The sequence below is a fragment of the Oncorhynchus gorbuscha genome, linkage group LG26 (assembly GCF_021184085.1).
Source record: "Oncorhynchus gorbuscha isolate QuinsamMale2020 ecotype Even-year linkage group LG26, OgorEven_v1.0, whole genome shotgun sequence".
Lineage (NCBI taxonomy): Eukaryota > Metazoa > Chordata > Actinopteri > Salmoniformes > Salmonidae > Oncorhynchus > Oncorhynchus gorbuscha.
Window position 1 is genome coordinate 13,415,034 of NC_060198.1, and position 70,837 is coordinate 13,485,870.

At 42.9% G+C, this 70,837-nt stretch overlaps 5 protein-coding genes across 8 annotated transcripts in view; 2 read left to right on the forward strand and 3 right to left on the reverse strand.

Annotated features, from left to right (window-relative positions):
- The first annotated feature begins 19,197 nt into the window (after nt 1-19,197).
- Nucleotides 19,198-33,771, forward strand: LOC124015766 (E3 ubiquitin/ISG15 ligase TRIM25-like). 2 transcript variants are annotated; one of them, XM_046331224.1, is made up of 11 exons: nt 19,198-19,298; nt 20,993-21,703; nt 22,651-22,746; nt 22,961-23,194; nt 23,366-23,534; nt 26,682-26,726; nt 26,950-27,060; nt 27,623-27,673; nt 28,159-28,278; nt 29,873-29,932; nt 30,688-33,771. In XM_046331224.1, exons 2-11 carry the CDS (start codon nt 21,095-21,097, stop codon nt 31,218-31,220), a joined length of 2,028 nt encoding a protein of 675 aa, XP_046187180.1. In that variant the 5' UTR covers nt 19,198-19,298; nt 20,993-21,094; the 3' UTR covers nt 31,221-33,771. The 2 variants fall into 2 exon arrangements, with proteins under 2 accessions (XP_046187180.1, XP_046187181.1); XM_046331225.1 differs by lacking the exon at nt 27,623-27,673.
- LOC124015767 (diacylglycerol kinase epsilon-like) lies at nt 33,567-42,336 on the reverse strand. 3 transcript variants are annotated; one of them, XM_046331227.1, is made up of 11 exons: nt 41,273-42,331; nt 40,797-40,956; nt 40,492-40,611; nt 40,031-40,174; nt 39,527-39,684; nt 39,143-39,191; nt 38,561-38,674; nt 38,122-38,193; nt 37,675-37,802; nt 37,235-37,346; nt 33,567-36,857 (listed from the first exon to the last, which is right to left on the reverse strand). In XM_046331227.1, exons 1-11 carry the CDS (start codon nt 41,722-41,724, stop codon nt 36,636-36,638), a joined length of 1,731 nt encoding a protein of 576 aa, XP_046187183.1. In that variant the 5' UTR covers nt 41,725-42,331; the 3' UTR covers nt 33,567-36,635. The 3 variants fall into 3 exon arrangements, with proteins under 3 accessions (XP_046187183.1, XP_046187182.1, XP_046187184.1); XM_046331226.1 differs by having other exon boundaries at nt 40,773-40,956; nt 41,273-42,330; XM_046331228.1 differs by lacking the exon at nt 38,122-38,193 and having other exon boundaries at nt 40,773-40,956; nt 41,273-42,336.
- A 1,375-nt stretch (nt 42,337-43,711) lies between these two features.
- Nucleotides 43,712-48,131, forward strand: LOC124016162 (uncharacterized protein C17orf67 homolog). Its single transcript, XM_046331700.1, has 3 exons — nt 43,712-43,864; nt 46,603-46,691; nt 47,336-48,131. Exons 1-3 carry the CDS (start codon nt 43,807-43,809, stop codon nt 47,450-47,452), a joined length of 264 nt encoding a protein of 87 aa, XP_046187656.1. The 5' UTR covers nt 43,712-43,806; the 3' UTR covers nt 47,453-48,131.
- A 2,758-nt stretch (nt 48,132-50,889) lies between these two features.
- Nucleotides 50,890-54,010, reverse strand: LOC124015965 (chromobox protein homolog 8-like). The gene is made up of 5 exons (XM_046331464.1): nt 53,844-54,010; nt 53,702-53,745; nt 53,414-53,479; nt 53,200-53,266; nt 50,890-51,960 (listed from the first exon to the last, which is right to left on the reverse strand). The coding sequence occupies exons 1-5, from the start codon at nt 53,910-53,912 to the stop codon at nt 51,091-51,093; spliced, it is 1,116 nt and encodes a 371-aa protein (XP_046187420.1). The 5' UTR covers nt 53,913-54,010; the 3' UTR covers nt 50,890-51,090.
- An 11,607-nt stretch (nt 54,011-65,617) lies between these two features.
- The window catches only part of LOC124015683 (E3 SUMO-protein ligase CBX4-like), a 6,087-nt gene continuing 867 nt past the window's right edge, over nt 65,618-70,837 (reverse strand). The window contains exons 3-5 of the mRNA XM_046331082.1: nt 69,989-70,054; nt 68,031-68,097; nt 65,618-67,734 (exon numbers count right to left, since the gene is read on the reverse strand). Coding sequence (XP_046187038.1) covers nt 66,256-67,734; nt 68,031-68,097; nt 69,989-70,054 — 1,612 coding nt within the window. The 3' untranslated portion in view covers nt 65,618-66,255. The remainder of the gene's footprint in view (nt 67,735-68,030; nt 68,098-69,988; nt 70,055-70,837) is intronic.

Sequence of the window (70,837 nt, forward strand, 5' to 3'; positions counted from 1 at the left end):
GGGTTAGAGGCAGATGCTTGGAATTTAGCGTGGTAGAAAGTGGCTTTAGCAGCAGAGACAGAGGAGGAAAATGTAGAGAGGAGGGAGTGAAAGGATGCCAGGTCCGCAGGGAGGCGAGTTTTCCTCCATTTCCGCTCGGCTGCCCGGAGCCCTGTTCTGTGAGCTCGCAATGAGTCATCGAGCCACGGAGCGGGAGGGGAGGACCGAGCCGGCCTGGAGGATAGGGGACATAGAGAGTCAAAGGATGCAGAGAGGGAGGAGAGGAGGGTTGAGGAGGCAGAATCAGGAGATAGGTTGGAGAAGGTTTGAGCGGAGGGAAGAGATGATAGGATGGAAGAGGAGAGAGTAGCGGGGGAGAGAGAGCGAAGGTTGGGACGGCGCGATACCATCCGAGTAGGGGCAGTGTGGGAGGTGTTGGATGAGAGCGAGAGGGAAAAGGATACAAGGTAGTGGTCGGAGACTTGGAGGGGAGTTGCAATGAGGTTAGTGGAAGAACAGCATCTAGTAAAGATGAGGTCGAGCATATTGCCTGCCTTGTGAGTAGGGGGAAGGTGAGAGGGTGAGGTCAAAAGAGGAGAGGAGTGGAAAGAAGGAGGCAGAGAGGAATGAGTCAAAGGTAGACGTGGGGAGGTTAAAGTCGCCCAGAACTGTGAGAGGTGAGCCGTCCTCAGGAAAGGAGCTTATCAAGGCATCAAGCTCATTGATGAACTCTCCGAGGGAACCTGGAGGGCGATAAATGATAAGGATGTTAAGCTTGAAAGGGCTGGTAACTGTGACAGCATGGAATTCAAAGGAGGCGATAGACAGATGGGTAAGGGGAGAAAGAGAGAATGACCACTTGGGAGAGATGAGGATCCCGGTGCCACCACCCCGCTGACCAGAAGCTCTCGGGGTGTGCGAGAACACGTGGGCGGACGAAGAGAGAGCAGTAGGAGTAGCAGTGTTGTCTGTGGTGATCCATGTTTCCGTTAGTGCCAAGAAGTCGAGGGACTGGAGGGAGGCATGGGCTGAGATGAACTCTGCCTTGTTGACCGCAGATCGGCAGTTCCAGAGGCTACCGGAGACCTGGAACTCCACGTGGGTCGTGCGCGCGCTGGGACCACCAGATTAGGTGGCCGCGGCCACGCGGTGTGGAGCGTTTGTATGGTCTGTGCAGAGAGGAGAGAACAGGGATAAACAGACACATAGTTGACAGGCTACAGAAGAGGCTACGCTAATGCAAAGGAGATTGGAATGACAAGTGGACTACACGTCTCGAATGTTCAGAAAGTTAAGCTACGTAGCAAGAATCTTATTGACTAAAATGATTAAAATGATACAGTACTGCTGAAGTAGGCTAGCTGGCAGTGGGTGCGTTGTTGACACTACACTAACCAAGTCGTTCCATTGAGTGTAATAGTTTCTGCAGTGCTGCTATTCGGGGGCTAGCTGGCTAGCTAGTAGTGTTGTTTACGTTACGTTGCGTTAAAAGAACGACAATAGCTGGCTAGCTAACCTAGAAAATCGCTCTAGACTACTATTGCTAAATAACAAAATAAACTGATATGAATGTCCATGAGTCAGAGAATAGTTCAATTGGTTTATTGGAGAGTATATGCAGTTATTCTCCGTATACCCACTTTTTTAATGAACATTGTGTATACTCACTTCTTAATCCCCACTGATGCGTGTCAAAGTAGTGTAGTGGCGGTATACGCTGTTAATGAGGCTGATGAAACAGATCAGAATGTCTAACTTATAAATGTTGACATAGTACTATTTCTTCACATTTTAAGCGCAGCAATGAACACCTGGCAGTAGGCATACAGACAAACGTTCTGATAGAGGAATTTTAAATTCCCTTATGTTTTATTGCCAAAACCAATTAAATTCGCACTCATTTCTAATTCATGATAAGTTGTAAGTTTATCATTTGCATGAATTAGCAAGAGACCAGTCTTAAAAAACAAGTTCAGCATTTATTCTTGATGAGTACTGACCCAAAATACAAAGAACATTACATTTTAAAGCTGAAGAAGACATAAAATGACATCATCAGTTACACCCCCTCTCCCAGTCTTACAATGGCGTAGTATTCGGTCCTGGAGATAGTTTCACTCCCCTCATAAACTACATTCCAACCTGCCTAAAGGATATACTTCTCTCTGCTAATGGAATCCAACCAAAACATTCTTATCTGTTTGAAGTACTATCTTATCTCTGCTTTAAAACTTTCCCAGGAGACACAGACACAATTAATTTCTGCTTACATTTTCAGTAACAGTACAATTAAGAACCCATACTTTTCAAATCATAACATAATAGTATTAGCATGAATGGTTCTAATCATTAAAGTATACATAATTGATCATCTAAACTCTATTTTCCTCTATCACGTTCCCAAATGCAATTTGCGGGAAAACGCGTTCTAAATTCGCACCGCACTTGTAAGCGGTTTCATGGACAGAGACGAAATATATGTTCGAAATTTATGAAGGAAAGGGTTCTAAAGATGCAACAACTATCCTGGGTTGCTAATATGACTAGGATAATGCCTTTTGCCACTAGACAATTAAATAAAGATGATTTGAAAAGCCAATAGAACAGGAGAGCGCATATGAAGAAGTCTTAAATTGAGTCTAACCATGTTTCTATGGTGGGATTTTGGCTATAGGCTACTTTGAAGCAAGTTAAGACATGCCTCATAACATGAAGTAAAACGTCCAGGTTTCAAACAATTAAGGAACAGGACAAATATAGCGATGCTAATGATATGTCTAACCGTCTTCTGGTAAAGAGATCATCTGGTAAAGAGATCTTCTGTTGAATCTGACAATTAATCTTGATGATTGTACAGTCGTGTCAAATAACACTGAAGGACCTCGGCGTTACTCTGGACCCTGATCTCTCTTTTGACGAACATATCAAGACTGTTTCAAGGACAGCTTTTTTCCCCAGCTATGTAAACATTGCATAAATCATAAACTTTCTGTCCACAAATTATGCAGAAAAATGATCACAACAGTCAAAGATATATAGTTAAGCAAACTTTACTAGGCATGTTGTCAACCAGAACATTAACAAAGTAAGTAACAACTGGTTTCCGTTTCCTGTGTAACATCAATATTGCCACATGTTCTCTCTTTTTTTCCTTTTTTTTAACGACAGAGGCAGACTCCACCTAACTTTGGCTTGTAGTCCATGTCTGCAATAAACTGGAATGTGAACTGAATGTTTGTTTACTGTCTCCGACTGTCCATTAATTATTATTATATTTTACCTTAACACAAATTCATTCAGGTGTATAGGTCTTCGGATGGCGCTACCAGACCTTGTGTGGGGAGTGTTGATTACATTTGTTTACTCCATGTGTAACTCTGTGTTGTTTGTTCACACTGCTATGCTTTATCTTGGCCAGGTCGCAGGTCGCAGTTGCAAATGAGAACTTGTTCTCAACTAGCCTACCTGGTTAAATAAAGGTGAAATTAAAAAAATAAATAATAAAAAACATCAGGAGTTGCTTGACCTGAGATGTTTGGATCTTCTTGTTGAGGTGCAGCGTCCGCCTCTAGGTGGTGTTCAGCACCCTGCTGGGCGTCAGCTGGTGCTCTGTTTACCGGCTCTGTGCCAGGCTCCTCAACAGTGGGGAAATCCTCCCCTATTTCTCTGCTCTTCCTCAGGTGTCGCCTGTTCCTCCTGAAGTCTTGTCCCTGTTCGGTCTTCACCTCGTAGGACCTTTGCTCCACAGGTCTGACTACTGTGGCCCTCTGCAACCACTGTTTCTGTCCAGTGAGTGGCTGAACTCTCACCCTGTCATCTCGTTGCAGCTCTGTGAGATCCTTAGCAGAAGTGTCATAGTACTTTGGCTGTTTCTGCAGGGCCAGGTATGGGACAGCACCTGCTCTCTTTGCTTTTTTGCCATCCGTCTTTTGGCTGTTTTCACTGCCGAGTCCACTTTCCCATTACTTTGCGGGTATCCTGGGGACGATGTTTTGTGTGTAAAGTCTCAAGCCTTGCTGAAACTTCGGAACTCGTCGGAAGAGTACTGGGGACCATTGTCTGAGTAAAGGATGTTGGGTATCCCATAGCGTGCAAAGTGTGCCTTCAGTTTTCGAATGACCGTTTTCGACTGTATGTTCTCCAAATGGTCCACTTCCCAGAAGTTGGAGAGATAATCAACTGTGACCATGTAGTCTCTGTCGTTGAACTAGAACAGGTCGGTCCCTATTTTTTCCCAGGGACGCTTTGGTGCTTCGTGTGGCCTTAATGTTTTTTTCTGCTACTTCATACCCCATGCAGTGCAGGTGCTACATTGTGCCATGTTTGTTCTCAGCTGTGCATTCATGCCTGGCCTCGTAGACACTCACAAGCTCTTACCTCTGTTCCTATGTGTGAGGAATGGATTCTCTGCATTATCCACCTCTACGCAGACGACACCATTCTATATACTTTTGGCCCGTCATTGGACACTGTGCTATCTAACCTCCAAACGAGCTTCAATGCCATACAGCACTCCTTCCGTGGCCTCCAACTGCTCTTAAACGCGAGTAAAACCAAATGCATGCTTTTCAACCGATCGCTGCCTGCACCCGCATGCCCGACTAGCATCACCACCCTGGATGGTTCCGACCTTGAATATGTGGACACCTATAAGTACCTAGGTGTCTGGCTAGACTGCAAACTCTCCTTCCAGACTCACATCAAACATCTCCAACGAAAATCAAATCAAGTGTCGGCTTTCCGCAACAAAGCCTCCTTCACTCATGCCGCCAAGCTTACCCTAGTAAAACTGACTATCCTACCGATCCTCGACTTCGGCGATGTCATCTACAAAATGGCTTCCAACACTCTACTCAGCAAACTGGATGCAGTCTATCACAGTGCCATCCGTTTTGTCACTAAAGCACCTTATACCACCCACCATTGCGACTTGTATGCTCTAGTCGGCTGGCCCTCACTACATATTCGTCGCCAGACCCACTGGCTCCAGGTCATCTACAAGTCCATGCTAGGTAAAGCTCCGCCTTATCTCAGTTCACTGGTCACGATGGCAACACCCATCCGTAGCACGCGCTCCAGCAGGTGTATCTCACTGATCATCCCTAAAGCCAACACCTCATTTGGCCGCCTTTCATTCCAGTACTCTGCTGCCTGTGACTGGAACGAACTGCAAAAATCTCTGAAGTTGGAGACTTTTATCTCCCTCACCAACTTCAAACATCAGCTATCCGAGCAGCTAACCGATCGCTGCAGCTGTACATAGTCTATTGGTAAATAGCCCACCCATTTTCACCTACCTCATCCCCCTACTGTTTTTATACTGTTTTTTATTTATTTACTTTTCTGCTCTTTTGCACACCAATATCTCTACCTGTACATGACCATCTGATCATTTATCACTCCAGTGTTAATCTGCAAAATTGTATTATTTGCCTACCTCCTCATGCCTTTTGCACACATTGTATATAGACTGCCCATTTTTTTCCTACTGTGTTATTGACTTGTTAATTGTTTACTCCATGTGTAACTCTGTGTTGTCTGTTCACACTGCTATGCTTTATTTTGGCCAGGTCGCAGTTGCAAATGAGAACTTGTTCTCAACTAGCCTACCTGGTTAAATAAAGGTGAAATAAATAAATAAATCTCTGACCTGAGGGCAGTAGGCACAACGACTGAAGATAACTCCATTTTGCACACTCGGCTCATATCTGTTGTGAAAATACATGGCTACTTCCAAGGGTACATGTCCTTTCACTTCAGGCCACCCATGCAGGATCACATGTTTCCGTGTCTGGAGCTCCCGGTCCAGCTCAGTGGCTCTCTGGATGTGCTTTAGTCTCTCGCTTAACACAGGGAGGTAGTGTATCATATTGATTGATTCTACTTGGACCTCCACAGGGCCTCTGTTGTCTTGTTCTGTGAGGTACTCCCTGCTCAGGGTGTCGGCCAGCACCACATGTTTTCCTGGAACGTATCGGAGACTAACCTCGTAGTTTTGGAGTCTCATGAGCATGCGTTGTAGTCTTTTTGGTGCGCTGAGGAGTGGCTTTGTCATGATGCTCTCTAGAGGTCTTGTGATCCGACTGCACGTCGACAGTTTTTCCATATGTGAATTGGTGGAACCTCTCCATGCCAAACACCACTGTAAGCAGCTCCTTCTCTATCTGTGCATACCCTTTTTCAGTCTCTGTCAGGGCTCTGCTGGCGTATGCTATTGGTTGTCCTCCCTGCATCAAGGCTGCTCCTAACCCACTCTCTGAAGCATCACACTGTAGTACAAGCTGCTCTGTTGGGTTGTAGTATTTCAACACAAGGGCCTGTGCAATGGTATCCCTGATTTCATTGAAAGCCTGCTCATGTCTCTCTGACCACTCCCACAGTGAGTCCTTGTGTATTAGATGTCACAGTGGTTCGCAGAGCTCCGTGGCGTGCCTACAGAACTTGGCTAGGTAGTTTACCATGGCCAGGAAGCGCTGCACCCCCTGTACATCTGTAGGCCTAGGCATCTGTTAGATGGCTGCCACTTTTCCTGGATCCACTTTCAACCCCTCCGATGTTAGCAGGTGGCCAGTGTAGGGCACTTCTTTCAGCCTGAGCTGCAGCTTCTCCGGATTCAGCTTGATATTGAGCTTCCTGCCTCTGTCCAGGAGCATTTTCAGGTTTTTGTCATGGTCCAGAGTCGCCACTTCATCGTTGTCTCCTTCTCCCAAAATCAGTTTTACGAGGTCAGAGCAGCTCATAGATTACTGCACCTGTACATAGCCCATGTATAATTTAGCCCAAACAACTACCTCTCCCTCTACTGTATTTATTTATTTATTTTGCTCCTTTGCACCCCATTATTTCTACTTTGCACATTCTTCCACTGCAAATCTACCGTTCCAGTGTTTTACTTTCTATATTGTATTTACTTCACCACCATGGCCTTTTTTTTGCCTTTACCTCCCTTATCTCACCTCATTTGCTGACATTGTATATTGACTTATTTTTCTATTGTATTATTTACTGTATGTTTGTTTTACTCCATGTGTATCTCTGTGTCGTTGTATGTGTCGAACTGCTTTGCTTTATCTTGGCCAGGTCGCAATTGTAAATGAGAACTTGTTCTCAACTTTCCTACCTGGTTAAATAAAGGTGAAATAAAAAATAAATAAATTACATGGGCTTGATCCTACCCATCTTTCCGATTTGGTCCTGCCGTACATACCTACACGTACACTACGGTCACAAGATGCAGGCCTCCTTACTGTCCCTAGAATTTCTAAGCAAACAGCTGGAGGCAAGGCTTTCTCCTATAAAGCTGCATTAATATGGAATGGTCTGCCTATCCATGTGAGAGACGTAGACTCGGTCTCCCCCTTTAAGTCTTTATTGGGATAAGGTACAGGTGCAGTAATCTGTGAGCTGCTCTGACAGCTGGTGCTTAAAGCTAGTGAGGGAGACAAGTGTTTCCAGTTTCAGAGATTTTTGTAGTTCGTTCCAGTCATTGGAAGAGAACTGAGAGGAGAGGCGGCTAAAGGAGGAATTGGTTTTGGGGGTGACCAGAGAGATATACCTGCTGGAGCGCGTGCTACAGGTGGGTGCTGCTATGGTGACCAGTAAGCTGAGATAAGGTGGGACTTTACCTATCCTGCCTGTTTGGCCCTGTCCCTGTTTGGCCCTATCGTCAAACAAGGCCACAGTGTCTCCCGACCCCTCCTGTCTCAGCCTCCAGTATTTATGCTGCAGTAGTTTATGTGTCGGGGTGCTAGGGTCAGTCTGTTATATCTGGAGTGTTTCTCCTGTTTTATTCGGTGTGCTGTGTGAATTTATGTATGCTCTCTCTAATTCTCTCTTTTTCTATTTCTTTCTCTCTCTCGGAGGACCTGAGCCCTAGGACCATGCCTCAGGATTACCTGGCCTGATGACTCCTCGCTGTCCCCAGTCCACCTGGTCGTGCTGCTGCGACAGTTTCAACTGTTCTGCCTGCGGCTAGGAAACCCTGACCTGTCCCAGACCGGCTGTTTTCAACTCTAGAGACAGCAGGAGCGGAATGATCGGCTATGAAAAGCCATCTGACATTTACTCCTGAGGTGCTGACCTGTTGCACCCTCGACAAACACTGTGATAATTATTATTTGACCCTGCTGGTCATCTATGAACATTTGAACATCTTGGCCATGTTCTGTTATAATCTCCACCTGGCACAGCCAGAAGAGGACTGGCCACCCCTCATAGCCTGGTTCCTCTCTAGGTTTCTTCCTAGGTTCTGGCCTTTCTAGGGAGTTTTTCCTAACCACCATGTTTCTCCACCTGCATTGCTTGCTGTTTGGGATTTTAGGCTGGGTTTCTGTACAGCACTTTGTGACATCAGCTGATGTAAGAAGGGCTTTATAATACATTTGATTGATTGATAGATGGAACGGCTTTCCCAAAAACCTTCTCAATTCAATTTGAAAGGGGTACACTAACAACAAGGTGGACACTAACAACAATCCTTTGGAAAAAAATGAAAGAACTGATCAGACGCAAATGACGGTATTTTTCCTGCAAGCATCCTAGCTAGCTAGCTAACTTTAGTTTATCTACTGAAACAAATATTGTGTATTGCTGGCTAACATAGCTACTACTGTGTTACAGTGGGGGGTCTAATTATGTAGCTAGTTAGGTAGGTAAACATATCTATGACTGAAAATATTAGAGTTTCTACAAATCGGAGCCCTTTTGTATCTTTGATTGTAAAACCTCTCTTTTAAATTGTAGATATGGCTAGCTACTAAACAGCAAGCTACAACATTACAACCAGCCACCTAAAATGAGGTTTAACAGCAAACGTCAGCACATGACTGGAGTTGGCTAGCTATTTAGCCTGGCACCTGCTAACATGTTATGCGCCACACTTCACAATTTTAACTTGTTAGCAAACATGTGTAACATCAGCAACTGTAAATAATTTTACTAGCTAGCTATGTAACATAATTGATGAGGGTTGACATTGGTTATGATTATGACCATGGATGCATTTTAATTTCACAGAATTATAGGCATGATGCAAGATAGGATTCCAAAAGATGTAAATAAGAAGTATTGCATATCCAGCAAACTACCTAAGTTTACTAGCAAACAGTGAGGAAAAACAACTACACAACCATTTCCTGTTGTACATCTCTAAAACTACGAGAAAACAATATTTGCCTAAGCATGCCTGATAGACATGGCTGTAGGTAGATACTGTCTGCCTGCCTACCTACCTACCTTGGCAAATTTGTATGGTCTGGTCACTGCAAAGGTTGAGCGTTCCGCAATATTTCATTATATTAGTCTAGATATTGGTTTAAATGTAATCTCTGTTCCTGTGCACATGTATGCACGTTCAACTAGTCTACCCTAATGTTGATGTTATGCTGGCACGGTTCAACTGTTGTTCAAACTGTACAATAGAGTATTTGTTTTTGTCTTATTGTTACGTACGTCGTTGAATGAGCGAGACCAAAGCGCAGCGTGGAAAGTGTTCTTCGTACCTTATTAAATGAACACCAAAAAACAGCAAAATATAAAAGGAACGTAAAGCTCTGTAGCGCTAAACAGCAACTATACAAAGACAAGATCCCGCAAACTTGGGTGGAAAACAGGCTGCCTAAGTGTGATTCCCAATCAGAGACAACGATAGACAGCTGCCTCTGATTGGGAACCCTAGCCTACCAACAAAGAAATAGAAAACTAGAATGCCCACCCAAATCACACCCTGACCTTACCAAATAGAGAAATAAAAAGGCTCTCTAAGGTCAGGGCATGACACTTATAGACGATACCGTGTGGTGCCTGGGCTTCTTCCTGGAGTGGATTCTAGATACAAAAACAGAATTCCTTTGCCTGTGTGTGTAACTGTAGCATTACTGTATCCAGTGAGCTGTTTCCTTCGGGGGGATTAGACATTCTGGATTTCAAGCTAATGACTCATGAGGAGCTGAATGGCAGTTTGATCATGACAACTGTCCTCCCACAGCTTTACAAGTATTCCCTGAACTTACTGTATGTTTCTTTGGAATTGCAATTTCTCTCCATCTGCTGTTCCCCAATTCTCTTAGCTCCAGATTGTTGCACCAGATCATGTGATTTAACCAAATAATTTTGGTATCCATTACTGGGTGTTATAGGATAGGTACTGTTTGGTGTAGCACAGAGAATTTTCAACCAACCTTAGCGATGCCGTCTTCGTCCTTGATTCAGGGAAACAGGAGTCTCACAATGTCCGTGTCCAGGTGCAATATTTGCGCCGCCATCATGTCTTTTAAGTCTTCTCACTCTTTGATCGAGACAGGTCTCTGTCATCATGACATGCAGAATTTTGGGGTGGACACTCCCCTTCCCCTTGTGCAAAGCTAGGGGTTGGAATCTCATGTTGGTGGAATCAGATTCTGTACCACCTACAACAAAATACAGAACAATACACAATTTAACCACCCCATTAATATTATTGATCTCTATTAGACTGGCTAGCTAAGCATACCTAACATGGACATTTCAATATTGTCAGCTTGCTGTTAGCTAACTAGCGTCACTAAATTGGCAACAAGATTGCTAGACAGCTGAGACAGTCTGAGAACTAACCATATACATGTTTTGAATAGTTCTCTAATTACTGCATCAAAGTGAAGATTGATAAGCTCAAGTTGCAGGTCAGTGGGAGCGTTATCCACTTTTAAGTTCAAAGGAGAGGAAACCAATAGCATGTAATTTTCCAACAATTAGAAAACTCACCGTTCAAAGCACGCAGTATACTTCTCCCGGTGGTCATCTGATAGGGAGCAGACTAGTAGTGGCTTCTACTTCACGGGTCAGGAGGAGTAATTTTCCTTTGAAGGCTTTGACAAGGCTGTTCATGTGATGTGCAAACAGGCCCTTCCCTTGTAGTTTGGAATTCAGTTAATTCATGAGGGCCATGATGTCCACGGTGAATAAATACATATTTCGATGTCCACTCTTGCTGGAACACCGTGCATTCATTGTCTACTTTCCTTTTCTTTGAAAAACTCATTTAAAAAAACATATTCTAGCTTGCTACTACTTGTAATTGTGACATGTGTGTGTGTGTCAGTCTGTCAATCACTGTCTCATCTTGTGCAGTTGTCATTTATACATGCCTTCAAAATAAATGTCCCACAAGCGGTGGGAGTGTAATGCCTCCTCTGACGAGGAGTATGACAGATTGGACCAATGTGCCGCGTGGTAAGTGTTCGTCATGTTTAGTGAAAAGACACTGTACACGAAAATACAAAATAACAAAGTGAAAGACAGAAATGACACAGAAAACAAAATCACCCACAACTCAAGTGGGAAAAACAGGCTGTCTAAGTATGGTTCTGTTAGAGGAAATTATAGTTTAGATGATTAATTATGTATACATTATTGATTAGAACCATTTATTCTAATACTATTATGTTATGGTATGAAAAGTAAAAGTTATTGGTTAAGCTGTTACTGAAAATGTAAGCAGAATGAATTAATTGTCTGGGCCTCTTGGGAAGTTAACGGAGGAGCGAGGCTATGGCTTGTCCGACAGATAAGAAATGTCTGGGAGATGTTCCAGGCCTGATGAACAATGGGCTCTTGTGAGAATCGGAGAGAGGGGGATAAACTGATGATGTCATGTTCAGTTTATAACCTGTGGAAAAATGTGTATGCTTCAGTACTCTCTAGAATTAAACGCTCTTTACCTGGCTTTTAAGACTGGTCTCGATCTACTTCATGCATAATTAATGAACTTACAATTCATTAATGAATTAGAAATGAGTGCGAATTGGTTTTGGCAATTCAAGCATAAAGGAATTTATAATTCCTCTATCAGGTTCTCAATCAGAGACAACGAACGACACCTGCCTCTGATTGAGAACCATACCAGGCCAAACACATAAATACTACATAGAAAAAAGAACAGACCCCAACTCACGCCCTGACCAAACTAACACAAAGACATAAAGGAACGTGACAGTGAGTTAAATAATAATGATTTATTTTTTTGTCCCTTTTTTCTCCCCAATTTCATGGTATCCAATTGTTTTAGTAGCTACTATCTTGTCTCATCGCTACAACTCCCGTAAGGGCTCAGGAGAGACGAAGGTTGAAAGTCATGAGTCCTCCAATACACAACCCAACCAAGCCGCACTGCTTCTTAACACAGCGTGCATCCAACCCGGAAGCCAGCCGCACCAATGTGTCGGAGGAAACACCTCCGACACGAGGACATCCCTACCGGCCAAACCCTCCCTAACCCGGACGATGCTGGGCCAATTGTGCATCGCCCCACGGACCTCCCGGTTGCGGCTGGTTACGACAGAGCCTGGGTGCAAACCCAGAGAGAGTCTCTGGTGGCACAGCTGGAGCTGCAGTACAGCACCCTTAACCACTGTGCCACCCGTGAGGCCGGAGTTAAATAATTACACAAAGATGAGTATTCATTGGGCTTTTAATTTGAATAACAAATACGCATTTCAAAACTGTACTATCGCAAATTCTTTATGTAATCTGAGCATGATTCCGCGGCCTGGCCTTTGCTTAGGCCTGAGTTTGAAACAATTCCCTAGCGGACTTACACAATACGGACTTGCACAACTTGTTACAAAAGACATGGAGAGGGTGAGAGAGAGACAGAGACAAAATACTTTGGTACATTTAGAAACTACTCTTACAGTAATCATATACTTCGCACACAAACCGCCACCCGTTTGGAGTAAGAAATCATGAATGTATTTACGTGTAAATTTCAGTGTTCTTTGTGCATTTCTGTCAGAACCAGTCCTTCTTGGAAAGGGTGTTTAGCCTTTTTGCGGCACGCTTGTAAGGCTCCGATTGTCCTAAAGGGGCCCCCACCCGTCTCCTACTGTTGCTCTCCTCGGCCGTCGCCCGGCGACTGGTCGTGTAGTCCTTCACAGAACTACAGAGCTCACTACTTCCACTCGCTCTGGAAGATGATTCTTTGAAGATATGCTAGCCAGCCATGTCGATGGTTCTCAGTGGGGTGATGAGAGTAGCGTACTACTGTGATTTGAGAAGAGTAGTAGAAGGGTCCCACTTAAATTCGCTTTTGTAGATACTTTACTTAGGACAGCTAATCAGCCATACCAGTGATTGTCCGGGAGGTGACTATCGTCTTTACCTCGTGTTGAGATTTCAGAGTTCAAACCACTTTTGAACGTGAGCTGCAGCTCGATGCCTTTCTGGTCTGATATGTTCATTCTTAACCCATCATATTATGCAGTTTGATCAAAAGGGGCGGTTCCACCAGGCTGACACGCTCTCTGACCTCACTCAGGGGGCGGTGACTACTTTCTTGTACAAAGTTATAGAAACAATTTCCTCCTATAGTTTCTAAGATCACATCCCTCTCTTAACAAAAACACTTTCATAATTTTCCATACAACGATTCGAATGGACACGTCACACATATAGTGTGGATACTTTTCAAGTCACAATATTTCCTTCATAAAAAATGCCATGACATCACAAAATAACAACCAAACAACATTAGTGGTCTTTGGGTCGCCTCTAACCATTCCCCGCGTTCTATCTTAGAAATAGCATGGGCAACGTACACAATGGGCGTTAATACGATTCTAATGGAGTTCTCTTATCTCCTCAAAAGTATCTCTGGCTCTGCTCAACGGACTAAGAGACATGAGAGTGCTTCTAGCTATTTTTGGTGACTCCAAACTCCGACAATATCCAAGGAACATTATACATTTGTTTTAAATAATCTGTCATCTTATATTTGATGAGGTTTAAGCACTAAACACCATGTTATGAGCTTAGTCAGATAAGACTGCATTGTGCAGCAGAGCACAAGCAAATGGCTCAGCTTCAGTGGCGATTTTAGCATGTACATCTTGGTGGGGTAAACCCAACACAACACTAAACAATACATTCATTCATTGCACTATAATGGTGACAAACTGTTAGGGCATACATAAAGCTGTCCCAACAACTTACCACTGCTACACCTGGAAATCAAAGGAGCCTTGTCTGGCAGCCAAACAGTTCCTTTGGCCTCATTTACTGCCGTTTAAAAAAAAACATAGCAGATATGGTTGACTTGCTTAAACAAATGTGGTTTCTACTGACAATCGAGATGTACAAACTATGGCATAAGGCAGTGGTCGCTAACCGGTCGATCCAGATCTACTGGTTGATATTCAGGGCATTCCTAGTCGATCACCAAATATTTCTGTAGAAAAGCCAACTTAACAATAAAGGCTTGCGCTCCTTTTTTAAAATTGTGTGTCATGCAGGTGAAAGAGGACCCAAACGCGACTTAACAGAAACAGAGTTTATTAAAGTCCAAAACGGAATAACAGAAATCCTCTAGATTTGTAGAGGGGAAAACAACTGGAGAAGCGAGGAGGAAGGGAGTTGGCTCGGGACCGACTGAAGACCGTGCGCAGATCATGATATTCCTCCGGCACTCCTGTCAAATCGCCAGGTTCCTCCTGAGAAGTAGGAACAGAAGAAACGGGAGGGATGGCAGACATTAAACACTTCACATGACAAGAAACGTTCCAGGATAGGATAGAATTACTAGACCAATTAATAGAAGGATTATGACATACTAGCCAGGGATGACCCAAAACAACAGGTGTAAACGGTGAACGGAAAATCAAAAAAAGAAATAGTCTCACTGTGGTTACCAGATACTGTGAGAGTTAAAGGTAGTGTCTCAAATTTGATACTGGGAAGATGACTACCATCTAAGGCAAACATGGGCGTAGGCCTGTCTAACGGTCTGAAAGGAATGTTATGTTTCCGAACCCATGCTTCGTCCATGAAACAACCCTCAGCCCCAGAGTCAATCAAAGCACTGCATGTAGCACCCGAACCGGTCCAGCGTAGATGGACCGACATAGTAGTACAAGATCTAGATGAAGGGACCTGAGTAGTAGCGCTCACCAGTAGCCCTCCGCTTACTGATGGACTCTGGCCTCTTACTGGACATGAATTAACAAAATGTCCAGCAACTCCGCAATAGAGGCACAGGCGGTTGGTGATCCTCCGTTCCCTCTCCTTATTCGAGATGCGAATCCCTCCCAGCTGCATGGGCTCAGTCTCAAAGCCAGAGGAGGGAGATGGTTGCGATGCGGAGCAGGGAAACACCGTTGATGCGAGCTCTCTTCCACGAGCCCGGTGACGAAGATCTACCCGTCGTTCTATGCGGATGGCGAGAGCAATCAAAGAATCCACATCTGATGGAACCTCCCGGGAGAGAATCTCATCCTTAACCACTGCGTGGAGTCCCTCCAGAAAACGAGCGAGCAGCGCCGGCTCGTTCCACTCACTAGAGGCAGCAAGAGTGCGAAACTCAATGGAATAATCCGTTATGGACCGTTCACCTTGGCATAAGGAAGCCAGGGCCCTAGAAGCCTCCCCACCAAAAACTGAACGGTCAAAAACCCGAATCATCTCCTCTTTAAAGTTCTGGAATCTGTTAGAGCAATCAGCCCTTGCCTCCCAGATAGCTGTGCCCCATTCTCGAGCCCGGCCAGTAAGGAGTGAAATGACGTAAGCAACCCGAGCTCTCTCTCTAGAGTATGTGTGGGGTTGGAGAGAGAACACAATCTCACACTGCGTGAGAAAGGAGCGGCACTCAGTGGGCTGCCCGGAGTAGCAAGGTGGGTTATTAACCCTGGGTTCTGGAGGCTCGGCAGGCCAGGGAGTAACAGGTGGCACGAGACGTAGACTCTGGAACTGTCCAGAGAGGTCGGAAACCTGAGCGGCCAGGTTCTCCACGGCATGGCGAGCAGCAGACAATTCCTGCTCGTGTCTGCCGAGCATGGCTCCTGGATCTCGACGGCAGTGTAACGAGCGTCTGAAGTCGCTGGGTCCATTCCTTGGTCGGTTCCTTCTGTCATGCAGGTGAAAGAGGACCCAAACGCGACTTAACAGAAACAGAGTTTATTAAAGTCCAAAACGGAATAACAGAAATCCTCTAGATTTGTAGAGGGAAAACAACTGGAGAAGCGGCCACAGACTGCAGGTCGCTTCGGGTAGGCGCAGGCCGTAGTCGACTGAGACACCTGCTCACACGCAGCATCTGATGAAGGCACAAAACACGACAGGACAGGGTGATACACAATCACGGCAAAAACACGACAGGACAGGGCGAAACGCAATCACAGCATGGTGAATACAATACAAGGAACCGACGGAACAGGAACGGATCACAAAGGAATAAATAGGGACTCTAATCAGGGGAAAGGATCGGGAACAGGTGTGGGAAGACTAAATGATGATTAGGGGAATAGGAACAGCTGGGAGCAGGAACGGAACGACAGAGAGAAGAGAGAGCGAGAGAGTGAGAGAGGGAGGGGGAGAGAGAGGGATAGAACCAAACAAGACCAGCAGAGGGAAACGAATAGCATGGGGAGCACAGGGACAAGACATGACAATAAATGACAAACATGACATTGTGTTGAGCTGTTGCCGGTAGGCGCACTTGATTCAAAAGTCCTGCGCACCGGATAAGCAAAGTGTTTACATGAGACAAACAGCAGCTCTTTGCTGTATTCGTTGACAGTCTCTCTGTGGTCATGGTTTTAAAAGTTATTAAATCTTACGTCGGCTAGCAGCCTATTACACTTGGCTGTGGCCAGGGTCATGGAAGCTCTGTAGCCACGGTGATTTGAGCTATCCGATTGAGCAATGCAATAGGTAACTAAATCGGACAATATGTGAGTAAATATCGTGCACCTACTGCATTGCCCAATCGGATATGTCAATGCACCTGTTGATGCTCTGACCCTAGAGGAATGGGAGGTGGTGGAAGAGGTGTGCAGAGTCCTGGAACCCTTTGAGCCGGTCACTGTGGAGATCAGTGGAGAGGTACAGTAAGCAGTTATTACTACATCATGATTTAATCCAGTATTACATATGTATATGAGCAGTGGATGAGAATGTAGTATCAGTAGACAAAACATGAACTAATAAGTTACTGTTCAAAAATGATATGCAATGGTCTGCAGCGAATCACCAGAGAGAAGCAAAGGTAACCACAGGACATGTGACAGAGTTGATGGACACCCTATTTTCATCAATGGACTGAAAGTTCCACAGAATGGAATATAATCACGTGCTATTAGAAACCGCTGCACTTGACCCCAGGTTTAAGAGGTTATCCTTCAGTAATGCCAGAGCGATTGATGAGGCTCTTCAAAGAATAACCTCAGCAGCAGGGAGGGACAGCCCCAGCAGTCAGCTGGCTCAGGCACCAGGGCAACAGGAAGAAGAGGAATCCGACAGAGCAGAAGCACCAGCAGTAGTGCCACAAACATCTGCTGTTTGGATGCTGTTTGACGAGAGAGCAACTGGGGATGCAGCACGAAGGAATCCCTCAGCAGATGCCGTAATGGAGGTCCGATCATATTTGGAGGAGCCCCTCCTCCTCCGATCTGCAGATCCTCTGAGCTGGTGGAAGAACAAGGCCTCTGTCTACCCACGGCTTACTAAAGTCATGACAGGGAGACTCTGCATAGTGGCCACATCCATTCCCCCTGAGAGGGTCTTCTCAAAAATGGGACAAATAATTACAGAGAGAAGAAACCGCATCAGCCCCTCGAAAGTGAGGCAGCTTGCATTTCTGAATGCAAATCTCTCATTAAAGCAAAATATGTTCAGCATTGCTGTGTGCTGCTGGTTATAACATGGCAATAAGAGAGAAAAGAGGGACCAGTTTAATGTTTTAAGTGGGATGCTGCAGTTTTACACATTGTTATTTATTTTTCTTTGATATGGTGCAATATTCTATTGTGTTGTTCAGATTGTATTAGTTTTGAATTGTTACATTTATATGCACTTTGTTTATAATACATTAAAAAATGTATACTTTAAATGCACATCTGTAAACACAACCTTTGTTACATTTATTTCAATTTGTGGGATGCTGCAGTTTTCCAAATTGTTATTTATTTTTCTTTGATATGGTGCAATATTCTATTATGCTGTCAAACTATCGCAAACTGTTTGACTTGAAAAAATACAAAACTTATTTTTTTAAAGAGCCGTTTGGGAGCCAAAAGAGCCGACTCTTTTTGTTAATGAGCCGGCTCACTGAAAAAGAGCCGGAATGCCCATCACTACTCATAAGTGCTAAACCAACTGATCTATTTTGTTATCAAAGCTCGAGTTTTGAAATATAATATGGTCTGATTAACAATATTGACAGCCCAATCATAGAGCCAATATGCTGTGGTAATGTATTAGGACTACAGCCCAAACCTCATTCCTACAAAACTGTATGTGAGGTTTAATGTAACAAAAAATACCACTCATCTCTGCCTTGTCCGCAAGCGTCTCGGCCACTCATCTCTGCCTTGTCCGCAAGCGTCTCGGCCACTCATCTCTGCCTTGTCCGCAAGCGTCTCGGCCACTCATCTCTGCCTTGTCCGCAAGCGTCTCGGCCACTCATCTCTGCCTTGTCCGCAAGCGTCTCGGCCACTCATCTCTGCCTTGTCCGCAAGCGTCTCGGCCACTCATCTCTGCCTTGTCCGCAAGCGTCTCGGCCACTCATCTCTGCCTTGTCCGCAAGCGTCTCGGCCACTCATCTCTGCCTTGTCCGCAAGCGTCTCGGCCACTCATCTCTGCCTTGTCCGCAAGCGTCTCGGCCACTCATCTCTGCCTTGTCCGCAAGCGTCTCGGCCACTCATCTCTGCCTTGTCCGCAAGCGTCTCGGCCACTCATCTCTGCCTTGACAAAAATGTAAGTATTCTCCTCAAACCACAAGGAGCGTATTATCACCCAGTTTCCAGTCAATTCGCTAATGTTTCATGCTGCTGACATGCAGCACTGTTAAATTATGGAGTAATAGCCTGTAGTTTTTTGGGGCTTGTTGTATTAATACTTTCACCCCGAGTCTGTCATAAACCCTTAAAATAGAAGACTATCAAACCGCAACTGACTCAACATTCCACACAAAGCAATGTTGTTTACTCTCAGGTATGGCCGGGTATTGATGCCCCAAAAAACTACAGTGGAGCTTGTATTGGCATAGTGTGGGCAGTATGAGGGGGGAAGAGGCTGAGATCCAGTATAAGGGAGAAGTGGATACAGGAAATTAGTTTAAAGAGTATACTAAGTAAAACGTCATTATATACAGTCTACATTTTTTGTTGTCTTTTTTAAAGAGAAACTGGGCTCCACTCCAGTACAGTAGGTGGCGGTAATGCACCATAACGTTGGATGCCAACTGCGGATAAACTCCACCGAAGAAGAATCCACAGACAGCTTCTCAGATCTTGGACAAGTCAGGGGACGTACGTAGAATACGTTTGTCAGCTGTCAGTGCACTTTACAGCCTGGTAAGTTTGATTCCGTTGGCTACTTTACTTAAAATATCTTACATGTTCAGGAACATAAAAAAATAGAAAAAATCATGAAGGCCTAATAGACATACAGCTGGCCACTTCACTCAAGCAAATAATGTAATAACACAACATCTAATTTCTCTATCCAAAAGGGGAAACGGTAAGGTTAGAATCCAAATAAAGTAGATAATGACTTCGCGCAACGATAGTATCTTCAAAACCTAAATATTTAATATATATGCACCACGGAAGCAAAGACTGTAAATAAGTTTCGTTTCGCCAGAGTGACGCACTGAAACTAGAATACCATTCTAATAGCGACAGGATTTTCTTTCAAAATAAGAGTCTCCCTGCAAGGATAAGGAATGCTTTGCGACTATCCTTTTGTTTAACACTAGTTACGTACAACTGTTTCTCAAAGCATTGCAACCACCTTGGAAAAATCACCAATTTTTTAAAAATCATTCATTATTTATACCAGCATTTAATTTGAAAGTTTACACATGCTGTTATGTTAATACAGAGTGTTGCTGGCCTTTTACTCCACATTGGCCACAATGCAACAAAAACATTTTAAATATTTTTTTATTTTATTTAACCGTTATTTAACTAGGCAAGTCATTTACAACGACGGCCTACCCTATACACACTGAATTACATACTGGTTTAATAGAGAAAAAACAACTATTATTTGTGCCGGTGTTCCCCAAGTTTTCACAATCATTGTAAAGCCCTAGTTATGTTTTTGCAACCTGTGTGAAATGGCTAGGTAGTTAGTCGTGCTTGCTTGTGGTGTTTCAATCAGTGACGTCGTGCCCTCAGACCTTGAAGTAGTTATTTCCCTTGGAAGTAGTTATTTCCCTTGGAAGTAGTTATTTTCCTTGGAAGTAGTTATTTCCCTTGCTCCGCAAGGGCCACAGCTTTTCTGGAGCGATTGGAAAGGGGCCGAAGCAATACACTGACAGTAATTTCTGAAGATTATTTATTTAATGTGATTTGTGATTAATTTAAGGAATTAAACATCTGTCCAAGATTTTAAGGTCAACCCTGTTACGTTAACTGAACTCGCATTTTAATATTGTGAAGCTATTTCTGTAAAACATCTAATAGTCAAATCAGTGTAAAAGCAGGTGAGCTGGTTCTACTCTTTTTGCCCATTTTCTGGTGTTCTGTGTTGGAAAACTGAGCGGGTTGAGAATAACACATCAACCCTGCTACTTTATTTATGGTCAACCCTGCTACTTTATTTATGGTCAACCCTGCTACTTTATTTATGGTCAACCCTGCTACTTTATTTATGGTCAACCCTGCTACTTTATTTATGGTCAACCCTGCTACTTTATTTATGGTCAACCCTGCTACTTTATTTATTTGTCACCCCCCAAAAATATTTAAGGGATTGGGATTTTGAAATGTTTTATTAAGTTTACCATGTGCGTTTTGACATTCAGCTAAATAAACTTTTTTTCCCAAAAAGTTGCACTACTCCAAAGGCACCTAATTGGTGGAGCTACCCCAATATTGTGAACATACCAATAGCTATACCAAGTGGTCTTCATTTTTTTTACACTTCAATTTTTTGTTGTTGTATATAAACACCATGTAAATGGCAATTGATTACAAGGTAATATCTTTAGAATGAGTTATCAACATTGCAATGTTTTGAAATGTGAGCTTTTATTTTGAAGGTTTCCATACAACGGTGACGTCATCATTTCTGCTGTTGGCAGAATAGTAGTTTAAACAGAACACTCACAGACAACACAGCAGCAGACAGTTGTAGTTCCATCATGGCGGAGGATATGTTTTCCCTCATGAGTCTCGAAGACGAACTGAGCTGTAGCATCTGCCTCTGTGCTTTCGACTGTCCGGTGACAATTCCATGTGGACACAACTTTTGCCAAGAGTGTCTCCTAGAAACATGGAAAGACAACTACAGCTGTCCACAATGCCGGACCCACTTCACCACCAAACCAGAGCTGAAGAAGAACACCGTTCTCAGCACTGTTGTGGAAACGTTCAAAATGAAGTCGAAAAAAAGCGACCTCCCCAGTGAGGTGGGCGACTTAATCATGTGGGATGCGGTCAAGATGGTGTCCAAAGAGGTGGCTATCTTGTGCGACACCTGTATGGAAGCCAAAGCATTCAAGACCTGCCTCACCTGTATGGCGTCGTTCTGCCTTGAGCACGTGAGGCCTCATCATGAGAACCCAGTGTTTGGCGCGCATCAGCTGAACGAGCCTCTGGGCGACCTGCGCGACCGTATCTGCACCGACCACCACAAGCTGATGGAGTTCTACTGTGTCCAACATGGCCGCTGTATCTGTGGTGTCTGTCTGCAGCAGGTGCATAAAGGCTGTACCTTCTCCAGCCCTGATGAACAACGGGCACTGCAAGAGGTAAGTTCACAATAGATGTTAATAAACCCCATCCACAGTCAGGCATACAGTAGTGTTGTGCCAGCCCATTGCCCCCATGTAGTGCATTACAACTGTCTAGATGACTGGACTTTTTTATAACGGGAAAGGGGATAGACCAGAGTCTGTCGTTTTAATGGGAGCAAATGAATCATAGTGGGCAGAGCCAAGCACGAGCTAGTGAGATCCTATTGGCTCATTCTGGCATTTATTTGCATATTTCCGTTATGGAACGCCTACTCTGAAGTGTATGTACAAGAACTCAATTCGCCCTTGCACTCCTAAACAATGTCATTTTAAGAGACTTTGGCAAAGGTTAGTCTACAAAACCCAGTTCACTGTTACAGATTCTAGTTTTGGAAACGGATAACTGAATGTTGGCCAAAATCCTTCGACCACTGCCGGCCCCTGTGCTTCCTCTCATCACAATATTTGGTAGTGAGTGGAAACTAACCAGATGTTTCACATTTATACATCTGGTGAAATACCTAGCATACTGTTCTGTTGGGATACCTAGTCAGTTGCGCAACAATGCGTTCAACCGAAATGTGTCTTCTGCATTTAGCCCAACCCCTCTGAATCGGAGAGGTGCAAGGGGCTGCCTTAATCGATGTCCATGCCATCAGCACCCGGGGAGCAGTTGTTAGGGGTTAACTGCCTTGCTCAAGGGCAGAACGGCAAATTTTTCCACCTTTCCGGCACGGGGATTCAAACCACCTTTTGGTTACTGGACCAAAGCTCTTAACCGCTAGGCTACAGGCGTAAGGTCACTGGTTCAAGCCTCAGTACTGACTGTTTACCCTATTTAGCTACAGAAGTGATGTCATTGATCAAATCACTAATCCTAAAAGAAAACAAAAGTTAACCCATCTTAAGGGTTAGAAATGTTTTATTTGGTTGAAGATGATATTCATTCATGTCTCATTCAGTCTGATTTGAGGGGCAAGTTGAGTCTGCTGGATGGAAAGATTGACAAGAACCAGACTGTCATCTCTCAGATGAATGACCAGCAGAGCAAGTTGAAGGTGAGCTACCATTTTTTTTTTAAACAAAGGACTCAAGAAAATATCTTTAACTATTGTATTCACTAGCAAGTAATCAATATACAAAGCAAGTTTGAAAGCTTTGAGCACGTGGAAAGACTAAATATCGAACACCCACACAGTAAGAGCTGTGTGATATGCTGTGCGAGAGAACAATTTGAGAACTCCACGTATACCGTGTGTCCGCTTCCTCCAGGACTCTGCAGCCAGCAGGAAGAGAGCTCTGGAGGACGAGTACCGCCAAATCCGGGAGCTGCTGGACCGTGACGAGCGTGAGGCTCTGAACACCGTGGACCGCGAGCAGGAGAGCGCTCAGACCAAACTCCAGAACCTCATAAAGAAGTTCAACCAGAACATTGCGAAGCTTAGTGTGGCAAAAGATGGCGTCGACAGCCTGCTCAGTCAGACTCAGACTGTGGCTTTCCTACAGGTGAGTCCAGGTGGCTTTGGTGAACTGCTCGCACTCAGGTGATGAGAAACCTTGCCTGAAAGCAGAAGACTTGCGTCAGCTCCCGGCCTTAGCTCAGTGGGCTAATAGTCTTGAAATTATAATATTGACTATAATATATCTGGTTGGTTTTTACCTTTTCCTTTGGGACAGGCCTCAGTTGACATGCCGGCAGCGGTGGCCTTTGACCCCCATACCCCGAAGGTCAACCTGGACTCTAGGGCCTTGGCAGCCTGGCATGCCTACTCTGCAGGCCTGAGGGAGCATCTCACACATGTACTGAAACAGCCTGTAGAGGCCAGACTGCAGATACTCAAACCAGGTGTGTGTGTGTGTATACAAGTGTATGAAACATGCTTATGGGCGCCATTTGTATGATGCCTTGTGATATTGAATTTAATTCCAGAACTTTGCATGGACATGTTCGACAATGGTGATTTTTTTACATTGGAGAGCAATAAGGGATAAAACAATGAGTCCAATCAAACAATAATTCACAATCCAACATCTCATCCCTCAAATTGGTTTCCAATCTGGTGTTGTGAGGCGTTTGCTTTCCAGATTCCAAGCATTATACTTAGAATACCTAAGTGAAATAGTCACCACTAGCCGGCCTCCGCCCAGTACCCTGCCCTGAACTTTAGTCAGTGTTACTAGACGGCTACCACCCAGTACTCAACCCTGCTGCCCTATTTACATAGTCATTGAATACTGGTCACTTTAATAATGTTTACTTACTGTTTTACCCACTTCATATGTATATACTGTAGTCAAGGCCTATCGTATTTAACTACGGCTTTAAATCCAATTTCTATTCATAATGTGTATACACACCATCATATACATAGTGTACAAACCATTAAGAACAATTTTTTCCATGAGACTGACCAGGTAAATCCAGATTAAAACTATGATCCCTTATTGATGCCATTTGTTAAATCCACTTCAAATCAGTGTAGATGGGGGGGGGGGGGGTACACTGGGATTTTGAAGCCTTGAGACAATTGAGGCGTGGATTGTGTATGTGTGCCATTCAGAGGGTGAATGGGCAAGAGAAAATATTTATGTGCCTTTGGTAGTAGGTTCCAGGCGCACAGATGTTAGTGTCAAGAACTGCAACGCTGCTGGGTTTTTCACACGCAGCAGTTTCCCATGTGTATCAAGAATGGTCCCCCACCCAAAGATTCAATGATTATGAAATCCCTGCTATTATCAAAAGTATCAACAATAGTAGATGTAGGCTACCGTTAATCATTGCCATTTCCCCATTAATCTAGAATCTTTGGTTATGGTAATTTCCATTTATTCAATGTACAGTGTATAGGTTGTTTGGAGAGCTCAAACTGTCTAATGTTTATCATAGAATGAAACCATCTATATTTCCTAATCTAATGTTTTGCTTATAGTTAATCTAGCATTTTACCAGAGAGAAAAGAGGCTACACATCAGAGCGCTGTCTGTTGATAGAAAGCCAGTTTGTGAATTCTCATCCGAGTGGAGAAGTGCAACTGAAGCAAAAACTAACCGCAACATTTAAACGAGGCTACAAAGAAAACGAATGGGACTGTAGCGACTGTGTTGACTTCAAAATCGGGTGTGTGAACTAGATTTCTATTAAAGCGGTGATCGACATGGTAATGGCTCTATAGTGTTGGAGAAAAGTTGAGAAAACGGACCCTCCATTACATCGTGACGTGTCATGCTGTAACGTACAGCACTCATAAAGCAACTATTTCTGTCTTACAATCGCTCTCCACCAGGTGTAGCACTTCTCTCATCCTTTTAAAAACAAGAAATGGACAGTGACGGGGGTAAGGGGGGAAACCTAGTCATTTTTTGCGTCATCATTGCATGCGATCATCATTCTCAAAGCCGCTGTTGACTTCTAAGATCACTTTAGCACCGCCCTAAAAACCCCATTCAAATTCGACACAAACGTTCAAATAGGTATGTAATGACACATTATAAACTCTTTATAGTGTTTTATTTACATTTTAGAGGCGATAAGGTGATAAGTTGGACAGATCGAGTGGAAAAAAAGCAATTTTCCCACACAACATCTCTCCTTCTCACTATCACGCATTAGTTTCACTTCCCCACCCGCCATTTTTAAAAAGACCTGACGGGGCTCATTACCTTCTTGAATCATGCAGAAACGGGCAGCGTGGAGGTCATGTAATTGATTCTGTTGGAAAGTGGAGAAATTGTGCTTTACAATGGTATTGACATTACAGTTGATCTGGAAGTATTACGTTTTTAGGGTGCTAAAATAAGGCCAATTGTACGGACCAAGGCGACGTACGAGTTTGTTACAACTAGATCATGACAAATCACATGCTTATCAAGCACAAAGAAACGTTCTCGGGCGCTGGACAAGCATCAGCAGACATCTCGCATTTTGTCTTTTGCCACTGCAAAGCACAGCTGTGACGCCACCAGAGCCGAGCATGTAAAAGCGTCTGCTTGCTTCCCAGGCGAAACAGTTCGGTGCATATTATTGAGTTTGTGCATATTATTGTGACATTTTTGTTAGTTTTGGACTTTGTTGAGATTTTTTTCCGGCTGTTCGGGTACACAAAAAATGTTCTGGAGGCAAGCTGAAGTTCGGAGCTGAAGTCACGCCCCTTCAGTGATTGGTCAACAGTAGGGATTCTTCAATAAAGTCTGTCATTCAAGGAGACACGACACTTTCATGCACATTTTTTCGTTGTAAAAAAAAACTGCACAGAACATCTTAGTTAGATGTAAAACTGCTTGACTAAGATTGTCGGCAAAAACTCATGTCATTAATTTTGACGGTATTTTAGATGAATTCGGACTATTTTGAGGAAGTGTCTACTGGCTACAGCGTCTCAAAATGGACAAACAGTAATATTGCCGCTTTTTTTCCCTCTCATTTATCAAGCACACTCGTTCGTTTAGGACAGCCAAGGTTGGCTAGGCGCAAGCCGAACTAACTGACGCCTTAACACAGCTCATTATGGTTTCAATGAATGGCAATCGAGCAATTAGAACTTATCTGTAATGGTTATGATAAGTTATGCATGGTTGCGTGCCGTTGGCATAGACAAATGCACACATTTTCCAGTGTGTTCCATTTATTAATTTTTTTTCATTAGAGCACTCAAATGATTGCGAGTACTAGAACAGTAAAATGTCACATGCCCATCCCTATTGTAGAGTCCATGCCCCGACGAATTGAGGCTGTTCTGAGGGCAAAGGGTGGGTGCCACTCAATATTAGGAAGGTGTCCTTAATGTTTTATACACTCAGTGTATACATTTATTTTCCGCACTTTGACATTGCTTGTTCTAAAATTTCTTAATTCATTTTGTTTTTGGGAGAGAGATTTGGGTGTATTGTTATTACTGCACTGTTGGAGCTAGGAACATAAGCCTTTCGCTACACCCGCAATAACACCTGCTAAATATGTGTACATTACCAATAAAATGTGATTTCTTCCCAACAGCTGAGAGGTTTGCTCCTCCTCTGCTGCCAAACTTCTATGAAATGGGTGAGTGCCGATACGCCCTCGTCTTTATAATAACTACATAACTCCTGCATACAGTAGCGGTTGTAACCTCCCAGAAAGGTATGGCTTTTGTCCGGCTAAATGGTACAGCCACAATAGTTTGTGAAATAAGTAATAGACTCATAGCCTAATCACGACCTTGGGCACTGTATTTATTTGGGTACAGTGTGACACTATCTAAAGTTTCATCTGGTCTTTGTTTCAGGAGGCATGCCACCACAAGGTCACCCGAGAATGCCTCGATCCCACAGCCCAGGAGCTCCCCTCAGGGCAAACCAGAGGAAGAAGCATCCACAAGATTCAAACCGAGAGAGAAGTAGGCTATTACATGATGGGTTGTTGTGGCCTTGTAGCCTGATAAAGATGGCCTTTTTTTAGTGTCTAGGTACATTCTACCAAGACACTACATTGAACCATTCAACAAACATAGAATACGATGCACCGACTAGGTCTCTCCATTTCCTTATCAGACAAGACAAAAACAGGACAAATACAGCTCGTTCTATTCAGTCAGAAACATCTGTGACATGAAGGGTTCAAAAACCGAGTGGCAGATCATTGTTATACTGTCAATTTATTTGACCTTTATTTAACCAGGCAAGTCAGTTAAGAACAAATTCTTATTTTCAATGACTGCCTAGGAACAGTGGGTTAACTGCCTGTTCAGGGGCAGAACGACAGATTTGTACCTTGTCAGCTCGGGGGTTTGAACTTGCAACCTTTCGGTTACTAGTCCAACGCTCTAACCACTAGGCTACCCTGCCGCTTCAATGAAGACTTACTGCCAATTATACCACTCTATTTACACCTCTGAAGGGTCAACTATGACCCAGAGTTACTTTTTTGATCCTAGTCTCTCAACCATTTCTCCCTTTCAGAGTCAGACAAGAAACGAGATCACAAGGAAGGGAAAGAACATAAGGCTGACAGTGAGAATTGATTTTTCAGTGTTTTTCTGTGTGTTTACTTCAACTACTGCCAAGCTCAGATAACAGGTGTGCTATGCACGACATGTTTTTTTGTTTATGATCCGGTTTAACAGGGTTATGGCTGTTCAGTCTGTTTTGCAAACCTTAGTTGGAGAGAGCGCTTAAAGGGATATTTTGTCAAATAAGCAAATGTTGGCTAGACGCTCCCATAGACTTCCAGACATTGTGTTACTATTAGTTAGCGTTAGAAACTACCTTCAACTTCCTTCAAACTGCATGCAGACACTAATATGGTATCAATGAGTTCATCGGACTCTGGGTAAGTAAAAAAAAATAAAAGGGGGCTTAATTGCCAAAAAGTCTAACTATCCCTTTAACCTACATGCTTTAGGCAGCAGCTGACTCATACAATATTGTGTAAAAGTACTGCCTGCAATCATTGGATATGAAAATATATTCTAAATGAGTTGTTTGTCTTCCCTCAGAAAATCCCCAAAAGCCACCTAATGCTCCCAGAGAGTTCGCCACTCCTGTTCCACACACACCAAGGGACCACCCCAGAGGACAATCCGCAGAACCCAGACCCAGGAACAGGGAGGACCCAGGTAGAACTGTTGTTCATGCAAAACAAACATCTATCCACTGGGGAAATGTTGCTTAAAACGATATCCTCTTCTCGAGCAGCTGAATTCTATAAGTGAGCCTCCAATGACAAATTTGAATGAAATTCTGGATACTTGTCGCAACTTTGTTGGGGGGGGGGTGTATTCCAGAGAGATGGTTTTACATATTTAGGATTCCCTAAAAATATCCCGCTTCTCTTAACCGTTATGAGGGAGTACGTGATTTCTTGGTTCCAGAACGTCTGCTTCTCGTTTAAGTAATTATGCCAAGTGCATTGCAGATTGGTTGATCCGACAACTGGCACGCAAACATTCAAAAATAGGCCTCGTGTCGATGACAGAAATAAACGACAGCTATGGATTCAAAAAGACAGAGCCCGACATTTCACAAGTTTAGAACGAGAAACTATTGTAAACATACAACAAACATGTTCACATATTTACCAAAACAGCGGGAGCCTGGCAGAAAATTGCAGACCGAGTAAATGCTTAAGTGAAGTGGCCCAATTCCAATATCTAATAGGCCTAGCTTACACATATGGGTGACGAGTGATAACGCTTTCACTTTATAGAGCACTGTCATTGCAACGCTGGTGATATTCGTGTCACGGCTATGGCCTAATAAGTCAATTGTAGTAGCCCATGTCACAATTGCAATGGCGGGCCCATTCCATAGCCTATATAGGATGAATAATTCATGGAGTGCGTTTCACGACAACATGGGCAACAATGTGTTCCATGTTAAGTTGGAACACCGGTGACGTCTGCAAAATCTACGGGATGAATTAGGCTATTTATCACTTTTCATAGTGTTGCTTAGGTTTATTCATTTGGCGATTAGCAAAACATCGCAGCCTACTGTACCTGCAAGTCTGTTAAAGACCTCCTTGATTATATGGACCGCTTGATGGGCAGGGAATGTAACAAAGACATTAACAACAACAAAAAATCTCTAATGCAAGACGGGCTCTTCTTACGGCTCTACGCACAGTTGCCTTGCCAAATCGTTCAGCGTCATCCTCATTGTACATGAAATTTCCAGAGGCCAAACGATTGCTACGTAATACAGAGTTTGTAGGCCTATGTCAGTTAAGGCGAAACTACGTTGGATTGCATTGGCTATGTACGGGTTGAGTAAATTGGCCAGATATTGATTGTGCGGAATAGGTTCCCAAAAGAAAACCTCTGAATGATTTCAAGGATCTAGTCGAGGTCCAATAGTTTGTTCCCTTCGTTGTTTGTCGTGCGTTACAAAGGCTCGGATGTCGATTGTGTTTTCCGCAAAGGGACAGGCCATAGTGACGGACAACAATCTGATTGGCGGAGAAGCCCCGTCTTTCATTCACCAGGACAGGCGAAGATCAAGTTAACCTCTGAAGTTAGCAGGTTTGCTTCCGAGCATTCGTTGCTATGGTCGATCAGGCTATAGGTCGAGCTCTCTTTCTGGAACCGGAAATCCGGAGTTAGTTTGACAGATCTCGCCAACTCCCTAATCCGGCTTTCTGGACCACCCCTCCGGTTGATCAAAGTCACCTATGCACTCTACTAAACTAATGTCATGGTGTTTCTCTTACAGGACAACCAAGTGTTCTCCCAAGTATCACGTCTGCAGCAAAACGAAATGACCTTCTGCAATGTAAGTTCACAAGTGGTTTACCGCAACCGCGTAGCAAACCGACTCTGGCTCAGTCTAGGGAGGCTAGGACAGGCTATACGTTTGCCAGAAGATACCGACCCTACCGTTGCGCTTGTTTACACTGAGCTGCACTGGGGCCGGAACTCAATCATGGTTACATTAAGACACCGTGGAGCCGGCGTGAGATATGGGAAGGAAAACGTAACTCGATGCAGGGATGGGATATGCCACTGTGCTCCTTTTATCCACGCTGCTCCATCGGAATCTTCTGGCAAGTCTCTAACCTCTGAGTGTGCGTTCAACATAAGTCAACAGGGTGTTGTGAATGTCTCGAGGGGAGACGGCTCATGGTGGTTGTTGTCGCTCATATGATGACAAGTATAACAATATACAGAAAGGCATGCCAAACAAAAAAGTCTCAAACACTCAGCAGGAGATCCCCATTGGCTTGGGATGCTACTCTTGATCCGCTTCTAAGATTGTTGCAGTAATTGCCAGTCAATCACTCGCACCTGTGAGCAATTACACAATCCTTAACCCAGCTGGTACTCCTAACACCTGGCCTGGCAGCTGCTGCCAGCCGTGGAGGGATGTCTGTAGTGGAAATAGACTGTGGTCTAACCACGTATCTCCCTGTATTCCTAACACTAGCTTGAAAACAAGTACTGCATTCTGAAGGAACTTTTAGAAAAGTGTGTGCAATGGGTGTGTTTGTGTGCGAGAGAGAATCTTACCTCCTGTTTCTCCCTCACCAGATGGCACGGTTCTCACCTTTGACCTCAAAACAGCCCACAAGCGCATCTGCCTCACAGAGAACATGACCGTGGCCTCTGTGTCAGACGAGCCCACCCCTTACCCCGATGGCCCCGCCCGTTTCTCCATCTGCAGCCAGGTGATCACTTCCAAGGGCTTCTCCCGCGGCCGCCACTACTGGGAGGTCAAGATGAGCAGCAACAACTTCACCGGCATCGGCCTGGCCTACAACAGCATCGACCGGAAGGGTCCGGCTAGCCGGCTGGGGCGTAACGCCCAGTCCTGGTGCGTGGAGTGGTTCAACGTCAAGCTGTCGGCCTGGCACGCCAGCAGTGAGACTGTACTGCAGAACCCGAATCCGACCCGCGTCGGCGTGCTGCTGGATTGCGAGGAGGGAACGGCCACTTTCTATAACGTACAGGACCGGGCATACCCGTTCCATACGTTTGTGTTCCAGTTCGCCGAGGCAGTGTACCCGGCGTTCTGGCTCTTCTCCAGCGGCTCGTCTGTTAGCCTGTGCAAGCTGCAGTCTTGAGAAGTTAACACACAGACACACATTCTTCTCCCTCGCAAATAATTAGAATATACAGCATCTGGGTCAATAAATGACTTAATCATACTGATATTGGGAACTTGTATCTTAAAGGTTATTATTTGGTTGTGGTCACTGACTATAGTCATAATGCAGTGTAGGTCATATCATTTTGGACTTTGGTCTCTTGTAACTGCAGCAACCTCTAAACAGGCAGCATTTGTTAATCAGTAACTAATGAAAACTAAGCACTTGCTTACGGGTAAAGGAACATTACAAATTATTATACAATATTATTGTATTGTCAAAAGCATGATTGACATCCTTACTACCTTTTTGTTGTACTACTGTTGTGATGTCAGCAGCATGCCGTGAAAGGAATTTAAGCCGATTTTATTCCTTAATGGTTCATCAGACATAGCGAGTTACATTGGCTGGATAGAAGGAATCAGCTGACATTGTGACCATTCATGTCTGATTCGCAAGGGGTTACGTGACGTGCTATAGGCAAACACGACTTACAAACAGAACTACTAAGTGGTATTTGAACCAGGCGAATGAGTTCTTTCTCCGGCTCTGCAGTCCTGGCTAAATGTCTTGATTCATCCAGTTTATTTACAGATACATTTAAGTGGTCTGTGGGTTTACAGCCTGTTTTATCAGAGCTTATGATCTCTTGGTGCGGGTCTTGGCAGTACACAGTAATCACATGTAATATACACAAAACGACTTGAATAAACATGTATGTTATCTGCTATATGTGAACAGTACCACAACGTTCAGAAGGCCATGTACTGGCACACCTACGCAAGAGTGTGGATGGCTTTTGCTGGTTGTCAGGCATCCCGCATTAGGGAATGTCATATTCAATAATAACACCACTGGATATAGAGAATCAATGAATCGAACAGAAAAGCATCCACATTATTCTTGATACCCTCAAAGTTAAAGTGGGTATCGTTCACTTTTTTCTCTCGCTCTAATACATTTCGCTACAGTGTTTCACATAGAGCCTGGAAGTGAAGGGGGTTTCCGCATGGTGCAGTGTGAGGATGTGCTGAAAGCGCTTCCTGACACTGCTACTACAGGCTTGATAGAACCTAGCCTGGTTGCCAGATCTGCATTTGTTTTAGAATTACAGTGAACAGGGCAGAGGAGTTGGTTGATCGGGCAACCAGGCTAGATAGATCCAGCCTGGCCCATAAGAACAAGCAGAGGTCATTTGGACCCTGTGAACAGGAGTCGTTCCAACTCTGTGGGTTTTGTAAATAGTGATGATTTTTTGGCTGGGGGTTTTCCTGTCTATGTGACCAGACAAAAGAAAAACTCTGGGCCCAAGTTATAGCTAATTTAGCTATAGCCCATAGCTAGGGCCTTCTCATGTCCTAGAAGGGTACATATCTGTAGCAGTGATGGTGTTAGTTTGGACATCTGTGGGTGTCACATTGTCTGTAACGTGGGTGCATGCTTCTCATAATTCATGCCTCTGATATTGTGGATTGGAACTTTTCCATTTATGGACATACTGCCATTGCTACGATCGGAGAGCAAGTTGAGAATAGCATGTGATGGATTTGTTTTGCTTTGCAAAGCCCGGTGCCAAATGAATAGTTGGTGTCATTGCCTTCTCCCGCTATAGAAACACTAGTTTTCCTGATTTAAGGGGTTTCGACTGTTAGTGGAATGAAGGCAAGCTGATATTTAAGGAAAAGATGAATTCATTTGCTGGATTTAAGCCATTATTGCCACTGGCTTTATAAGAGATCCCCAAAGGTTTGGACAAAGTCTGAACGACTCGCGTACACAACACCAGACAGAGCAAAGATCAGAAGGCCATTGTCATGGTCCTTGTGTCTCAGCACGTTATCCTCTCTGTCCATTCCTTCTATCTTATAAGCTCGGTTCTTAATTAATGTGCTGATGGGGTCCTTCGTGTTGGTTTGGTTTACTGACTTTGTTTGATCGAGTCTTGTTTAACTGAAAAGTATATTTGAAATTGTTGGTTGTGTTTTAAAGGGTAAGGTATTGATTCTGTTTGTGTATAAGGGGTTTAATCTGGTTAAAGACAACTTGATAATGTCCCCTCGTGATTTACTATTATATATATATATATATAATAAGCAATTTTGTGCTAATGTATTCCTCAAAATGTATCACATACAAATACATATAGTTACTAATGAGTGTGGTGGTTGTGGCTTATTTGTTCCACATATCGAGACACGTATATACTGCATTTGGGGATTATATTACTTCAAACTGCTCAGTAGACTTACCGCAAGTGCATGGGAAGACAAAACACAATTGCTTTTCATATTATATACATGTAAAACAATGACATTCATAATATATATGAAAATATTTATTATTGGTGTTTCCAAATCCTAATTTACATTTGCTTATTACATTCAGTGAAATGATCCGTTTCAACATCTGTAGTAGCAAATTCAGTAAAGACGATTTATTCTCATCTTTATGTCTCTTAAATGTTCCTGTTTTTTAATTGCTTTAAAGTGATTCATTGTTTGCTTACAATAAAAGTAATTGATCCATCTCTCGATCCATCTTTTCTTTTTAAATGGCCATGAAGCAGGTGGCACATTTCGTGCCAATTCGATGGAGAGAAAATGGGAGTCATATGCATTCCATTCTATTATGCCAGTAAAGTGCTGTTCTGACTAAGTGATTTCTTTGACACTGCAAAAACTAAATGTGTAGCTAAATATATCTCCAAATATACTGTACCTTGTGGTAACGCTGTAAATTTTACTCAAATCTTTACAGGAAAATGTATCAGCAATAGACTATCACAGGTCTCCTTCCAATCGTTGGGTGTAGACATAATGACATGTACATAAACGACCAAGACTATGATTATCCATTACCATTCAATATCTGAAGACAATCTAATTGAGAACATTCGGTGGCATACAGTACATGCTCTTCGACAAACACATGGAATGAGGCTATTTCTCCAGCAATGCATTGACATTTCTAAAAAACCTCACAGCCTATAAAGTACCACAGTATGAGTGATAATACCCATAAAACCTAGCAGTCACATCCTATGGAGGATTTTTTTTTATAGAAACATTTAAAATAAGGGGCTGTGTTTCTTGTAGGCTTACCCTGGCATGATGTTTCGATAACCAGGCAAATCTCTCTAGTAAAAGGTTACTTTATTATAAATATATTTGCCTGTATTTACTCCCCTAGCGATGACGTGCAGGAGCTTGCTGGGATTTGTAGTTTTGCATTTCCACTTTGATGATAATTAGTATTTTCAAATCTAAGAGTAAATGGAGCTGAATATATTGATAAGTCACCTTGTCCGAGAGAGTTCGATGATTATCAAAACGTCACGCCAGGGTTAGCCTACACAAAACACAGCCCTCAAGTGTTTTTAAAATAGGAGAGCTGAATGGTGGAAAAACTATTGGAACCATTTCCCTGTTTGACCGCTAGGTTTTATGGGTATTATGACACCTCCAGTGTGGGGCTCTATACCCATTAAACTCAACTCTGGACATTGAAGCCAGTTCCACTGCATTTTTTTCATTGTTCCCCTCTAATCAGGGACTGATTTAGACCTGGGACACCAGGTGTGTGCAAATCATCAGGTAGAACAGAAAACCAGCAGGCTACGGCCATCATAGGGTAAGAGTTGAGTACCCCTGACCTATACTGTTTGAAATAACATTTCCGTCCACAGTTAAGATGCTCAGACCTGTTTCTAGAACATTCAGGTTTGTTGTAAACATACAGTAGAAGCGCAGATACACATAAAATGGGTGTCCTCAAGCAACGAGACGATTACCCAACAGCTTAACACACAAAGGGAATGTAAGCACTTATATATCACAAGCATCGGCATTATATTGATAACTATGGACCTCCGAAGCTTTAGGTTAACATTGACAATCCTCCCATTATACAGTTGATGCCACTGGTTGGCTCTGGCTTAATCTCTTAAGCGCCGAGACTTTTAGGAGACCTTCCAGGTCATATTTCTTTGCAGTCACGCTGCACAGATGATTAGGAGTGCTGATCTAGGATCAGTTTTCCCTTATAGCTCACACTGAATGAGCTTATATGGACAGGGGGGGGGACCTGGTAGAACCAATCTGATTGCTGTGTTAACAGTTCTGTTCTACTGCACATGATTTGAAATAGAATGGCAAACGCAGTGATCAGACTTGTTCCACGGGCTTAGGGACCTGCAGAAGTGCTTAGGAACCAGGTGCGCAGCGTGACTGCATAAGAGTCGACCTGGAACACCCCCTATAACTTTATTATGGCTGTAACAAACCTGATATCATCTCAACTTTGAACCTTGACCTCACTAAAATGACAAAAAAAATCTGACATTCTTGAAAGGTGACAGAGATTCAGAAAAAACCCAATCACAGATCATTAAAACATTCCGAGGTAATAAACATTGACAGTCGACACCATAGAAATAGAATGGCTAGATGCTCACCTATTTCTATGTGACAGACATAGGGTGTCACCTAGCGGTTGTCTAGTGCTAAGCAGCATGAAGACATTAAAAAGTGTTTGAAATAAACAATCTTTCCATCGTAGACAACATTAATAAAATAGATACGGACAGTGTAATACAACTATACCTATGAACACTTTGAGCAGTTGTAACTCAGTTGAGGGATGGTACAATTCTAACTATATCCTATGGGAGTAATTCCAACAGTGCAACAAGAAGTATCCAACACAAAGAGGTCTAATTTAAGAAAAGGACAAAAATATTGCAACAAAAAAAAAAGTAGGAGCACACTAACAGACAGTAGATTATAGTGGTAGACATTTTGTCTCCAAAAATCACAAGGTCAAAATGAAAAAAACCTGTGATTAAATCCTTCATAAGCAACAGATATTTCACTAGGAATGGTTAACTAGGAGTCCTAATAAACTCATTATAAGAAATATAGTAACAAGTAACATTTTCTTAAGACTTAGTAACCACTACCTAGTGTCTGCCCAATACAGCACATATAATAGGGGATTTGGCCAACATTGCAGTAACAGTGCATCATCATGAAATACAGAGTTAACAAAACAAACGTCCAGTGATTGACTTACTAATATAAATATATATTCTATCATAGGAGTACGAGTGTCGAGGTCAATGCTTGCTCCTGAGTCAGGGACACACGGGGTCCATGTTGGGAAACACTGCCAAACTGTTAGAACTATAGAGCTATTATAACTATGGAACAAGGGATCAGTGGAAATACACCATTCTCCACTGAAACATCCTGCCTCCTTTACCCAGACAGGAATATGCCTGAGCTCTCACTTATATAATCTGGGGAGTGTGCAAGCGTGGCATTAGGTCATCAGCATTTACTATAACAAACAGAGGGGTATGGATGAAACATTGAGGAGATGGAACTTGGGGGCTCAGGCACGAGCAGAGGCGGGACCTGCTGGCTTGGGAGAGTCATGGGGGGCGGAGCTCTCAGCCTCGGAGGTGCTGGATTCGTCGTCGTCGTCGTCCGTCTGCTCGGCGCTGTGGTAGAGCATGAAGGCCTGGGTCTTGTGGGTGATGGTGATGGTGCACGGGCCCTGGGCCCACGGCTCCCCGTCCACCTGCATGGGCATCCGGGACGTCTTCAGCACCAGCTACAGAGAGATAGGAAGGGAGAGGTGGTAAGAGAGACGGGCGGAGAAAAGGGAAGAAGGAAAGAGGTGAGAGAAGGTTCTTTTTTTCCCTTTTTCTTTTTACTTTGGAAGAGCTGAACAGTGATGAGCAGAGTAAAAGCACATTGACATTCACTGTACATGAACTAACCACATTTAAAGACAAAACTTGCAAATTGCTCCGTTACTTACAAAAGATGGCCATTGAAACGGGTACCGTATCTATTCAGCTCAGTTCAAAATGAACCAGGAAGTAAACACAGAATAAACCAGTCCAGTACACCACCGCTGTCCTCTCACACTGTGGAGATAAAACAGTAAGTGGTGGTGATGATGATGGAATGGTGCCGTAACCTCACCCTGACTGTGTGGGCCTGACCCAGCCGCACCGGGTTGGCCATCTTGACTTGGATCTGAGCACAGTGGAAGGAGCCAAACACACCCACCACCTCCAGCAGCCCGTCATCCAGCCTGGGAGAGGCCAGGAGAAAAACACTTAGAAAACAAAATAGAAAAGCTTTACAGAGCATTCATAAGCCCTAGATATATGCTTCACAAATCACCCTTTAGATCGCATGACATTAGCTTATCAATGACTTCCGAAGCATCTCTAAAAAGGCCTAAAGTAGAGTTTATGAAGGCGTCACAAAAAAAAGGACAATGTGATCTTTAGTTATCCTTTCAGTGATAATACACAAGCAACTTTTCAATGGACATAGTCTGATGGTAGGGCTTATGAGGCCTTTATTGTTTCCATTTCTGCAGTGTCTAAAGTCCTGTGTGAGCCAGTGGTGCTCACCGCGTAGGGGGGTAGGGCTCGTCCCCCATGCCCTCCCAAAGACGACAGCCTCCGCCCCAGTAGCCGATGTTACACACAATGATGCCCTCCAGACTGGGCAAGGCCACCCTCTCTCCATCCAGCTCCAACTGTGGGAGCACACACACACACACACGGGCACGCACGCACAAACACACACACACAAAAACAGGCACACAATACTATTAAATTATATGAGTATCAGCTAGTTAAAGGAGACAACACACGAAGAATGCTCGAGTTCATTTTAAGTTTGTGACATTTACCAAGGCAACGGAACATTCTATTAAATTCTCCCAGGGGCATAGAGGTGAAAGAGGGCACAACAGACATGAGAGTCGTTCCCTGAGGCCACAATGCGTGTGCCTGCGTGTGCGTGTGTGTCTGCGTGTGCGTTTGTGTCTGCGTCTGTCTCCTTGCATGCCTTACCTCAATCCTCTTATCCAGGTCTTTGCATTCTTGAACTAAGCAATCTTTGGTGCCATACATAAAATATACAGCCTAGAAGGAAAGGCAACAGTTTGACCGGTATAAAAGGGGAAAGCAATAGGACACGCGTTATCAAAAGTAGGTCACGTTTAAACGGATTCAAATATATATATGTTTTAAATTCACCCAAATAACCACTCTTAGACTATTCTGAATCATCCATTTACATAACCAACCAACCACATAATTAATATTCAGTAAGTAAAAGCATTTCCAAAGGTATTTGACTAAGAGAGAAAAGTAGCATTCAAGCATTTCTTTTCCAAATTGATGTGTCGACCATTACACTCAAGCAACCATCCTGTATACGTCCTCTCATACTGCATGTAAATTCAACCAAGACATTTGCATATGTTTGTTAACAGAAGGGCCGACTGACCTTGTTGATGATGCGGCTGGAGAAGAAGGAGGGGGTCTTCTCACGGTGGGTGTGGAAGTTGAGCGCCATCAGAGCATCTGGGCCCACTGAGAAATAGTTATTCATGGACAGGACCTGATGAGGATAGGACGCGCGAGTTAGAGGTCCTTTAGTGAGCAAATCAAGGTTATAAACAGTGAATAATCAATCACGTAGGCTATTCCAGTGAGCAGGATTATTAAGTTAACCAGCTGACATTGACAAACAACCATTTAACTTGTTTTTCTGATGAATTAAAAACGTGTATATTGGTGGTTGTTTGTCGAGGTAATTGTACCTTGTCAATTTTAAGTAATTTTTCTTAAAAATAAGTTATTTCAAGCAATTTTGGACAGTTAGCTGGCTTACTAATTGATACAGCCCCATGTTTGCAATGGATCACTTGGTTGGAGCATGGTTCTGGCAGTGGAAACAACAGTTACAGGTGTGATTCCTGTACGGGCCACACACTGAATACAGTACGTGTTGCTGAATTCTATCAGAATGCAGGGCAAACGGACAAGATCAAAAGAGGCTAGCGAGAGAGGGTGAAACGCAACTCACCTTTGGCTTACGAAAGTAGAGCCCCTTTGAGGCTACCTGAACTTTCCACCTGTTAGGACAATGAAGATCATACTGGATCATTTACAACCATGTTACAACACAAATGGAACTAGGGATATTGAGGGTGGCAGCATTAGCACAGAAGGCTACGTTACATGAGCTTTGTAGCATTAGCACAGAAGGCTACGTTACATGAGCTTTGTAGGCTACAGGACTTGGATTTCGTAGTATTATAAGCCGTTGCTTGAGCTTCATAGCATTAGCACAGGAGGCTTCATGACTTGCGCTTCGTAGCATTAGCACAGCAGGCTACATGACTTGGGTTACGTAGCATTGTAGCATTAGCACAGGAGGCTACACAACTTCCTCTGGCTCTCCACTGACCTGTCCATCTTGACCACCTCTGCTTCGAGGATGTTCCGGAGCACCTGCTCCACAGGGATCTCCCCGGCGTAGCCCGACCCCCAGCCCAGGGAGTTGGACAGGTCGTTCCCCGTACCGAGGGGCAGGATCATCACCCTGGGGATGAACTGATCTTGGCCCTGGAGACCAATACACACACGCGCATGTGAAACAGACGTCAGTGTGCTGCTAACATCTTCCTCCACTGTCCCTATACTGGGCTCAAACCAGTGCTCCTCTGCTCACAAACACACGTGACCGCCCTCCGTTACAACGTACCAACCGTTTGAGCTAAACATCTATAGTGATTAGATGCAAATGTGATTCCAATGGAACAGGCACGCCATCTACAGACGTCTTATTCAATAATAACCAACAACAGTAGTTACAGCAACGTTAGTTACAACAGTCTCTTGGCATAGAGCTGCACAACTCATTTGCTCCTGCCCATTGTCATGCGACGCATGTAGAAACACAGTCCTTCACCTTGAGCTTCATGGTGTCGATGGCATCCAGCACCCAGCCCACGGTTCCGTCCCCCCCACACACCAGCACCCTCACACTGCCTGGAGGCAGCAGGGTGCACAGCTGCAGGGCCTTAGAGGGAGGCAGCTCTGACAGGTCAAAGACCTGAGAGGGGAGGGGAGGAGAGAGGAAAGGAGAAGAAAATAGGAGAGCGGAAGAGAGGAAAGTGGAAGAGGGAAGGAGAGGGGAGAGGAAAGGAGAGAGGAAAGGAGATAAGGAGAGGATAGCAGACAGAAAAGGGATGATATGGAAGGAAACAAAGGGGAAATGGTGGATAGGAGGGGAGGAGATGTTTATGCATCCCACCATCACCGTGCCACCTCCACAATCACTTTAACTCAAAAGAGTGCTTATTGTGTGCCAGTTCAATTTGACCTAGACATCTTAACAATTCCATAATATGCTACAGAGGACTGACTGACCTGGACAGGGTTGAGGATGGTGCGGAACTCTCCAAGCAGAGCCTCCCCCATGTTGTTCCCACTGCGAGTGTTGGCCAGGACCAGCACGGGAGTCCAGCCGCTCCCGCAGGCAGATGCCAGCTAGACACACACACACAGTTAAAATTAAAGTAAACAAAACCTGTTTCAAGCCACAACCCAGTCTTCTAACCTGACTCAAGAGGGACTGGTAGTTACTAGTAATGCAACCAAACAGTCGGTTCCAATCCACCATTTGGGATACCCTAACCCCAGACACTGACCCCTCCCTGGATGTGACCTATGACCTTGCTGTACTCATCGGGGTGCCTGCGGCGGAGCTTGTTGACGTGGTGGAGGTAGTGAGGGGGGATGATGAGGCTGCAGAACTCGCCCAGCTCACAGCGCTCCCCGTCCGACAGGCTGAGCTTGCAGTCGTCGTGCACCGTGGTCTGACACCACACACACCTGCCAAGGGACAAACACACACCAAATCAAGCACAATTTACTCAGAGTTCACTGTAATGTCAAGGCAAAAGATGGACAGTGAGCTGGTTAAGAATTGTACATGAAAAGGACATGATATTAATTCCTGTCAATTTGCAAATAAAGCAACGACAGCTTCCCCCATGATTGAAAATTTACAATAGCACCCTCTCCATCTTACGTGCCAGAACAATAAGACATAAAAGTTAACGCCTTTGCATCCCGCTGGACTTCACTTTGATTAATGTGGCATACAAAAACTCACACAAATGACAGCCTAGAAGCAAAGTAATATTACCTAAAGTCACACAGCTTCGGTTGGTTCCCACATTGCTCCTTGCAGACCGCACAGACACTGCAGAGAGGGACGTTTCCCCGGACCCAGCGGTGCGCCAGTGTCCCATCCGTTCGGGACGGAGCCATGATCTCTTTGCACACAAGGCTCCGGTCGGCGCGACGCAGGCATGTCTCGTCGGCGCACACTCCGCAGCAGTCGCAGACCGCCCCTTGTAGAATGTGTTGTTGGCATACACAGCAATAGGTGGGCTTGTTGAACAGGTCAGTGCAGTGCCAACCGTGCTTGCTCTTGCGGAAGAAGTCTTTCATGTGTATTTTCCGTTTGGAGCGTTGGACACTGCACCACAAAGTAATGATCACGGGCACTACGACAGCAAGAGTGGTCCAAAACAGGAGTGTCCACTCTTCCCGTGACGATTGGTCGCGGTTTCCCTCGTCCCCCTCCATAGACATTCGAGGAAGGTGGTTGGTATCAACGTGAATAAACTAATCAAATCATGGAATATCACGAGAATTCACAAATATAAACATTGTGCGCAAGTCGCGCGCATCATGGTGTCCATGCAATAGCTACGAGAAAATGGCAACCTTCTCGTGTTGCGAAATAACGCACAAAACAATGCTCGAGCGAGATTGTAAACATTGGCTACCGTACATTTTTGGGGGGCAAAAATACGTAGCTAGACGACGACCACCAACATTTGGAATATTAGCACACTGTTCTTGTTATCGGAAGTTATGCTAGCTATAGTTACTGGGCATCTGATGTGCTCCTTACCTACCCAGCAGTGACTACATTAGAAACTGATAATCCATCGTCTGTTAAAAAAAAAACTTTAAAAAACACGAAACGCATGCCCAGGAATTTCTAATATTAAAGGTTGCATTGACATGACAGCTCCATTACTATGTTAATAACAGGACTAAACAATAGATTCATCGATAAAAATATGTCCCATTGCAAACAGTGGCCTTCCCACCTAATGGCCGTGTTCAAGCGCGTCAAACCCGTGTTGTATCATGGGTACATTTTGACTGACTGATCTGCAAATAATATTGAGCAGTTATTTACATAGAGATAGATATAGGACTCATCTTTGTCTCTATGCCATTATAGCGTATGTGACATCGCCATTGAGGCTATCTCCATTTTAAAGTAGTCCATGTTCTTCTTTCCGATTGGCTGATCCCTCCCGATGACCCGGTTGGACATGACTCCAAAAGGGTCACCAGGGGGGATGAGCCCACCCAGTTGACTACATTAAAATGGTGGAAGCCCTCAATGGCGCTGCCAATGCTAATAGCCTTTTGGCCACTAGAGGCCCCTATCATTCTCTATGGTTATTTATGCTGCAATGTGATTTGTAGATCAGTCATTTTCGACTCTCCTGCAATGTTGAACGCCCTCATTATCAATAGTGTCGTTCGTTTTAATTGGCCGATATGCTAACGAAACCATGACGTACATTTTTACGTAATGCACAGCTGACTCTGGCAACTGAATAACAGATCAAAAACAGTTTGTTGAGGGGAAAGATTTAGAGCTTTTCGTTCAATACATTTAAATAGTATTACTAACATTTGCCTCAAATGCATCAAGGTACATCTACATAACATAATTATATTATAAACGCAGACAGAGCTTCACATTCACTGATAGGTTACTAGGCCTATAGGAAGTTACCCGTAATTTCTTAAATCTTATATTTAGGAAAAACAGACACATCATTTGGGCATTTATACATGATGATAGAAAGAAGTTGAACAATAACTTTATTACATTACATTTGGCTGGAATGACTTAAAAACGAGGCACGCTGTCAAAAAATCTTGCAATCCAAACAGTGATAAGGCCAAAACAATGTTTTTACGGCACTTCGATACTGAAGCACGTTAGGAGAATTTGCGAAGGAGGTTAGGATTCTGAGGTTTAGGTTAGGACAAGGCTTATGGTTAGCGAAAATGCTCTCCTAACCTGCTACGGAAATAACTTTGTATTGCAGTGCCGTAAAAAAAAAAGTGTGGCCCAAGGCCGATAAGGCGCATGGCTTAGTTTCCGGGAAACCAAGAACAAAAGAGAATATAGCCTTTAAAAAACCACTGCCTTGCGAAAAACACATCCATTATTCCTTAAAAAATGATCTCTGTTATAAAATTAGTTTTGCGCGCCATCAAGTGGATAGAATCAGCATTGCAAATTTGAAATCATAACACTAAATCTGCAACTGGATACAGATGTAATTCGTGCTAGAAGAAAAATATATTTGAGTACGCTAGCAAAGTTTAAACTGATGAAAAAACAAGTACATTGCATGCTATAATCACCACCAAATAAATATACAAATAAATACATGTCTCATGCCAGAACAGCAGGCACATTGACACTCAACAGATGTTTTCACAGTTATGTGACCCAGTTTTGTGATATTTGGATTGGGGAGGGGATCGGTGACGTAAGATGAGAATTTACCCCCTCATCTCCTACGGGCTGGGGTCTTAGTGCAGAAGTAGCAGGGCAGGAGAGCTGAGACCAAGATGAAGAAGTTTGTGGCATTTTCCCTCTGTCTGGTCCTCTTGATCATCTACACAGCAGGTAGGCTCATTTTGAAGAGGTAAATTTCCTTTAGAAAAATGTATTAATTCACCTTTTGGTGGCTTGTGAAGGTCTCTGATAAAAAGTTTATATTTGCATTTTATTCTAAATGTTAATGCAATAGAAATGTTGTTTTAAAGAAAATATGATTATGCAGTTGTTCAGTCGTAATTAATGCAGTACTTTATATGCTCAAATAATTACATGCATTAAGCAAAGTAATTGCTTCATAATTAAACTTACAAAATAAAAATACAATTCAGTCGTGCACAGAAAAGCAAATATTGTGTTGCGTCATTGTAACTAGTAAATATGAAACTGAACACATTTCTGTTGTATGAAGATATTGCATGAAAATATGAAAAATAAGCAAAACAAATTATTGTTCATGTAAAACAAAACAAAAATGACAGAATGATTTTAACTGCAATGCACATAGCTCATTTAAATATTGTATTGATCTGCCCCCTTCTACAATATATCATGTACTTCCATTTTTAAACTCTTATCAATGCCGTTTAAAAATCATTGCAAAAAAGCTGCCTGAGCCCTGGGTAGTGCTTTGCCACGTCGCTGTGTGTGCCTGCCGCTGTTGACAGAGCCAGCCAGGTTCATTTTCATACCCCCTCACAGGTTGGTCTTTGGGGGTCACGTGCTCCACGGGCTGGCCTGGCTCTCTGGAGAGTGGGGGGAAATGAATGGCTACTTTGTTGCTCCACCAAAACACAACCTCCTAATGATATTCTGCTGCTGCTGGGGGACAGACAGAGACAGAGCTCTATGAGACTAGGGGCTGCATCTCAAATCACACCATATTCCCTATAGAGTACCCTATGTCACTGATTTGCTGCAATATTTTAGTTTGAGATAGATGTAGACAAATTAAGGTTGATGTTCATTGTCATGAATCTTGCCCTGGAGGCAGAACTGAGCGATTTTCCGCAAGATGGGCCAGCTACAAAGTCAAACTTGGCTATATCATAAAAATGAATGTCTTAATTTAAGGTTAGGGTTGGCGGTGTGGTTAAGGTTAAGGTTAAGGTAAAGGTTATGTTTAAAATCCGATTTTGGGGGGGGGGGGTATTTGGTATTTATTAAGATCCTCCTTAGCCGCTCCAAAAGCATCAGCTATTCTTCCTGAGGTCCACATGAAACATGACATTATACATAGTACAGAACATTATTAGTCAAGGACTGAAATACATTCATTTACAACTTCACACGTAGCCTACATGCAGTGCCTTTGGAAAGTATTCAGACCTCTTGACTTTTTCCACATCCAGAGATGTTCGATCGGGTTCAAGTCCGGGCTCTGCCAGGGCCACTCAAGGACATTCAGAGACTTGTCCTGAAGCCACTCCTGCTTTGTCTTGGCCGTGTGCTTAGGGTTGTTGTCCTGTTGGAAGGTGAACCTTCACCCTAGTCTAAGGTACTGAGCGCTCTGGAGCAGGTTTCCATCAAGGATCTCTCTGTACTTTGCTCCGTTCGGCTATGCCTCGATTCTGACTGGTCTCCCAGTCCCTGCCGCTGAAAAACAACCCCGCAGCATGATGTTGCCACCACCATGCTTCACAGTGGGGATTGTGCCAGGTTTCCTCCAGACGTGACGCTTGGCATTCAGGCCAAAGAGTTCAATCTTGGTTTCATCAGACCAGAAAATCTTGTTTCTCGTGGTCGGAAAGTCTTTAGGTGCCTTTTGGCAAACTCCAAGCAGGCTGTTATGTGCCTTTTACTGAGGAGTAAAAATTTTGGTACCCTTCCCCAGATCTGTGCCTTGACACAATCATGTCTCGGAGCTCTACGGACAGTTCCTTCGACCTCATGACTTGGTTTGTGTGAGACATTTATATAGACAAAAATATCCAAAAACCTGTTTTTGCTTTCTCATTATAGGGTATTGTGTGTAGATTGCTGTGGACGAAAAATATTGAATACATTTTAGAATAAGGCTGCAACGTAACAAAATGTTGAAAAAGTCAAGGGGTCTGAATACTTTCTGAATGCACTGTATCAGTACATACACACAATCTCTAGGTCTAATACACCGCTCAGTGCAAATTACAATACAATATATATAAAATGACTGTGTCGATTCACAGTTCCCTTTGTGCAGTAAGGTGTTGTTTTATCTGTTGTTGCTTTTTTAAACTGTTTTTTTTATTGCTAGTTTAAGTTACCTGGGGTGGCAGAGAGTTCCATGTAGTCATGGCTCTATTTAATACTGTGTGTTTCTCAGCCTCTTGTTCTGGACCTGGGGACTGTGAAGAGACCTCTGGTTGCATGACTTGCGTTGTACAAATGGGTGTTCGCACTGTGTGCCAACTGCTTGAACAGACAGTTCAGTACCTTCAACAGATCAAACACCTCGCACAAAGACCAAGAGTGATGCAGTCAGTCTCTCCTCAACTTTGAGCCAGTAGACATGCATGTCACTGACACTTTCCCCCCCCCCGTCTACATCTAAGTGTGATTACCTGCTGCTTTTTACTGGACCAACTGCAATTTACCTTTGTCCTTCTTTGCCACACATGGTCGCACATCTGGGCAGTAGTCCAGGTGTGACAAAACTATGACTTTGTTGCTCTGCCAGCTAGTGACCACTTTGCAGAGCTGCCTCCAGGGCAAAACTTATGACAATAAATGCCAACCTGCGTAGGCAAGCAGTGATGCTGCACAGTCAGCTCTTTGAAAACGAAGGGACATTGATGTCTTGAAATGATTGGTCTCTCTATCGACAGATGCAAACCCAATCATCAAGGAGAGCTATGCTAAGCAACTTCTGCGGACCAAGAGGCAGAAGCCCGGCCACCCCGATGAGCCAATGAGGGTAAGGTTCAAAGTGCAAGGGGCACAATTCGAAACCTGCAGTGTGGTGCTCATCCTTCTAAGAATCCATAAAAAATGTTTCACTTATCAGTTACCCTGTAATTTCTTCTGTTTTGATATGATAATGAGAGATGCTTACGGCTTGATAAACTAACAGCACTTCAGATAATATGTAGTGATACAATGAAACTGCTTGTCAACTCTTTCTTTCCCTGGTGTGTTTCATTCCAAAAAAAGAAAAAAGACAGCCCACCCCATTCATGATTCTCTCACACTCTCTTCCCCCCTCTTTTGACTCTTGCCCCCCTCTCTCTCTCCCCCTCTCTCTCTCTCTCTCTCTCTCTCTCTCTCTCTCTCTCTCCTCCCTCCCTCCCTCCCTCCCTCCCTCCCTCCCTCTCCTCCCTCTCTCTCTCTCTCTCTCTCTCTCTCTCTCTCTCTCTCTCTCTCTCTCTCTCTCTCTCTCTCTCTCTCTCTCTCTCTCTCTCTCTCTCTCTCTCTCTCTCTCTCTCTCTCTCTCTCTCTCTCTCTCTCTCTCTCTCTCTCTCTCTCTCTCTCTCTCTCTCTCTCTCTCTCTCTCTCTCTCTCTCCTCCCTCCCTCCCTCCCTCCCTCCCTCCCTCCCTCTCTCTCTCCCTCCCTCTGTATAGGAGCACTTGCTCCACATGCAGGTTCTGGATCAGAGGGCCCAGGAGACCAACCTGGAACACTGGCTGAACCCCCACTGCTACCCCCGCTGTGACAGGAACTACGGACACCCTGTCTAATCCCCAGTGACCTCGCCTTGACTCCTCACAGCCCAGGTTCCTGTCTGTCCAACACAACCATAAAACATGCCTGCTTGGGTCCCCTGGGGCTTTTTGAGTAGGGAACAGGGTAGCAAAATGCTGTGTAACAAAAAAGGTACCAGAAAGTACATAATTTCACTACATTTCGGACACATTTGAACACAATATACAGTACCTATAATTAGCCTATTGGCTGATCAGTTTTGTATTTCCCTCCTGATTGGTTATAGTTAGAATTGGGGTAAACTGATTCTAGGTCTTTTTTTTTGTTGTCTTCTGGCGAACAACTTTTTCTGTGTGGCAGAAGGCGTTGAAGGCAAGAAGGATGTTGAAAACTGTGATGACGACAATGATGATGATGACCATGATAATTATATGAGGGTGAAGCTCAGAGTGTAACTCTGTCACATGCATTTCATGATGAAGCCTCAGCAGGGAACACGAGTGGCCATCAGTAGATACTGGCCACAAGAGCATGATCAGCTCATTCCAGCAACATTAGCATACAGGAAACATATAAAATTATATTAACATCATAGAGCATACATGATCCGTTTATATGTGGATACAGTTATGAGAAAATATACATTGTATTATGTAAAACAATGTTTAAAAAAAACAATAATGTAATAAACAATCTAATCAAATAAATAAAAAATATGGAAATGTGGTGTTTTTTTTTCTCTTCCATTTTGAAACTGAACTTTGAACAGGCTTCGGTAAGACTTTAGAGAAAATAAAGACTTTTAACTACTAAGAAAGAGGAACTGTGAAGCGGCAGATTTTCCATGGTGACATGAGCAGTCATGTGGGTTGACCCCGCTGCTGACCCGGGGTTACGGTTGTTGCGGTCGGCCATGACCCGAGGTTACTATCGTAGTTTACTGATGTTTGGGGAATTTAAAGACAGTTCCCTTCAGTCGAGTTCACTGTATGACTCTGCACAGTGCTGTTACTTTCTCGCGCAGGAGGCTCTACAGAAGAACGGCATGCTATTGACCACAATGAATAACAACTTGTGAAAGGAAAGAGGGGAATTATTTGATACAAAGTATTCAACGCTTTATCGCAGATAAAATGAATGGCCGGGAGCACTAGGCTAAATCCTACGCAGTTCTGGACGTGTGAAGGGAGTAAATATATCCAGACAAGAACAAATACAGTTTTTATCCGAAGTGAACGTCGTGCAAATTATTTGTAACATTGCGTAATATATCATTAAACTGATAATGGCCATATATGGCCGTATACGACTGAACCAGCACACATTTTACATGCAATTTAAGAAATGTGCTACTGATGTTTGGGCTGATTAATGGCCAAAACTATCGAACAATTATAGATGCATTTGGTCAAATTTTTGGGAAACGTTTATTGTATTGTATTATATCCCCATGATTCAATGACAACATCTAACACCGGACGTGTGTTTCATCTGGAGAAATTGCATTGTAGCCTATCAAGAGTCAGATTGTTCAATTACTATCTGCATGAGGCATGCGACCATCGTCGAATGATTCTGCAAAACGAATGCACCGATAGGCGTACAAATAGGCCACTGGAATCAACCAAGTAAAAAAACAGAGTAAGCCCGCAACAATCATGCAAATTAATCATTAAACATTAAGCCATAGCCTATACAGAAATGACCGGAGTCTTTTGTCAGGCAAATGCATTCCTGCCAGACATAAGTGTATTAGCAGGTTATAACGTACATTTCGTAGGCAATCTATGTTAGTTCTGATGACCTATTTGGTAACACAGGCCTACCTACCTTGTGACCCCACATAACCATCGTGTCAATTCCGCAGATACCGATGGGCGCTGGATTGTATTGGTTTATGATTTGAGTTTTTTTTTTGCAGAAGTACAATTCAATTATTCATGTAAGCCCAATGTCAACCATTTAAAATAATTATAGGCTACGGGTTTTTTTCTGTGAAGTTTGCAGGACGACAGCGCAATTAGATTGAAATAGAATTCAATATAAAACTCTTATTAAAATGCTTTATCAGCTGTCTCTGAGTCCCTACTATCCCATTCTTTTAGCAATCTTTGCCATTTTAATAAAGATAAGACAGTGAAATTAGTATTCTATTTTTAATGAGAGCAAATAGGCCTATACATTTGAGTTGCTTCCTGATTTGTTTTGAAATGAAATGAAATCTAAATCATTACAAAATATATAAACCAAGGTCTTGACATTCTAGGCCTTTGTGGACCGTTGCCAAAACGCACTAATCTCAACGAAAAATAGGACCTATTTCTCTACTATAATTGGCACTACAATATTGCTAAGAAAATGTCATTATGAACCACGGCAAAGACAAGGTAAACCTATTCCTGCAATTGGTCTATAAATTCGAAATATGGTCAACGTTATTTGAAATGAGGAAACATGCGAACTAAAGCAGCTTCCTCAATAAAAAAATGTCACCAAAATATTTCCGAAACCTGTAACTCTATAAAGCACATTTGCAACTTTCATCAGTCCTTTTCACAACAATGCAAAAAAAGGAATCTTAAAATCAGTTGGTCGAAATCATTACAACCAGAAACAGAGACAATAATTTACTTCTCAAAATCAGTTGTGATCATCCTGTTAAAAAGCATCTGATTTGTACAACCAGAAACAGAGACAATTTATTAACAGCTTATAAAATCTGCTGGCCTATAGCATTGCACAGGCTATATAATAATATATAATATAATAATATATGCCATTTAGCAGACGCTTTTATCCAAAGCGACTTACAGTCATGTGTGCATACATTCTACGTATGGGTGGTCCCGGGAATTGAACCCACTACCCTGGCGTTACAAGCGCCATGCTCTACCAACTGAGCTACAGAAGGACCACATATATAAACTCTTATAGAGGACATGTAGGTCAACAAGACATCGATTTGATTCACTTCTTTATTAAACCTTCCAAAGGTAAACTTTTGCCATGAATAGGGTAAGCTACGCCTCAAACTGAAAAGGCATGACCTGGAACATATAGTTCACACTATAATAGGTTTAGGATTTCTCCATATTTGTTTTTCTCACTGACATGTGAAATCAAATGACAAATGCGCCCCCTCTTAACATTTAAAAGGTACTAGCTTGACATAATTACAGCCTGTCTGACAAAGTATATTGTTTGTTTAAAAGCGGATTGTTGAAAACTAAAAGCCATTTGTAAACAAGTAAACGCTGTACACAAGGCATGCAACTCTTTCAAATAGCCTACAGGTGGTGATTAGCTTCAAATGGACTTCCTTTAATTTTGGTCATTACATTTACTAGACTTCCAACTATAGTATATATATATATATATATATGTATATGTATATATACATATATATATATACATATACATATACATATACATATATATACACATACACATATACATATATATATATACACACACACACATACACACACACACACACATATACACATACACACACACACACACACACACACATACACACACACACACACTCCTGTAATTTGCTTTTATACATTACATAAAAAATCTGACTGATAAATGACACTATAAAGTACGGACTTTCGAAATAATTTGGTACAAGATTGACAGAGCTGAAGAGAATTAAAATCAGAGGAAATCATCTTTTATCTTTGAAGAATCCTTGATCTGTGCTACTCTCCCTGATAGTCACTGTCAAAAAGTTTGTGGTCACATCAGTCACCAGAACCTTCTCCACGTTGTTCAAGCAAGGCTTCCAAGTCACCTCATCCGTTTGGCCCAGGATCTGCGACACAGGGATTTTGGCGATGAGTGAAGGCTTCCCCCTCTGTGGCAGCTCTTCGCTGGGTTGATGCACATTCTTTTTGGATAGGTGCTTTAGTTGGGGAGGGGATAAGTAGTTTGAGGGACACTCTTTAGTCCTGCAGGCCTGGGAGTCTGAGCCTATTCTGTGTGAGTGCAACATGCCCCTGTCTGGGCCGCAGTGCTGCTGTGTGCTCCCACTAGCCACGGGCCTAATTTGCTTGTGGGGATAACCACCCAGCTCCTCCTGGTGCCTGTGGGCTAGTTTAATCCCCCTCATCTCAGACACCCTCTCTTCACCACCGGACAGGCCCAACTTGGCCAATTTGAGTGGGCCGTATGTCACCTGCTCCTCTGCCCTCCTCTTGAGGGGCGACAGGGCGGTGGGAGGAGCGTTGAAGGGACTGTCCTTAAATCGCAGCTTGGGTTTGGGCCCTCTCTTCTTGGGGACAACCACAAAGCCATCGGGGCCTGGGGGCCTCTGGAGGACTGGTTGACGGTGCTCTCGGACCGGTTCTGGGGGCCTGACCCGCACACTCTCGCCCCTGTTGACGGTGCTGGGTGGGAAGATGGTGGGGACCACGGCCCTCAGCCCCTCTCGCGCTCTGGGGGTGATGACAGGCTCTGGGGTCGGGTAGGTGACGCGTATCCCTCGGACCGCATCGCTCCTGAACTCGTACAATTTGGCTTTAGCTTTAGCTTGTGCCTAAACGGGGAAGGAAACCAGAGAAGAAACACTTTTGAACGGGGGAAAATCTTATCAACAAAGATGGAAAATTGAAAGTAGGCTATTGCCGATGGCAATATGGGAAAGGTTTTTCCACTTCTCCAATTTCAGTGGGTATAATGTTCTCTTTCATAAAGACAAATTTAAAATGTCAGTTGAGGATACTCTTTATTTGTCATTAAAGATATACTAAGAGTATGCCAACTGCTTTATAATGGCTTAATAAATGTGCAATTGCAATTAGCAAACTATTTTTATTTAAAAAAAGAGTATAATTGCAACAATACATGTACACAATTATAAATGAAGACAGTAGACAAAATCTTTACTTCTCATTATATCCCCTGAAGAATTTACAGGCTACACCAGTTTGCTAGCACTTTTACACTTTCACAATAGTTACTTGTTAGACATGTCTTTGCAGCTCAGTTTGAAAACAGCCATTTACCGGCCTGCGAGAAAACCTGTACTCTAAATAAGATGCTGGTATTAAGCAATTCTCATAGTCGGCTCTCGTGAAAAGACACGCGCATTCGTTTGATGACGTCTTCAGATTTTAATATTTAATTTAAAACCAGTCCCATGCAAACTTTTGGTTTTAGCTGTAACAATTCCTTTACTGATGATTACACGTCAAAACGTGCTAACTTTTAACCGTGCCGAATAATCGATGCACACCCGAATAGACGAACCCTCGCTTTTATAGGCACATTTTATATTCCACCCGTGTAGGCCTAAATTGAGTTCATTTCGAAATATAAACAATTAACCTGGCATGTTTATTGATCAATTTGGCTACTTGTCAATACAACCAATTTACCATGATTCGGTTTTTTAAAAAACGTATTAAGGTCTATTAGCACCAGCCTAACTAATTAGTCTCCCTAAATACACATTCACACCTACACAAATACACATCTAGCACTAAATATAATGTTGCCTTAATACCGGTAGGAAAAAAAGGTGATTCTCATGGGAAAACTTGACACGTGGGATCCTTCAAACTTGCATATTTACGTTTACGTTAGCGCAACAACTGCTATATATTAACCCGATGAAGAACCTGTGGATACACAGTGGGTGGAGACTGTGGTCTGTTTACATGCCACATGCTAGAAATCGTGTCCAACCATGCAGCCCTAAATTCAGTAGATTCCACAGTATCATTGCGTGTTGGATGGATTATTTTCAACAATGCATGTATTTCAACATAGCTACCTTTAGCAGAAATGTCTTCGGTTTTGGGCCTCTCTTCTTGGGCCCAAATAGTTCCCTTTCACGCTCCCTGGAACAGCAAGACACCCATTTTGAGTATCAAGAGAGTGAAGTGCAATAGGCGACTTGCGTGACGGATGCATTTTATTTGGCTGTGCAGCTAACATTGCATGCAATGAATGTACAACATGAACAGGCCCATATCAATACAATTTACCTCTCTTCGAATGCGACGAAGAGGCGGGAGTCCAATATATTTTCCTCCGGTTCCCAAGTGCTAAATCTATGGAGAAAAATACAATTGACAGAGGTTAGTTTTCCACTACATTGGGAATACAAGCGAAGATACGGGCTAACGTTAGCTAGCTTGCTAACACTGCCAGCGTGCTGCGCTGACTTTGTCACTAGCAGATGCCACCTAGCTAGCAAGCGAACACTACAGCTAGCAGCCAGCAACATCCATGTAGAAGCAAGGTTCTCTAGCATTAAATTCAACGCAACTTACTTCGGCGACCAGCCCTTCCATTTCACAAGGTATTCCATTCGACCCTGCGTGTCATCAGAAATAGAAAAAGAACGCTTCGTTAGGGAACTGCAGTAGCGCGTCAAAGTATATTATGCATGTTAGGGAAATGTGTTTCACATACTCTCCTTATTCGCCGTTTGATGATAGATTCGGCTGCGAAAACCCGTTCCCCAACTGCAGACAGCTCCATATTTACTTCAATCCAGCTACCGTTAGCTAAAGCTTGGTGGTGAACGCTAGATATTTTTCTCCCCTGTCTCGCGGAGTGAATTCCAGACAGCCCATAATACTCCTGCACAGAAAAGACGTCATCAAAAAATATATATGTTGCCTAGGAACCGCAGTCGGTGGAACCATTTAGAGTAAGCCCATTGGGTTACCCGTTGCTACGTGCCCGCGGTTGCTAGGTGAGTAGGAGGAGCGTCCACTTCTGGAAATTCTTAAGGGGAAAATGGTGGCATTAGCGCGGTGGATCAATTACTCGGATTATTCGGAGATCTTTAAAAACATATGTCGCCAGATATATAACGCAGAACATGTGCAGAATGAAAATAAATGAACAATGGGATCAACGTTCCTCAAATGTAATACCCAAAAGAGGTGAAGGAAAGCAGATTGAATGTGTGCACATTTCAGTTAACAACTGAACTGTCACACAATATTTCAGTTTAAAGTGCTCCTAATCAATAGTTTACAGTCATGGTAAGGTAAATTGTATGAAGATTCTAGGAGACATTATAGGCCTACAGGAAATGCCCTATGTCTAAATAGAACATAGACTATAGATCACATTCATGTGCAATAGTTTATCCTTATTCCAGTTCTCTTGATCCCTACAGTTTTGTCTTTTTCTCTCGCAATAAAAGGTGTCAATTATAGTCTCCATTCAGTAGGATATTCGTTTAAACCTAAGCTCCAGTTTCCATACACGTTTGACTTCATTCAACGAACACAATCGAAGATGTCTAAATGTGGGGATCAGAGAACACATTCCACCTTTAGCTTAGTCGTAAGTATTTACCTAATTTATAGCCTTTAAAGTGTTTGAGTAGGCTATTGCCATGAAATTGTTAGGTAGGTCTTCAAATAAAATGAATTAACCTGAACATAAACTTTAGACCAATCGGGAAAATATTGTAATTATAGCCTATTAAAAGTTGAGCGAAACAGAAATTGGCCTATAGTTTGAGTTAGGGTATGGAAGTAGGCCTATGCAGTCTAATTAGTTGAGTAGGGCGAGGCTTCATATAGAAAAACAAAAGCTTAGAATAGAGCTTGTAGGCCTATGCATGGGCCTCAATTAAGCCAACATATTTTCAACTCGCAACACCAAGTGATCATAGCACAACCACTCAACAAGGGATAGATTTAGGTCTATAATTTCCACGAAACCGTCACTTAAAACTAACCATAAAATCTCGTGAGTTGCGGTCTCAAATAATTCAGCCTTGGAAAATGAGTTCGCTGACTTGAAATAAGTGCTTAAAATAATTTGCTTACTTTCATTACGATCTGCTCAAATAATTAGACACATGTGTGATAAATCCTGTTGTTTACACAGCATAAATCAGTCAGCCAGGCCTACTGCGTTTATCCACGTTAGAGCAACAACTGAAGGAGTATGTGGAATATATAGGCCATATGTACAAGAAAGACAGGTTTGTCAGACCAAAATAGATAAAATAATAATAATAATAATATCGTTGTATTTATCGTTATTGTTAATTGGATAGACCTAAATATTTATTTTAATTGTTTATTTATTAATACTAATAATAATGATCATATTAATAGTATTGTTATTATCTGTATTATCATTACTATTTCAATATTATTTCTCTAAAATAAAATTAATATGGCATTATAGCACAGATTCAAATGAACAGCATCATGAGACTTGTCGGATCGGAAAAGGTCCATTTCAATCATGTCCCGCGTGTTGGATTATTGTCAAACTTTCCATTCGATTTTTTTTTTTTTTTGTCGGAGCATTAATTTGTCTAAATATTAATTTGCAGTGCATTCAACTAAAGGTTAAACTCACGACACCAATTGATTGGCGGCAGGTAGCCTAGTGGTTAGAGGCGAGCAAGCAACCGGAGGGTTGCCAGATAGAATCCCGGGTCTGGTGGGAAGTCAGCTGGCAACCGGAGGGTTGCTGGTAGGCCTATCAAATCCTAGATTCCATTGCCTGCTGTTGTGTCCTTGAGCAAGGCACTTAACCTCTCACAACAATAGCTCCCCGGGCGCCCAGTTGTGGCAGCCCCCTGCACCTTTCCACAAAACCTGTAGGCTTATATGAACGGTTTGGGTTAAAAGCAGAAGTCACATTTCGGTTGGACCTTGTGTGCAATTGACCGATAAACTGATTTTCTTAATCTGACAGCTATTTGGCTGATCACACATCTACAAATCATTCGCAAATATATTTAATTAAAAATAACATATCCATATGCTCTTGAAACTTCATATTAATTCAGACCTCATCACCAAGTCCCCTTAAAGAAAACAGACTCTAAAAGTTCAGATTGATTTTCAAACAAGATTACAGACCTACATTATGAACTAAATTCCACGAACAAAAAAGGCATTCATTTAACACAAACATCCTTCCATTTAAGAATATAGGCTCATACGAATGATGATTTCCTAATTAGGTTGATCTATGCCTAGTCATATTAATACAACTATATCAGATAGGCTAATCAATCGGATAATATTGCTGTTAAGGCCAACACATGAGTTGAGATGGACGCACAACCATTTGACAAAAAGTATATTGATTAAAATATGTCTCGGAAGTCGGCCTTTATTATGGTCAAAGTTTATTTGCACATGTGAAGAGCAACAAAGTTTTCTACAACTTTGGTATTGGCATTGTCTCATTTCAATACGTTTGCATTGTCAAAGCATGCAAAGATCACGAAAGCCTTCATCTTATACTTCTTAAGACTATAGGCTTTTACTCTCTAGGATCATTTGGCCCCCGTGAGCAACTCGTTTAGGAGAAAACTCATATAGGCCTATGATAACATTGTTTCCCTGATAGACCCAGCCATAATCTATTTCAAATCATCTGATCTTGACTAATAAGCAATACTTAAAAATCCATTTTCCGATTCCTCGACAAGAATGGAGAGCAGAGGCAGGCCTTATATATAATTGAACAACCTAACTGAGATAGACTAATGGTTGTTTCAGTGTAGCATGCATGTCGATTTAAATGTATAGCGGGCCACCCTAAAGCTTAGAGACATGCAGGTCCATACAGTCCATACACAAAGCAAATCTCAAACGCTGACTTAATGCCTAAACCACGAAATAGACTCTTCATTGCTTAATTACACGCCTATAGGTCAATCTTGATACATTGGAAATCACAGTAGGCTAATGGCAATATTGCGCTGACAGACTGCAATGGATATGGTTGAAACAAAGGACCCCCGCTTTGCCAATCATTGCATGTTATTGCATTGTTTGTTATGATATCAATTAGGCCCATGACGGCACCCATGCAGACACATCAACATCGAGTCAATTACAAGCAATTTTCTAATGTAAATGCTCTCAAAATCCCTGTTGACATAGCAGCAGTACAGGACAAAGAAGACATGCAGAAAATAGGCTAGATGGGATATTGTACCGTCCCTCGTGTTATTATTCGTCATATGCATTTACATTAGGTTTTCATTTTGTCTCATGTATTTTTCCACAAGCAAACATGATGCCAGTAATGAATTTTGTGCATCACTTTACCGGAGGAAGACGGGCTGCGGGACTCCTTTTATGGGGTAAGCATTGGTCTCCGCGCGACTGTAGTGCAGCAGTGGTTGCAGCCATATATGGGTGCATGGTCGACCTGTTAGAAGATTATTGGTTCGCTCGTATCTGGGCAACCGCCATTACCTATCGCTCAGGAAAGCAAAAAACGAACATCATGCACAAGGTGAAGAACGAATTTTAATTTATCGTCTCCTATGCAGACACGCGAACACATAATTGCCACAAGCGCGCGCGCACGCTCGCACGCACGCACGCAATCTCTCTCTCTCACACACACAGACACACAGAGAGAGACACAGTTATCATGTATTCCAAGTCCTCTGTGCTTCTTAATTATTTTTTGTTGTTGAAATTTGCATAACAACACAACTTCTTGGGGCTAGTTGTCTAAAAGCTTGGCCAACATCTGTCACATTTTGCATCGGACATAATTAAAATGTCACCTTTATTTTCATCCAGTTGGTCATGAAAGGAAGTAACATCTATAACCAAGACCTTCAAGCTATTTTCATTCGACCTCTAACCGAGATCACATTGCCGTGCACACAATATTGCCAACACAAAAGTTCAAGGTTACACTTTTTGCTGATTAGGAGGAGGGATGTGGAATGTGTGCGCAGAGGGAGGGAAAGAGGCATCGGCAACTTCTGTTTGTTTCGATAGAGCTTAATTGTATAAATTACAGGGCCAGCCAAGGTATCTGTGAAAAGAAACAATGGTAAAACATTAAATCCACAAGACCCAACGCGTTACTATAGACTAGCATGCTCATAATGTCAAACGTTTCCAAACATCATTTAGAACAATATAATTCACATAGGAACAATTCACAGAGAATGGAATGTAATGGGCCTAAATTAAGTGACATTGGTTGCAAAAAACAACCAAGTTGTGAACATTCTGAGATGACTGAAATAGACTGCCAAAAGAGAACACCGCTCTCGCGGATAGGGCTGTAGAATTAGAACACTATTATACAATATATCTATATCTCTATGGTTGGAGGCAACAAGAACAGAATTGATCTAATAATGTAATATAATAAAGCAAACGCTAATAGTTTTGTTATATTGCCACAGAGCCGACACTTAACAAAATGGGTTGGGTTTGTTCCGTTGGCAGACTTGGTAACATTTTTTACTTATGGTCTCCAGACAGTTAGGCTACATACATTAACCTTATAACATTAAGACATCTAATTTATTTAATTTATATCGGTTTCGGTGGTGTCACATGCGCCCATTTTAAAACCGCGATAAAAAATAAGCTGGATAGACTAAAAGAGACAGCCATTTTCTCTCTCGTTCTCTGCGCGTTAAGGTGTCGATAGCAGTTTTTTTGTTTTATTCGGGGGCTCCGCGGCAATGGAATGAAATAAAATGGTCGAGAGTAAAAGCTTCTGCTCTGCGGTTGTGGTTTGTCAATGCGATGGGTTTTTGCGACACATCATCCCTGAAGTGTCGCAATGAGGCGTAGGGGCTAAGGGCAACTTTTGCTCTCGACCGTGCAGCTGCCACGACTCAATTTACAGTCAGTCCGCCATGTTGATGATAATTTAACTGGAATTCTTCACACTCTTTACACTGTCCCTAGTTGCGTTTGTAAATCTACTATATCAAAAAACAGCATGTCAAATAGGGGAAGACAGATGATAAATCGGCCACAGGTTGACCTCATTTGTCATATTTTCCCACATAAATTAGACTCGCATTGTGACAAATGCAGGGCATAGCTGCAATATAAGCCAAAATGTCAACATTTGTTTGCCAACACTGTCAAATAAGTAGGGTACACAGAAACATTGGCTTTATAGAAAACAAAACAACATTTGAATCATGCATGAACAAACATCCGGTAAATAAATACACAGCAACAGCCGATGGATTTATGAATGAGAAAACGTTCAGTGCCATTGTAAAATAACAAACAATTTCATCACTCCAATCCAGTATGAAACATTTTCCTATAATACATAGATTTCCTGTCAATCTCCAATTTAGCAAATGTGTGCGTGTGTGTGCAGGTTAGAGAGAGGACATGCTTTACTTCAAACAAATTGGACCAAAAAGTATACGGACTTTAATCGAACTTGTTTTTAGCGCAGGGACACACGTTTTCCTTTTCGGGAAAAAAGACATGGCAAAGGTGCATGCGAAATCATTGCAGCAAATCTCTGCAATTCGGAAAAATGATTAGGCCAACAAAACATGCCATATAAACCCGGTCACTTTTTAACTAGATACTCTGCTCTTTACAATTTGGTACCACATTGTCCATATAACTTCAAAAGGTTTCAAAATAATTTATGAGAATGGATTGGCGGGGGAGAAGAGTTGGCACGGGGAGGCAGATCAAGTTGGCTAGTTGAAGAGCGAGATATTTGCAGCGGTATTAATTGTTTGGCCCTATTAATTCCCATTATTGTGGGCAACGACTGATTTATGAAAATGTGGCTTTTTTTCGGGTCATGTAGCCTTCTTAGGCCTACATCTGATCCGCTAAACATTGTCACCCCCACTTACATTGTGTAAGCTATTTGAGCGTAGCCTATATATTTAATTGTCTCTGCATAGTTTCCAAAGTTAAGTTCATTTATGAGCAATTATAGGAGGCATATCAATTTATTCCTTCAATATAAATGGTTCAATGACGCACCATGGTAAATCATCTCGATGGAAATCGGTCTGCAGCCTATAATTCTATAGCAATTTTAATGCTTCAATAATGCCACCCAGTGAATGTTTTTTTTGGTTGGGGGATTCTTGTGCCAACTTCTACAAGTAGACTGACTACAAGCCTGTGGAGCCACCCGATTGCAACAAAACTAATTCATATGCTTGCAAATTAGCCTACATAGGCGACAAAGGCCTCGTTGGCCTTACAGGTGTTGATTAACAGGCTTTCTAGCTTCAGTTGCATATAGACAAACCGTTTTGTTGGACAGCTTCATACACATTGGGAATGAAACCATATGCATCCAAGGTGGATTTCATAGGCCTAGGCTAGAAACTCGGTCATTTACTCACATGTGAACAACAACCATGGTTTATGGGGTTGTACCCTGGAAGAAGGTAGCTGACTAAACTCAACTCCACCACGAAGGAAGTCTCTGATTAACTCCAGCAACAGAGTTGAGTAGAGACCAAGCTTTGTGGAATTCAGCTCTGACTACTTCCATTTGCCCAAGGTCGATACAAAATGTTTGCAACATTATAAAACGCTTACCTTGTACCTAACTTTGTCCTCTGTCGTTGCATAGCCTTCCTTTGTTTGCTGAAATACATACTTTTTCAATAAACATGAATCATACACAACCGCAGACATTTTGCTCATTGCTGTTGCTCTAAGATGGGAACTCAGCACAAATGTGCATGTGCTAATTGAATCCCAACAAGGAAACAGTCAGTGGTTGTATTTGATTAACGTTTTATTTTTTAAAGTATTGATTTCAGCAAACAAAGAAAGGCATGCAACGACAAAGGACACACACAGGTACAAGGTAAGCGTTTCATAATGGAAACATGCTGAAGTATTGACATTGGGTGAATAGGTGGAGTTGGTGGAGTTCATCAGAAACAAGCTTCATAATAGAGTTGAGTTTAGTCAGCTTGGAATAAGGAATTAGATAAGATACTGTCCTTCAACATATATATATATATTTTTAAACTGACCATGGGTGAGATGTCATCTACAACGAGGAGGGCTTATTGTAAAAGAGCAGTTAGGTTATTGTGATTGTCCTTAGGCCTACATGCATTTGCCCCAATGCCTTTGACACATTTTAAAGCACTATTGCATAATGAGTGTGACCAACACATGTCTACGGAGTTGTCTAGACTTGCTGCTAACCTTTGTGCTCGGCCTCCAACTGCAAGGCACGACAGAGGGTAGTGTGAACAGCCCAGTACATCACTGGGGCCAAGCTTCCAGGACCTCTATACCAGGCAATGTCAGAGGAAGGCCCTAAAAATGTTCAAAGACTCCAGCCACCCTAGTCATAGACTGTTTTCTCTGATACTGCACAGCAAGCAGTACCAGAGCACCAAGTCTAGGTCCAAGAGGCTCCTAAACAGCTTCTACCTCCAAGTGATAAGACTCCTGAACATCTAATCAAATGGCTCCCCAGACTATTTGCATTGCCCCCCCCCCTCATTTACACCACTGCTACTCTCTGTTGTTATCATCTATACATAGCCACTTTACTAACTCTACCTACATGTACATATTGCCTCAACTAATCAGTGCCCCCGCACACTGACTCTGTACCGGTACCCCCCCTGTTTATAGTCTCGCTATTGTTATTTTACTGCTGCTCTTTAATTACCTGTTACTTTTATTTCTTATCTGTATTTTTTAAACTGCACTGTTGGTTAGGGGCTCGTAAGTAAGCATTTCACTGTAAGGTCTACCTGTTGTATTCGGCACATGTGACTAATACAATTGGATTTGATTTGATCAATAAATAATCTAAATTCAGCAGGCAGGGCCGGCCCTAGCCATAAGCGACACCCCCCCAAACCTCCCCAAATGTTTTGGTTGTTTGGTGAATGAATCTAGCCAGGTATCTAAACTCATAGTAACCATGGTAAAATTTTCTGACAAGGCACGCAGGGCATATGCACAGGGGACCTGACCACCAAGGGGTCCCCAATAATATAGTTAGTTTCTATAGTTGGAAAAGGTACCCAATTGTCATACTTGAGTAAAAGTATAGATACCTTAATATAAAATTATTGAAGTAAAAGTGAGTCACTCAGTAAAATACTACTCAAGGAAGTCTCAAACTATTTAGTTTGAAACATTGTTAAGTATCAAAAATAAATGTAATTGCTAAAATATACTTAAGTGTCAAAAGTATGAATAATTTCATATTCATTATATTAAGCAAACCAGACTGCATAATGTTCTTGTTTATTGTAATTTACGGATAGCCAGGGGCACGCTCCAACACTGAAAGATAATTTACAAACGAAGCATGTATTTATTGAGTCCGTCAGATCAGAGGCAGTAGGGATGTCCAGGGACGTTCTCTTGATAAGTGTGTGAATTGGACCATTTTCCTGTCCTGTTAATCATTCAAAATGTAACAAGTACTTTTGTGTGTCCGGGAAAAAGTATGGAGTAAAAAGTACATCATTTTCTTTATGAATGTAGTGAAGTAAAAGTTGTCGAAAATATAAGTAGTCAAGTTAACTACAGATACCCCCAAAAAATGACTTTAGTACTTTCAATTATTTTTTACTTAAGTACTTTAAATCACTGGTTAGTGACTCTCACTCATCATATTACATCGGAATAAGACATGGCAATAGGCCCTAAAATGTTTTGCCCGCAAGGTGGGGGACGGGGGACGGGACCCAACAAAATTTCACTTAGGGCCTCAAAAGGCTAGGGCCAGCCCTGCAGCAGGCCAGGAAGCGAGGTTAGTTCTGCATCTATTTTAACCTCCTGCCTGTGATGAGTGCCAGTGCAAGAAGCAACAATGCGGTTTCTACAAGATTGTGTTGCAAGACCGCAGTTCATCGTCTTTTGCTCACCTGAAAGACACCCTTGGGACAATGTAGATCACCCTAACATCTGATCATGCACAGTCACGTAGCCCATAAAGAAGAGAGATTTGACACATAACTTTCTTACCATTTTAATCTTGCCAAACACATCAGGAGAAGCCTTTTCAGTTTAGTCTGCTCACACGAACAACAAAGTCCCTCTTAAAGCAGTTACAATGCATATTTGATAAAAACCAAGTGCTGAAAAGGGGTTTCAAACAGAACATTGTGAAGGTCCCATGAACTCATGTTTTTTGATGATACCAATATAGGCAATAGACTAGCCTAGGATACCATATGCCTTGCCCTTGCAATGAAAACACTGAATGCCATTGAAACATTAACAGTGGTACACGCCCACAAAAGGCCACAGGCCTATCAAACGCATTAGCATTAGAGTGTAGGCCATGAGAACAGGGATTCATAATTACTTCTGTACTTCTAGTTATAACGGAGAGTGAAGAAAACAGGGTGAATAAAAGAGTAGCCGGACATTTCCTTAAATGCATTGAACAGGAAAGGCCACCTGTGTTAATATGACATGTAGGGGAAGTCATCATTAGTTCCAACAAAACGGCAGGGATGTATGTGATTGTTAGTTGGCCTACACGACCTTCTAAAAATGAATACTACATAAATCATTTCCAACTTCCCTTCATGTTTCACATTAATAGTGAATAGCTACAATAAATAGGATCAATTATAAACATAGAGTTGTTTTAAAATGAATAGTATCCATGTTATGGGTCTTGAAGAAAGAAATAGGCCAATGGGACTTGAATTGATATCTAAAATGCCACATTGTTACAGAGCTACAGGGAATGAATGATATCAGTGGGTATTTCACATATTTACAATAATTGAAACCAGTAATATCTATCTTCCTAAACGTTACCCTCAGATAAGAGGCTAAGGCCATCCCCTTCGCAGCAGCCATTCACCCCCCTCAGCCAGCCTACAACAGTGCAAAGTACATGTTAACTCCAAGGTCCTTCATTGACTTGTGCAGTTTGACCCGGGAGGCCCTGTTTGTTTGACTCTCCCTGTCGTCTCACGTTGCATGATCTGCCCAAGCAACAGACTTCTACCTTCCTAGTTTTAATCTGTCCATCCACACACACGCGCACGCACACACACACACACACACACACACACACACTCAAAAGTTTGGACACACCTTCTTATTCTATGGCTTTTCTTTATTTTAACTATTTTCTACATTGTAGAATAATAGTGAAGATATCAAAACTATTAAATAACACATATGGAATCATGTAGTAACCAATAAAGTGTTAATCAGATCAAAATATATTTTCTTTTGAGATTCTTCAAGGTAGCCACCCCAGCTTTGCACACTCTTGGCATTCTCTCAACCAGCTTCATGAGGTAGCCACCTGGATTGCATTTCAATTAATAGGTGCGTCTTGTTAAAAGTTAATTTGTGGAACTTCTTTCCTTCTTAATGCGTTTGAGCCAATCAGTTGTGTTGTGACAAGGCAGGGTTGGTATACAGAAGATAGCCCTATTTGGTAAAAGACCAAGTCCAAATTATGGCAAGAACAGCTCAAATGAGCGAAGAGAAATGACAGTCCATCATTACTTTAAGACATGAAGGTCAGCCAAGAACATTGAAAGTTTCTTCAGGTTCAGTCGCAAAAACCATCAAGCGCCATGATGAAACTGACTCTCACGAGGACCGCCACAGGAAAGGAAGGCCCAGAGTTACCTCTGCTGCAGAGGACAAGTTCATTAGAGTTACCAGCCTCAGAAATTGCAGGCCAAATAAATGCTTCACAGAGTTCGAGTAACAGACACATTTCAACATCAACTGTTCAGAGGAGACTGTGTGAATCAGGTCTTCATGGTCAAATTGCTGCAAAGAAACTACTGATAAAAAACACCAATAAGAAGAAGAGACTTGCTTGGGCCAAGACACATGAGCAATGGACATTAGACCGTTGGAAATCGGTCCTTTGGTCTGATGAGTCCAAATTTGAGATTTTTAGTTCCAACTGCTGTGTCTTTGTGAGACGCAGAGTAGGTGAACAGATGCTCTCCGCATGTGTGGTTCCCACCATGAAGCATGGAGGAGGTGTGATGGTGTGGGGGTGCTTTGCTGGTGACAATGTCAGTTATTTATTTAGAATTTAAAGCTACCAAAACATTCGGCAGCAATACGCCATCCCATCTGGTTTACGCCTAGTGGGACTATCATTTGTTTTTGAACAGGACAATGACCCAAAACACACCTCCAGGCTGTGTAAGGGCTATTGGACCAAGAATGATGACCTGGCCTACACAATCACCCGACCTCAACCCAATTGAGATGGGTTGGGATGAGTTGGACTCCAGAGTGGAGGAAAAGCTCAGAATATGTGGGAACATCTTCAAGACTGTTGGAAAATCATTCCTCATGAAGCTGGTTGAGAGAATGCCACGAGTGTGCAAAGCTGTCATCAAAGCAAAAGGTTGGCTACTTTGACAAATCTAAAATCTAATATATAAAACACTTTTTTGGGGTTACTACATGATTCCACATGTGTTATTTCATAGTGTTGGCGTCTTCACTATTACTCTACAATGTAGAGAATAGTAAAAAAAAAAAAAAAAAAAAAACCCTTGAATGAGTAGGTGTGTCCAAATGTGTGTCTGGTACTGTACATGCGCACACACAGCCCGTCATTTTGCAACGTCGCTACACATGAACGCACAGACACACACACCACAAGCAGGCAAATAAACTGAAAGAGGGTGTCATTTACCAATAATCAATACATAGACTTTTTCTTTCTCAATATATAGACCTGAAACAAAGACTGTAAACCAAAACGGATATAAAGCCTTTGTCAAAAGTAAATCATATTTACATGAGTAAGTGCTTTTTCACTGAGCCCTGATACCATGTGTCAAAATAGCATGTACTAAAGTAGTTTGTAACTCAATTAGAAGCCTACATCGTCAAGTATGACAAAAACTCTGGGTCTCATTTAGAGAATGATAGCCAAAGTTACGTACATGCAAATTATAGGAGGGTTAGGAACCCCGAAACAAAATTAATCACAACCCCACTTAATGCAAACTGTAAGGGCTCTTATTTACATTCAAACATCTGAAAATACCAATATGTTCCAACACACATTTGTACAAATTCACACAGTTGCTGTTAATCCCTCGTCCTCAGATTGTCTTTTGTCAGCTTCGTTACACTGTAACGTATTCCTTAAATGTCACCGTGAGACAGTTTGTTGTAATATCCGTGATGACTATATTCCCAAGGAAAGGCTTGAATGAAGGAAAAGGCTCCTCCTCCACAGTATGTTCTGTTGTGATAGCCAATGGCGGTTTTGTCTGTTCTGTTGTGATAGCCAATGGCGGTTCTGTCTGTTCTGTTGTGATAGCCAATGGCGGTTCTGTCTGTTCGGCAGTCTTCACCTCCTCGGCAGAAGGAGCCACCTGTGTCTCTGTGGGAACTGGAGCCTCCCGTCTGGACCTCACACAGCTGAGGTCCATGGGCTCGTCCTGGTTAGACTCCAGGAAGTCGTAGTCCCGCTGGCCATTGTGGCTATGGTGGCCATTTTGGTCCGTGGAGTTGCTTTGAGGAGGTGAGGACACAGTGCAGGGTATACTGATACTCCGGGAGTTTAGAAACTGTTTACAGCCACCCCGGTCCTCGCCCTTGTCTGCCTCCGAAAGGTGACGTTTGAGGGCTGGAGAAGAGCCCTTTCCTGGCTGAGTCCTATGAACCCCCATCTCAATGGGCCAAGGGGCAAGGTTAGGTTTGTCGGTCAGCTGCAGGGGCTGATCCTCCGTAGCCTCCTTCTGACCCCTGACATTGAAATGTTTATTCTGCTCTGTCGCACTAAGCCCCATTTTGGGCGAGTCGACCTTGTCAGCAGGACACTTAAATACGTTAGATCTGTTAGACCCTTTGTTGCAGTCTTTCGCGAATCCATTGGTGAGACCCAGTTTCTGGACGAGCCTCATCTTTTCAAGTTGATTTTCTGCTGCATCATCATCATTGTCCGGCTGCGGCTCGCCAAGGGTTTCCACGTCTCCATTTTTAATCCTCGCCGCCTGCATGCCGTTCTCCATGTACTTGCTCATGACAATGACGATGCGTCCGTTCTTGTTTTTGTTCTTGACGATCTTCAGCTTGCTGTCGCTGACACCGTCGGCCTCCAGCAGTGGTGCGTCCTCTTTGGCCGTGCTCTGCTCCGATTCGCCACTGGGGCCGTTGAGGTGAGCCGGAAGCTTCTTTAGCTCCATGGTGATATCCTTGACTTTGCTCAGGCAGCCAGAGTCCTTGTCCCGGACCCACTTCTGCTGCAGCGCGGGAGGCAGGTTCCAGCTGTGGTTGGTGGGCAGTTCCGGAGCTTTGGTGGCCTCCCTTGGCTTCATGCACTGGGTGCTGTCGTACATCTTGGGGTCAGGCTGGTAGTGGTGATGTTTCTTGCTGTTGAGCTGGTAGTAGAGCTTCTTCTTTCCGTTGGCCTGCTGCTCGGCCTCCCTCTCCTTGGCCAGCAGGGGCTGGTACTGGTGGTGCTTCTTGCTGTTCAGCTGGTACTGCTGGGTCTGCGAGCGCACTGTCTGGATGGGGTCCACTTGCTGCCGGTTGTCCTCGTCCAGGGTGGTCTCCTGAAGGCCTGAGAGGACGCTGGATCTCCGGGCAAAGGACGGGACCTGCGAAAAACACAGCTGTTAGTTAACTGATAGAGCGGACTTGTTGACATCCCCATCTGACTGATTTTCTCTCTGTAATGAAGGTTGGGAAAATGCTATCATCAAATGGTGTTCCTCTAGAAGATCTTTGGGTGAGTCCTGAGCCCTAAACTGGTGTTTAGTTCTAAACTTGTGTTTAGTTCTAAACTGGTGTTTAGTTCTGTGAGGGCCTTTCATACATAATTGTAACATTTATTTGATGAAATGTATCGTAATACAGGAGTTAATTGTCCCCTCCAAAATATGTGAAGACTCACCTGGCCCATCAGGTGCTTTGGCTTTGGCCCTCTTTTGCGATATCCCATAAGCTGCTCGTATCGCTCCCTGTGAAAGGCAGAAAACGCCACCGTGACACTCAAACCATCCACAATAACGGTGATGTACTAACAATAATGAAATAGCGTAATGCAATGCAGTCATTTATGGGGGAAATCCCATGCACCATTTCATCCTAATTGGTGACATGAAACATCAGTGGAATACCCCTCAGTCAAATCCCCCTGTTTTACCACTAGATCCTCTAACTGAACCCACGAGACATGAATTACAAACCTCATCCTTTATGTAGTGCAGGGCCTACAGGCTTCTATTCCGTATTACTTGTTTACCAGGCACTGCTGTATATCAAAGTCCTTCTCATGTCAAATATAGTTTAGGCCCCGACTAAATCTGCATTACTCCAAAATCATTTCCACATGCAATTCATCGTTTTTAGTTCAACATTCAATCCATAGAAGGATGGAATAGATTCAGGGCTTGAATTAACTACGCATCTATAGACTATGTAACGGGTACGGGTGGATAGGATATTTTTCCCATAGCCCACTGTTTTCCATGCTTACTCTAGAGCAGTAAGTCAATACCCAATGAGTACTGATGTCACCCCCCCCTCCTCCTCGCGCACATCTAATTACGGTGGCGACTCCGTATATTTTCATAGCCTGGTACTCTGCCCGGTGATGCCCCCTGGAGAGTCACGTAATTAGCTACAATAAAAACTCCCCCGTTTAGAGACAGAGATAATGGCGAAAACAGACACCGCCCTCCGTCAACATTTTCCCTACTGAGTGACCTGTCTCTTTTAAAAGCTGGTTTGCGCACACTGCGGGAGAGGATGACAGCAAACCCGACCATTGGCCCGAGTCACTGCATAGTTTTTGCGCCATAGTGCAGTTGTAGTTGTGTGTTCACGTCCAGAAAACCCCCACAGGAGGTTTAGCAATTACCGGTTAATAGTAACGCTTGTCCAGCAAACAAGGCATCTTGAAAAGGCACACGGTGTCTTCAAGTGGATGCTTCTACGGTTGTTACAGAGATTTTGCCTATTACTAATTACTAGTGCCCTTTTTGTCTATCTAATGTCGTTATCAGTGCCTTCCTCATCCAATACATGCTGAGGTGAAGCGGGGATGGGGGGATAAGATAAAAGCATGCAGTCAAGGAATGTTTGGGCCTGGTGTCTGGATAAGCATATAGCCTGTGAAAGATGATAGCCTAATGTGGCATGGGCAAACTAAAATCAATCCATCGATTGTTATAGGCCTAAGAATATCACATAGGGACAACCACGAAATTGACCACGAAATTGTAACAGTCATACGCAATCTTTACAAAATGTTTTCAATCCGATGTGTGTGGTCACTGTATAGGCCTACTGTTATTATAGGCCTACTGTTATTATAGGCCTACTGTTATTATAGGCCTACTGTTATTATAGGCATACTGTTATTATAGGCCTACTGTTATTATAGGCCTACTGTTATTATAGGCCTACTGTTATTATAGGCCTACTGTTATTATAGGCATACTGTTATTATAGGCCTACTGTTATTATAGGCCTACTGTTATTATAGGCCTACTGTTATTATAGGCCTACTGTTATTATAGGCCTACTGTTATTATAGGCCTACTGTTATTATAGGCCTACTGTTATTATAGGCATACTGTTATTATAGGCCTACTGAGATTTTTTTATTATTTTTTATATTTTTTTATTAAAAACATTGTGATCGCATCAGGTCCTTTTTTTAGGGCTTTGAAAAGTTTTAACATTGCCATAGGAAAATGTCATTCAATTAGGCCACATTTTACGCACACCATGAGATAGAAGCGGTGCGCTATGCGCGCACACGCACAGACAAACGCACAGAGCAGCGCCAACCACCCCCATTGACTACGTAAGGTTGTCATGCCAAATCGAGTCTGTCAAACTCACCTGTTCTGGAAAGCGTCAAGCAGCCGCGGGTCGAGAATGTTTTCTTCTGGTTCCCACGTGTTATATCTATTAAGACAGAAAGTGTGTGAGAGAGAGAGCGAGAGAGAGAGAGAGCGAGAGAGAGAAAGAGAGAGAGATATTAATATCAACATCAGCAGAGGTCGCCTTCTATCAACCAAACTACAAGCATATCAAATGTGCTTGATCCGCTTGATTGCAGACAGAATCCATTGTAAAGTAGCTAGGCAACTTCTGTAATCAGATTAGCTGTTAACAGTTAGCAGTCAGTCTTGACGAAATAGGCCGACATACGAAACATAAACATTATTGATAAATGTGTAATAAAGTAAGAGCAAAGTGTAGCCTATACTCTGGAAATAGGTCATTATAAAGTGTTAATAATTGCTAGGAAGTATACTTCACAAAGTCAGCACAAGCAAAACAGCAACTCTATGAGGGCGTTTAGGGTAACGTGGGGTAACAAGTCCCCGGAGTAACTGCCCCCCCCCCCCCCCCTACATTTCTCACAGAAACCACTTTGTCATCCGTCTAATCTACTTTTTTTTTTTAAGTCACTCGAACAAAACGATTCTGAGGTAAGGTGATCTAATGATTGTCATTTAGAAAAAACATACATATATATTCAAATTACGTTAGACCTATACACTTTTTATAGATGTACCATTAGGGCAATCCAATGCAAGATAATGGTACCTAACTTAGCATGTCCAAGTCATCTGCAAATAACTCCATTGAGTTACACAGTCAGTTTTTTCTATATACTGTAGCATTTGGACATGATTTTGTGTGAAAAGGAGAAGAGGAACCTTCCATCAAAACCTCATCATA

Excerpts from the sequence above, each read along its gene's own strand:
- LOC124015766 (XM_046331224.1), top strand. The coding sequence starts at position 21,095 with ATGGCGGAGGATATGTTTTCCCTCATGAGTCTCGAAGACGAACTGAGC. Across the intron at positions 23,195-23,365 it reads AGACTGTGGCTTTCCTACAG|GCCTCAGTTGACATGCCGGC; the intron begins GTGAGTCCAGGT and ends CCTTTGGGACAG. Across the intron at positions 28,279-29,872 it reads CAGGAACAGGGAGGACCCAG|GACAACCAAGTGTTCTCCCA; the intron begins GTAGAACTGTTG and ends TTTCTCTTACAG.
- LOC124015767 (XM_046331226.1), bottom strand. The coding sequence starts at position 41,724 with ATGTCTATGGAGGGGGACGAGGGAAACCGCGACCAATCGTCACGGGAA. Across the intron at positions 38,675-39,142 it reads TCTACTTTCGTAAGCCAAAG|GTCCTGTCCATGAATAACTA; the intron begins GTGAGTTGCGTT and ends TATCCTCATCAG. Across the intron at positions 38,194-38,560 it reads CCAGCCGCATCATCAACAAG|GCTGTATATTTTATGTATGG; the intron begins GTCAGTCGGCCC and ends CTTTCCTTCTAG.
- LOC124016162 (XM_046331700.1), top strand. The coding sequence starts at position 43,807 with ATGAAGAAGTTTGTGGCATTTTCCCTCTGTCTGGTCCTCTTGATCATC. Across the intron at positions 43,865-46,602 it reads CTTGATCATCTACACAGCAG|ATGCAAACCCAATCATCAAG; the intron begins GTAGGCTCATTT and ends CTCTATCGACAG. Across the intron at positions 46,692-47,335 it reads ACCCCGATGAGCCAATGAGG|GAGCACTTGCTCCACATGCA; the intron begins GTAAGGTTCAAA and ends CCCTCTGTATAG.
- LOC124015965 (XM_046331464.1), bottom strand. The coding sequence starts at position 53,912 with ATGGAGCTGTCTGCAGTTGGGGAACGGGTTTTCGCAGCCGAATCTATC. Across the intron at positions 53,480-53,701 it reads TGGAAGGGCTGGTCGCCGAA|ATTTAGCACTTGGGAACCGG; the intron begins GTAAGTTGCGTT and ends TTTTCTCCATAG. Across the intron at positions 51,961-53,199 it reads CGAAGACATTTCTGCTAAAG|GCACAAGCTAAAGCTAAAGC; the intron begins GTAGCTATGTTG and ends TTCCCCGTTTAG.